A 72,089-nucleotide genomic window follows, 5' to 3' on the forward strand; every position below is an offset into this window, starting at 1 on the left:
AAAGCGGTTCGTTTTTATGTTTTTTTTTAAAACCTTGTTATTTATTAAGTGAAATGTACATATGAAAAAGGTGAAACTGAAAGTAATCAAGGTCCAAAGTATTGAAAACGCATAAAATAACAAATATATATATATAGTAAAATTATGCAGTAAAAATATAAATTATAATTTTATGAATTATTCAATTTAAATGTTATTCAAATAATAAAAATTTAACATTCGAAAATAAAAAAAAAAATTTCAATATTTCAATAACTAAATATCTTAAATAACTGAACATTAAAAAATAAATTTATGATACGAAATATTTTAGATTAAGAAATATGGAAATTTTCCCACTTTCCTGTATTAAAAAGTATATTTAAAATAATATATATATATATATATATATATATATATATTAAAAAACTAAATTTATGATATGAAATATTTTAGATTAAGAAATATGGAAAATTTCCCACTTTCCTGTATTAAAAAGTATATTTAAAATAATATATATATATGGTTGGGTTGATTCAATTTTGGTCGGTTTACAAATGAACAAACAAAAACTGACCTAACTTGGTTGGATTGAAAAATTGCTGAACCAAAGCTGATCGGAAATAGTAGAAAATCAAACCAACTCAGGCCAAGTTTGATTTTAAATTTTAAATAGCTAAAGTAACGAAATTATGTAATAAATTTAAGAAATTTCTTAAAAGTAGAAAAATAATTATAATAGATTTCATAATATTCATATTAAGAATAATTAAATATTTTATAAAATTAATAACAAATTATGTAATAATAGTACTAATTATAATTTTATGGATTATTAAATTCAATAAATAATTAATATTTTAAAATTTGAAATAAAATATTTTTTAAATAACTAAATAATATTTTAAATAACTAAATTCACCTGTATCAATTAATAATTATAGAAAATAACTTTCAAAAAATTAATAATGTGTATTCATTATATATTTATATATACTAAAATTAATATTTATTTTATTCTTAGTAATTATTTATTGTATTTTTTTATAAATATGTTTTCAATAATTTTTTATAAATCTATTTTTGCTTTGTTATTTAATAGAAAATTGTCAATAGTTGTTGGATATTAAAAAACTACTATTTAACTTTTGAAATTTAATTTATTGTATTTTTGTTATAAATTTATTTTTAGTAATTATATATATTTTATAATTTATATATTAATATTTATTAGAGATTAAACTATTATTTGAGATTACACTATTTACTGACTATTTTAATATATTTTTAGTATTTATTGTATTTTTATTAGATATCTATTATATTTTCATTATAAATTTAGGCCCTACTTGGATAGGCTTATATAATGCACTTTCATACTTTTGAATGTATAAAAGTACAAAAAAAAAAACGACAGTTTTTTGTATTATGTACTTTATACATTTTGTTTTCATACTTTTATACTTCGTGCTTTTGGTGAAATTGTGCTTTCGCTTTCGTGTGAACGGGTGGTCATGTGTGACCACCCTTCAATAAACTGTTGACCTTACCTCTACTTGCTATTGCTAGAATCAAACTGTCATCACCGGTCTCAGACCCCGAAACCACCAAAAATCGTCACTAACGTGCTTTTGTCAAACAAAAAATGGTACTTTTCAAATTTTTTACTCAAACGGTTTTCAGAGAAAAAAATACCAAAATAAAAATATTTTATGTACTTTATACTTCGATATTTTTAAAAGTATAAAAGTAGAAGTTTATCCAAATAGCATCTTATTTTCAATGGTTGTGTACATTTGCTATAAATTTTTAATCATTATTGGAGATTAAACTATTGCTATTTATTAGAGATTAGATTATTAATTTGGCTGAAATTTAGAGTGTTCAAGTATTGGTTCAGTTCAATTGCAAGTTGTTTTGCCAACCAAATTGACCTGGTCAAGTATGGAGTTTGTCACCTGAAACTGATTGACCATTAGTAAAAACCCGCCAACTCGGGTTGTATCGATTTGGGTTTATTTTCAGTTTGGTTTGTTTGTTCAAATGATATAAACTTAAAAATTAAATTTAAATTTAATTAATTATAGTGATATTATTAAAAACAAATTAAAAAAATAAATTTATGATATAAAAATATTTTAGGCTGAGAAATATGAGAATTTTCCCACTTTCCTGTATTAAAAAATTAAATTTAAAATACAAATTATTAATATATATTTATGGTTGGGTTGGTTTAGTTTTGGTCGGTTTACAAATGACCAAACCAAAATTGACTTAACTTGGTCGGGTTGGAAAATTGCTAAACTAAAGCTGATCGGAAAATACTAGAAAACCGACCAATTTAGATTGGGTTCGATTGGATTGGTTATTAAAAAGTTAAAATATAAAAAAGGTATATATTATAATGTTCTTATGTATTTCTATTATTTAACTTTCCCTTAACTAAGTCCATACATCACATGGATCCCCACTAGTATAAAATAATACAAAATAGGATACTCTACATATTATTTGGCTCTTCACTATTGTAAATACATCTGACAAACATCTCTTGATTGTTGTGTTTTCATCTGTAACAGTGGCCAAAGATGTACAGCTGTTAAGGTTGTCTTGGTGATTAATCTCATCCTAGGATTTCATCTGTTATGTGAAACATATTATTTGAATTCTAAATCTTAGCCTAGAAGGATCCAAATCTGATTCAATTTCATCATCATCATTCAAAGCCTTATCTTAACTATATGGTCAGCTACACAAATTTTGTTTCGTCGTTCCTTTCTGTTGAAAACAAACCTGAATATTTGAATCAATTTCAAACTCAATAAATTTGTACAAATTTAATAAAAAAATTAATCAATTTCACCATTGCAATGCTAAATTTTGGCCTGCAGGTAAATATTCCATCTTCCTATCCTCCCTTAGACATCAGTATAAATCCCTTTGTCTTCCTATGACACATTGAAGATTCTACTCCAAGGTGTTTTCTCCCAACCTGTCATTCTATTGAGAATGTATGATATTTCCAACCCCAAGTTTGCTTTATTGTAATCTCCTTGGACCTAGCTATTAATTACAAACAAAAGATAGTTCCTCAATCCAGGAGTTCCAGGACTATCCATTGAGTGGTTGTCGTGGATTTCTGTAGTCCAATAATCACTCGCCTAAAATCAATAAGTTAGTGGTTTGATGGTTCATTTAAATTGGCATTGGGAATTTGGGGTAACAATTAGAATTATACTGTAATCTGGTTTCCTCGTAGGACGGATTACTCCCATGGGATTTTTTGGAACAATATGCATATGCATATGCATTTTACTCATAAAAGTAATAAATAAGATGGATTTCAAATGAAAAAATGGTTTGCGATTGGGTTGAGCTTGGAGTTCATGGTGTGAGTTATGATGAATGAAAAAACCAGAAACATACAACCGAACAAAAAATGATAACCAAATTCATCAATGGTTTAGAGATTATAACAATTGTAAACAACTGTAATTAAACAAATCAAAATCAAAATAAACATAAAGAGCCGTTTGAAGAAGAACAACTGTAAACATAAAGATTAGAATCAAAATCAAAATAAATATAAAGATTAGAACAACTGTAAGCCATCATTTGTTAAACATAAAGAGCCATTTGAAGATGAATATCTGAACCCTATGAACAGCCGTTTGAAGAAGAAGAAGAAGAAGAAGAAGAAGAAGAAGAAGAAGAAGAAGAAGAAGAAGAAGAAGAAGAAGAAGAAGAAGAAGAAGAGGAGGAGGAGGATACCTTCGACGAGACGAATAGCGATCTTCAGTCAAGACGTGGTGAGAATGTTCTTCCAAAGAGAAAATACAAGTGGAGGTAAATGTTAGGTTTTAGAGTTGATAGGGGCAAAATTGTGTCATTTCCATATTTCTTAGAGAATATTTTTGACTTTTTGCTCGCTTTAAAACATGTTTGAGCACGTTAAGAGCCGGCCCATGAACTTCAAAATTCAGAGATTCAGACCCATTTTGGTGTCTGAAAAGTAAGTTTCGAACCTCTGGTATCAAACGCCCCCTAAATATAAAATTTTATGCATATATAATAAATTCGGACTCGGATAAAAATGGAATTAGAGCGTTGTATTATAATCTCTCCTACGGATCTTAGTACTGCAAGCTGTTTTGGAGTTTTATACAACTACACAATCAAAATCATCATAGTTATTTATTAATTTAGCACAAATCATTAATTAATTAATTAAAAAAATTGATTGCGAATTTAGACCTATATTTTTTATTATTTATTCACCAACCGAGTCCCCTGACCCCTGTCTTGCGCAGATTTTTCTCTGAGGTAGTAGCAGCAGCAGCAGCGGAGGCAACAGGAAATTGCTGCAATGGCTACCAATGCATTATCTAACCTTCTCTCTACTCCCTCTCTGAAGAAACAACAATCTTCTTCTCCGTCTCTCTCATGGTGACTTCCTCTCCCCTCCGCCTTCCGCGTTTCCATCGCTGCTCCTTCGCGCGCCAGGCCGGCTCCCACCTTTGTTGTGGTGGCCATGGACGCAAAACCCACTATCCTCGTGGCCGAAAAGTTTGGACAGGCCGGCCTCGACCTCTTGAAGAACTTCGCCAACGTTGACTGCTCTTATAACTTGACCCAGGACGAGCTCTGCACCAAGATCTCACTCTGTGACGCCTTAATCGTCAGGAGTGGCACAAAAGTAACTCGGGAAGTGTTCGAATCGTCCGGTGGCCGCCTTAAGGTGGTTGGCCGTGCCGGTGTTGGAATCGACAATGTCGATCTGTCCGCTGCTACTGAGCACGGGTGCCTCGTCGTTAATGCTCCTACTGCTAATACTGTTGCTGCCGCCGAGCACGGCATTTCCCTCCTCACTGCTATGGCTCGTAACGTCGCGCAGGCTGATGCATCTATTAAAGCCGGTCGGTATATTATTTCTTTTTTTAATTTCTTTTCTTAGCCATTTCTCTAAGGAGTGCGTTATTACGCTTGATCGGACTGAAAAGTTCTCTGGTCTGGTCACGGTTAATTGGATGGTTGGTTCCTTTTCCCTTATTCATAAAACTTCGTTAATATCGAGAAGATTTTAAAAATATTTTGTGGATAACTAATTTTGATTTGGCCGTTTCTTCGAACAGCTTATATTCTTTTGTTTTTAATTTTTCGTTAGTCATTTTACTGATCAACATGTCGTTACGTTTGATCAGAATAAAAGTTCACGATTGTGTTGGCGGTTAATTCCTTGATTTATGATTTTTCGTTTCGATATCGAGATGATTTAATATATTTGGAGGTACTTTTGTGGATTCCTAAGATGGTGATTTTACTGAGAACACTGAAATGTGGATTAAGATCCAACTGTTGACAGGTTATGTTACAAATCCCGGCATTGCTGTATTTTAGTAAGATTTTTTCCCCAGTTGAAAATAATGACCATAGAACTTAACACAGTGAATAGTGAAATAGTGGAATTAAGAGCACATGCTCGGAGGTTGGATCCAAGCAAACGCTCTTTCAATCTCCAAGGCAGTTGAAGTGTCAACTTTTGGGACTTGTGTTTTAAGAACAAAATGAAGAAACATGATAAGGACAAACATACTTGGACTAAATATATTGCTCTGGTGTGTTTATTTATAGGTGCTAATGTCAATAAAGAAAAAAGAACAGTATGTAGTGATTATCAGAATGTTTTGATTGAATTGTTGTTGCCTATAAGATTGAAATTTTGATCTGTGCTGGTCTCAGACCACTATGTAGACCCCTGTTATGAAATGTTGCAAATTTGCTTACTTGGAAATCCAGTGGACATACTTTGCTTTTCTTCATGAGTATGGTGCCACTGGATTTTCCAGTAAACTTCAATATCTATTAGTTATAACAATATAAGGTTTCTATAATTTTTTCCATGCTTCCATTTCTCCATGTCATCCAACCCAATACTGTACTAGCGGTTTGATCAGTCCTGGTGATAATTGACAACATTCTAGTGAATGCTGGTCTTTAAGCTTGAACCATATAGTTTCAGAATCTCAATTCTATTTTGGTGACTTTAGGCAAGTGGCAACGAAACAAATACGTTGGTGTCTCACTTGTTGGGAAGAAACTTGCTGTAATGGGATTTGGAAAGGTTGGATCAGAAGTTGCCAGGCGTGCTAAGGGACTCGGCATGCATGTGATTGCACATGACCCATATGCCCCTGCAGACCGTGCTCGAGCAATAGGCGTGCAGCTGGTATCTTTTGATGAAGCCATATCAGCTGCAGATTTCATTTCGCTACACATGCCTCTTACTCCTGCAACATCAAAAATTCTCAACGATGAAGCTTTTGCAAAGATGAAGAAAGGAGTTCGCATTGTCAATGTTGCTCGGGGTGGTGTGATTGATGAAGAAGCCCTTGTGAGAGCACTGGATGCTGGAATTGTTGCTCAGGTTCTTCTTGGTCCATTCTCAAGCTTTTTTTTTTTCATTATTTGTTAAACTGCAGAATAAACATTGGATGATTTGTTTCTTTTGATGCAGGCGGCACTTGATGTCTTCACAGAAGAACCGCCTCCAAAAGACAGCAAGCTGGTGCAACATGAAAATGTAACCGTCACTCCACATCTTGGTGCCAGCACCATAGAAGCTCAGGAAGGAGTGGCAATTGAAATAGCTGAAGCTGTCGTTGGAGCTTTGAAAGGGGAGCTCGCTGCTACTGCAGTAAATGCACCAATGGTTCCTGCTGAGGTATCCTTGCAAATTCTCACCCATGTTATCATCATCTTTATTGAAATTGGAAAACCGGCAAATAAATTTTCTCGGAAAATGGCCAGCAGAAACCTGCCTTTATTTTTTTTCCCGACTGGTAGTTGTCTTCAACTTTTTCATCAGTTGGATTTGAAAATTAGAAGTCATTGTTTGGTGCAATGGTAAAATCTTAGGACAAGAAGTCTGATAATGCAGGTTCCAGTTTAGAAGCGTCTACTTTGTGCACATCCAGTTTACCCCTGCCAGGACCTTGGATGGTTGGAGCCACCCTTTAGTAATGGCCCTCTAGTAGGGTTTGGAATTTACTTTTGTCATTTACAGCTCCGGGATGTCCAATCCTCTCCATAACTTGTTCAGATGGAACTTAGTATTACTAGAAACCCAGTGCACTTGTGGTTTGGGGATGAACCATCCGATTCGTCACCTCTTGGAATTTTGCAAATTGAAAATTTGACCTACCCTACTGTGTACAATGCCAGCATGGGTAAAGGAAGAAGCCAACTTCCTTTCAAGTTAGTTATGTCTACCATCCTTCTGAGGACAGAAAAACCTGTATCAGTCTGACACTGCTGGGTTAGAACTTAGAATATTGAGGATTGGTAGGATGTATTGCGTTCTTCTGTGAGATTGTCTCCCCTGTGACTGAATCAAGATGGAGAATTCCATAAAACAATTTCTGGCCTACAATGCTTATGTAAAGCACACATAATCTAGTCCAACAGTTTGAACCACTTTTTTTTTTATAATTTTTAATCTTTTGTTCATAATTATCGTACAAATCCAAAAGTTTGAAGTTCAAACCTTGGGAGAAGAACTAGGACTTGATAGCCTTTTCATTTCTAGAGTCTTGTGTTGTGAGGAGCATATATCTGACAAATTCTTTCTGACTACAGGTTCTATCAGAGCTTGCACCATTTGTTGTACTGGCAGAGAAGCTTGGCAGACTGGCTGTACAACTGGTAGCAGGTGGGAGTGGCGTGAAATCGGTCAAGGTCACATATGCTTCTTCAAGGGTTCCAGACGATCTAGATACCAGGGTGCTCCGTGCCATGATCATCAAGGGACTTATTGAACCCATATCAAGTGTGTTTGTGAATTTAGTAAATGCTGATTTCACTGCTAAGCAGAGAGGATTGCACATAACAGAAGAGCGAATCCTGCTAGATGGCTCACCTGAAAATCCACTTGAGTTCATCCAGGTTCAAATTGCCAACGTAGAATCAAAGTTTGCCAGCGCCATCTCAATTACTGGGGAGATTAAAGTTGAGGGAATGGTGAAAGATGGGATACCCCACCTAACAAAGGTAGGATCTTTTGATGTAGATGTGACCCTGGAAGGCAGCGTCATACTCTGCAGGCAAGTTGATCAGCCAGGTATGATTGGAAAGGTAGGGAGCGTCTTGGGCGAGGAAAATGTCAATGTGAGCTTTATGAGTGTTGGGAGGATTGCTCCACGAAAGCATGCAGTCATGGCAATTGGGGTCGATGAAGAACCCAACAAGGAGGCCCTAAAGAAAATTGGGAATATACCAGCCATTGAAGAGTTTGTTTTCCTCAAGTTGTAGTATGAGCCTATGGGGTGGGTTACTCGGTCTGCTTTAAGTCTATTTTGGAGAGTATGCAAATATGCATGGAGTAGCTCTTACAGTTTCTTCGCAGGAGATCAAGGTTGTGAACGTTTTATATGTTGAGAATTTTGGGAATAACGGCGGTTCTAAAACAATCGTAACCTAAGTAATAATTCGCAGTGTGCTCGGCCTTAATCTACCATTATTCTAATTCACAAACTTAATTTTCTCTTATTTCACATGCAACTTCAAAACCTCGCATCCCGAGATATGATTTAATAGTGATGCCTCCAAATCTGATCCTGCTCACTGCCTTGACCTTGACCTTGGACGTCAGACGTGGAGACCGTCACAACGGCGGCAGCTTATCCACCTTTACGCCTAGATCTAGATGACAGGAGGTTAAGCCCACCTTGGCCCTTGGGGACAAAGCAATAATCTTGTTTACTAGAGCAACGTCATGTTTCACAGAAAAACTTTTCAATCTGGATGTTGTATCCCCTTTACAATCATTTCTGGAATTATTTCTAATCCTAGTTTGGCATGATATATTAATAAGTGCCCCCTCAGAATTAAATACAAACTTCTCATCCTAAAGTGGTTGACATGTCTACATATTACCTTTCTTCAGTAAAGAATTCCAGTGAAAAAACCACCTCTAGCTAGATACACTGCCGTCTGAAGCCAGCACTGAAGGTTCCTATCATGTACCATATACGAGGTACATTAGTAATCAGGTAATGCATAATTTGTTGGCCCATAACTCATACTTCGCAAACAGTCCTGCCATAGCTGCCAATATAACAACATATCTGATTGTCCTTATTTTACTATTAAGAATATTTATTGGCAGTTATATGAGCAGTACGAGGAGCAACAGGGAAGCAACAATCGGAGAGCTCAGCAAGTTAAGCAAACTATGATCTATGAACCAGAGAGAAATGGAATCTCAGCTAGGGCAGTGGGTAGAGAGATATGGAGATTGTGAACAGCTAAATAGGCAACAATACCGGCAGTATAACCAGCGAAAGCAAAACCACTCACCTGCAAAAGAAGGTGTTCACCGAAACTGATAAGATTACGGTTGTGACTTCTATCTTCATTGATTTATTGTTTTTGGAATATGGTGTATGGCTAATAAAAAGCAGTAGATATACCTTTCGCAAGTACCAAAAGAAATCCACCTTCTCCATACCCATAAAAGCAACACCTGCTGCAGAGCCAATAACCAGCATGGATCCACCTGTTCCAGCACAATATGCAACCAGCTGCCAAAATTCAGAATCCTGGGGAAAGGAAGACAGATCATACATTCCCATTGCAGCTGCAACCAATGGAACATTGTCTATAACAGCCGACACAGCTCCAATTGCACTTGCAATCAGCTCAATATTAGGGATATGAGCATCAAGGTAATTCGCCAGTTCTCTCAGGATTCCTGCAGCCTCCAAGCTACAAAAATTAAGCTTTGTCAGCATGAGAAATTACAATACATTTCCTTTTATTATAATCCATAAAATAGATTAAGAATCTTCTAAACTGATATGCATATAAATGTTTTCAGCATATACTGTAAAATATCTAAAGACATTTAAGCAACTAGTGAGTCCATTAGACATGTGAGCAAAGTTGATGTCCCACAGTGTACTAGTTATATATTTTGATCATATAATGTCTTTCATCTCACCACTTATAATACACACAAAATAGTGTCATTGATTTCTTGAATTTAAGAAATCTATTGTTGAGGAATAGAAAAAGGTATAAAGATTCTTTTTTTATGAATAACTGAAACTGATTCATTAAATTAAAAAGAGATAATATGAACGAAAAAAAAGAGAGATAAACTCTCTTAGCTCTCCTAAATTAGAGCAAATGATTACAAAACAGCCCAAAACAATTGATTCCTTCCCACCCCCTTGTTTAGCCACTATAGCAGAAAAAACAGTTAGCAGTCCTTTTCACCTATTGTAGATTGACCTCCATTCCTTGTGACAGCCACTTAATCCTCCTTTCATTAATGTAGCTCCACCAGCCAGCCTTCTCTTCCTTTTGCAGCTAATCAATAACTTTGGTTCCCCTTCAATTATTAATTTATGAATGCCCAACTCAGATTTTTGGAGTCCTTCCAAGATGGCTATTATTTCAGCCCACAAAGAATCACCCATGCCAATCAGATCTGAATAAATGGCAATAATTCTTCCTTCCTCATTCCTAAATACTCCTTTGCTAAGGGACCTGGATTTCCTTTACTACTCCCATCAAAATTCAGCTTTATGAATCCATCTGAAGGTGGGGATCAAATTGGCCTAACAAGAGCCTTGAATGGAGGAGAAGCAGCTACTTCCTTCCAATTTCTCACCAAATCAGCTGCATCGACATCCTCAAAGAGTTCCAAGGACTTCACTCAATGAATCACTCTAATAGAAATGGCTTCAATTAGGGCACCTCTACTACTCTCCTTTTCTACAAAAATCCTTTGATTCCTTTCTTTCCAAATTGTCCAACACACTGCTACCCATGTTGATGTAGGACCAGCTCAGTTCTAGTCCTTAGAGAATGTGAGAATGTTGAATGGTCTTCTTGATCAGAGATTTATGGCTGTCGATGGTTGTAATGGCTTCTTGAAGGAATAAGAAAGAAAATAGGGAGAGAAAGAAGAGAGAAAATACCTGGAATCACTCACAGGGTGCCTAGAATCACCCTAAGGCATGGGAATCACTCACTATAGTTAGCATAAGCTGAAGAAAACTCAATATAATTCATTGCCTTTGTGTAAAATGTCCATACATATTTATAGATTCTAAACTCATAATAATCTTAGGAGTTAAACTGTTAAGACTCATAATAGTTTTAGGAGTCAAACTGTTAGACTCAATAATCCTAGTAGGATTCAAACTAACTTGCCATATCCTATTTCAATTCAAAGAAGACTCAATAACTCTAATCCTACTTATGCAATGACTCTAAAATTTTAAACATAAACAAACTATAACTAGACAAACTAAACCATATCACTGGACCCTACAGGAAATTGCAAACTGAAAAAAATACCCCCTACTGTCCAAAAATATAGAAATACATAAAATTTCATAAATATCCAATTTTGACTCTTCAGCTTCTGCATCACTTGTACACCTCCATAAGGTTTTTCTCCTCTTCTTCAGACAGTTAACAAAGGTAGAGAGGAACAGGCTTTGTTTATTTGGCGGGGGGTTACACCTACACCCAAACAAAGAAAGAAACCATTCCTAAATTAAAGAAACGAAATGGGTAGGAGATTAATAAGTGGTAGCAAGTCTCACTGTCGGCCTTTCCAGAAATATTTCCCAGCAAAAGGCTCTTATCTTAGGTGGAATAGGCTTGCTCCAAACCTCCTTTATAGGACAAGGCACACCATGACTATCACTCAGATAAACTAAAGACGAAAGGAATGAGGCAAGTGAAGGAACCAAAGGAGGAGAGTCCAAATCCTATTATCCCTTTCTTAGGGATCCAAGAAAACCCCTTCTAGACTTTGGAGCAACAACATGACACTACTTATTTCCGACTCACAGAGACCTCTCTTGAACCCCAAGTCCCAATCAAACCTAGACCTTGAGTTGAAGGAACTAAAAAAGAAGAAATTGGCTCATCCCTTTCGTTGGAGGACAAGGCATAAAGAGAGGGGAATTGCAGTGTTTTCAACTCATTATTGACCCGACCAGTTGAACCATTCAAAACGTCATGATTCCGGGTCCAATTCTCTTAAAATCCGACCATTGGTAAAAAACCATTGACCTGCCCAAAAACCATCCAACCCAAGTGGTTGGACTGTTGACCCATTCAGCTCAGTGATCGGGTCACGGGTGGCACACTAGTGTGTATGCAAAATTCTAGAGGCCAAAACTTTGCCCTCAGATGTCTGATTGTGGTGATCGTTTTTTTTTTTTAATTTTATTTTGGGTAGCTTTTCAAGATCTATGGATCCCAAGGTGTTGTAGGCACCTCGCCCCACTACTTACATGTAAAAATAATTATACATTATTTTATAGACAAAACATTGTGTACACACACATATGTATGTATGTTTTACATACATTGATGTGGCATGGTTTGATCCATTCAAAAGGACGATCGAACTAGTGACTTGTGACCCAAAGGTAAAAATGGTTCAGCCTCTGGGTTGGTTTTTAAAACATTGAGGAATTGTTCTTTTAAGTTTGAGTTGCCCAAAGTACGGTAGAATGGCATGAAAGTTGGTAGAAATGGTCGAATGCCAACTTGACACAACCATCCTCCTTTATCCCACTCCCACCTTGTAAATAGGTAGCGCTCGGATTCTCTCTAATAAACATATATACACATATATTTGTACTCCATATGGACACACACACACACACACGCACACGCACACACACACACAGTAGGGCTGCAGATGGTATCCGATTGTGTGAATTCAATCCCATTAAGAAACCCCTTGATCCATTTATAATTGGATCAAATATGGATCCGCCCCTATCTGATCAAATATAATCTGATTTGATTTGATTTGATACACACAGATATTTTTATATTGCATATATTAGTATAGTTGGTTTGGATGTCATGTTTTTACTAAATTGGCATAGGTTCAAGTTTCAAACAAGTAACTTTCAATTTATTTTGTTCATGAAATACAATATCAAAGTCATTTTTGTTCATTTTATTAATAACATAGAGTCTAACTATGATACCAGAAAGGCATGATATCTGAAAAAGTGATAACCAATCAACCAGTGTCATAAAATTGGTAACCAATGAGCTGGTATTTCATCAAAATTCATTGTGTGTGTGGGGGGGGGGGTCTGTGATTGGTCAAAGTTCTTCTGGTATCATACTTTTCCAGCATCATAGATATTGCCTATATAAATTTTGATCACTTACAGTTTAATTTATTTATATTATTCGATATCCAATTGTAATCCAAATTCAAATAAAATCCAATACGAAGTTGAATATAAATGAATCAAATTTGGATCTACCCATGTTCTCTATATGGAAATTTTGGTCCAGATGTCCAGTATCCCTTGCCACGTAGCATATATAAAAATGTTTCCCTGCTAGTTTATTCCAATGAGGAGTAAAAGAAAATAAAATTTGGAATTCAATTCATAGGGATGGTCTATATCACTATTCACTAGTATAAAAACAATAATATCGTTATGCAAATGACTAATCTAAATCAGATGGTGGATGGCCTATATCAGTCATACTAGTGCTTCTTGTTGAAAAAACCTGTCACTCACTTCCAAACCCACATAAGTATAACAGAACATGATTACGCAATTTTCTCATAACATTTGATGTTTATGATTTAAAAATGCATCCCTTTAAGTATTCTAGTTTCACTGTTATTTATCATTTTACCCTCTGTGCACTGTATTAAGTGTAGTGGGTATTGTCCCTCTTGTAGGTAGTACCTGCTTTTTATTGTATCAATAAATCTTAAGCCCCCCTCCTGAAAGAGTAAAGGTAGGGTTTTGAAAAAAGAACACAAGAGAAACAGAAACTGAACAAAAATATATAAAGATGCCCCAAGAGGTTTTCATTACACAGAGCTCATTTAACTTACCCTTATCCCAATCATTTTCTAGACAATCCTGCTTCAAACTTCCACCTTGTATAGGGCTATACCCATGCAATACAAGCCCTCAAGTCTTTTCTCATTACTTCAACTAATGTCCTTAAACTTGTCATTATCCTTTTAGAGCCGTCACCTTTTACCAAAATGCTCCTAGCTGTTGCAGGATTTGGTCTTTGGCAGACTTGACCATCCACCCAACATAGTTGATTTTCACCTCATCTTGTTACTAATTGTGCATACTCCTGATACTCCTAATAAGATGCATATATTTATACGTGATATGTCCCTTTTTACATAGTCTTTCTAGGTGTGCATATTCACAACCTAAGCCCAGCTTAGCTCATCCTATGATTTAAGGGCCTGTAATTTCACAATGGATATGTCACTGAACAGAACAGAATGACGAATAAGATTCATGTAGCCAACCTCATATGGTAGGGACAAGGCTTAGTTGATGATAGTGAAGATTCTATCCCCTGTATGGTGTATTGCATTAATATGCTCTTCAGTTTTGTAAAGAGACTGGGCCGAATGGGCCCTAACAGCTTCTTATGTGATATCCTTCTTTATCTTTTATTTTATGTTGATGGGCCTCACTTGATGGGCCTGTTATTTGTTCTTATTTTATTTCCTTTATGTAACTGCCAAGCTGGCCGCCCACTTAAGGGTATACTTGTCATCATCAATTTGTTTTAGAATTTAATAAAATTAGGGTTAGAGGAGGAGGAAGACTAATTCGACTTCTTCTTCTCTTACCTCTTCTCTTCTACATACACAGCTCTTGCACTTCCATTCAGATCTGATTTGTACTGTTAATCACTGATCTTAAACCTAATATTAGAGGACTGATTCTCAACTTGGTATCAGAGCGGGTTGAGTTCCTCTTTTTCTTCTTTTTCTTTTGTTCCCGTACACTCTAAAATCAAGGGAGTGTATGGAGAGATAGGTTCTCTATAGTATAGAGAATCACTTGCCTGGTTGGTAGAAGGGTTTGGAGAGTTTAGATCTGGCCAGTTGTTGCCAAGAAGTGATGCTGTCTTGCTGCTGCCCGAAACCCTAGCCGACTAGAGATTTTTCGAGTTACCAGGAAAAGTGAAGCTTGGGTGTGGCGCTCTGTGCTTGGAAGGTGTCTTGTGACTGCTAAAGGAGGGCGGTTCAGGTTTGGAAGTGTTTGGGTTACTCTGGTAGGTGTGGCTGTGTCTTCTCTCTCCCGCCCATCTGCTGGACGGAACAAAACCCTAGTTTTTCAAGCACCCAAGTTTTGGTTTGACTTCAAGTAAGTTCACATAGTCAAATTTTTCTGTTTTTTGATTTCCGTTTGATTAATGGAGGCATATGGAAGTGAGTTCAAGCAGATGCCAGTTTCTGGACCTGCTCCAGTAGATTCCGTTTTGACGGGTGTTACCACAATTAAGCTAGATGGGACAAACTATCTTGCTTGGGCACAGTCTATAAAAATCTATGTTTGTAGTAGAGGAAAACTTGGGTATCTCACAGGCAGCAAGGTGAAACCCGAAGAGGCAGACCCTGAGTTTGAAAGATGGATGCAAGAGAACTATACCGTTATAGGATGGTTAGTCAACTCTATGCAACCTCATATAAGCCAGCATTATCTCTGGATGTCTTCGGCTAAGGAGATATGGGACAGTGTAACTGAGACCTATTCACAGAAACTAAATGTAGCCAGAGCATACAAATTGAAAAGTGATGTGAAGAACCTGAGACAGGGGGAGAAGAGTGTGGCAATCTATTACTCCATACTAAAGTCCCTATGGAAAGAAATTGATGTTATGGAAACAATGGTATGGGAGAGTAAAAAGGATGCTGAAATGTATAGAAAGCTAGTGGAGAGAAATAGGGTGTTTGAGTTTCTCACTGGACTCAACCTTGAGTTTGATATTATCAGACAGAACATTTTGGTCAGGGAGGAGGTTACTCTTTCACAAGCATATGCTATGATCAGTAGTGAGGAGAGTAGGCGGCAGGTGCAGTTGCAGAGTCCATCTACAGAACATTTTGCACATGCGGGAATGAAACCGAAGGGCCCTACTGAGAAAAGAGAGCAGTTGTGTGAATATTGCAAGAAACCACGTCATACAAAGGACACCTGCTTGAAGCTTCATCCTAAACTTCTTCCAGATAGGTTTAAGAACAATAATAATCCTAAGAAGGGCAATCAGGTGGGAAAATCCAAGACTGCTAATGCTGCTACAGTGCCTAAGGGGGGAAGTAAGGAAAGTGAAGAAAACTCAACTATTAAGGAATTGGCTGCAATGAAACTGGATTTTGAGAAGTATGGGAGGCTCCTAAATCACTTGGAAGCTACGGTGTCTTCAACTCACCCTTCCAACAGTACATCATCTTCATCGGTTTTTGCTCACTCAGGTACATATGCCTCAGCAAATCATGCTTTAGCTTCAAGTAATCATAAACTCCCTTGGATTATAGATTCCGGTGCATCAGACCATATGACCAGCCTATCTGACCTTTTTTGTTCATACCATCTCCTCTCTGGGAAAGAGAAAATATCCCTGGCCGATGGGTCACTTGCCCCCATCTCTGGTAAAGGAGATATAAAGACCTCTGACACCCTGTTCTTATCTTCTGTTCTCCATGTTCCTAAACTTAACACAAACCTTTTATCTGTTAGTAGCTTAACAAAGTCCATGCACTGCAGCATAACCTTCTTTCCAACTTATTGTGTTTTTCAGGACATGCAGTCTCAGAGGACGATTGGGAGTGGCCATGAGGCGAACGGAATATACCTGCTGGACACACTAGATCAAGCCTTGGGATCACCTCATGGAGTTGCTTTAGAGTCAGTGGTGTCAGAGTCTGTTAACAAAATTCTGTTATGTCATTTTCGGTTTGGTCATTTGTCTTTCTCCTTTCCATATTGTTCATTCTGATGTGTGGGGGCCATATCACATGCCAACCATGGGGGGCTACCAGTACTTTATCCTTTTTATTGATGATTATTCTCGTTATACTTGGGTTTATCTCATGAAATCCCGGGATGAAGTACCAATCATTGTGAAAAATTTTCATGAACCCATCCTCACCCAGTTTAATACCCGTATCAAAATATTCCGCTCTGGCAATGCTAAGGAGTATTTTGAGAAAACCCTCTCCACCTACCTTGAAACTTTTGGGGTTATTCATCAAAGCTCTTGTTCCTACACTCCACAACAAAACGGGGCGGCGGAGAGATAGAATAGACATGTGGTTGAGGTTGCCAGATCCCTTTTGTTTGCATCCCATGTTCCTGTGAGGTTTTGGGGAGATGCTGTTCATACTGCTACCTACCTAATCAACCGTATGCCCTCCAGGGTCCTTGGCTTTAAAACCCCCTTTAGTCTTCTCTTCTCGGATGAGGATCTCTTTTCTCTCCCTCTCCGTGTATTTGGGAGTACTTGTTATGTGCATATTCATAGTCACCAAAGGCATAAATTTGAACCTAAAGCTCATAAGTGCGTGTTTCTGGGATATGCCTCTACACAAAAGGGTTATTGTTGTTTTGATCCAGTTCGTGGCACCCGCTTTGTATCTCGAGATGTCACCTTTGCAGAGTTGACCCCTTTCTTTAGTGTTCCTACTGAGGGGGAGAAATCTTATGAACCCTTTGCTATGTCTCCAGTTGTTCCTCTTCCCATCCCCTTGTGAGTCCGATCATGGGGGAACCACCTCTTCCACTGGACCCCCCCTGATCCTCCTCTTGCTTCTGCTCCTACGCTCCAAAGGTGTTACCAAAGGCGGAGATACAGACATATGCAGGTTGTTTCCACTCCTTCAGAAGAGCATCTGGCCACTCTCACGGTTCCTGAGGAAATAGATCAGCCCCCTATCGACCCACCTTCGACCGTCCCCGACCTTGACCTTCCTATTGCTCTTCGCAAGGGCAAGCGGAAGTGTACAGCCCATTGCATCTCCAAACATTTATCTTACAGCCTTCTCTCTCCTTCCTACTATTCCTTTCTTGCTTCTGTCTCTTCCCATGTGATACCCAGGTCTGTACCGGAAGCATTGTCTCAACTTGAATGGAGGGATGCTATGATAACTGAACTTGAAGCATTACATAAGAACCATACCTGGGATGTTGTGGACTTGCCGGAAGGGAAGGAACCAGTGGGGTGTAAATGGGTGTTTACCATTAAATATCACTCTAATGGCTCGGTTGAGAGGTATAAGGCTAGGTTGGTTGCCAAGGGTTACACCCAAATGTATGGCATTGACTATCTTGAAACTTTTGCTCCTGTAGCTAAGATGATTTCAGTTAGGGTCTTGCTTTCTCTAGTAGCTACCTCTGACTGGCCCCTTCACCAGTTTGATGTTAAAAATGCTTTCTTGAATGGAGATTTGCATGAAGAGGTTTATATGTCTCTACCTCCAAGAGTGTATGGGAAAGAGATGAAAGGCAAGGTGTGTAAACTACACAAATCCCTTTATGGTCTCAAACAATCTCCTCGGGCTTGGTTTGAGAGATTTCGGGCTGCTCTTGTCTCCTTTGGCTACATTCAAACACAATCTAATCATACACTCTTCTTGAAGAGAAATGACTCTTTGGTGACCTTCTTGATTGTTTATGTTGATATTGTGGTCACGGGTAATGACATTGAAGAGGCCAGTAAGCTAAAAGAATTTCTCTACTCTGAATTTGAAATTAAAGATTTGGGAGATCTTCGGTATTTCTTGGGCATTGAAGTTGCTCGATCTAAGGATGGTATATTCATATCTTAGCGCAAGTATGTCCTTGATCTTCTTGCTGACACTGGTGAACTTGGAGCTAAACCCATCACCACTCCCATTGATCCTAATCATAAGCTTTCTGCCACAAATGGTGCACCGTTGTCTGATAAGGGAGTGTTTCAGAGACTGCTTGGGAAGTTGTTATACCTTTGTATGACTCGGCCAGATATTTCCTATGTAGTGAGTGTTCTTAGTCAGTTTATGCATTCTCCCAGAGATACTCATCTAGTTGCTGCAGAAAGGGTTCTGTGCTACTTGAAAGGTACTCCGGGGAAAGGTATTCTATTTGCTAAGCATGGTCACATGAAGCTGGAAGCCTTTACTGATGCAGACTGGGCAGGATGTATTGATGACAGAAGGTCCACCTCTGGTTATTGTGCTCTGGTTGCTGGGAATATTTTGTCTTGGAGGAGTAAGAAACAATCAGTAGTTGCTAGATCCTCGGCTGAAGCAGAATACAGGGCAATGGCTCATGGTGTGTCAGAATTACTATGGCTACGATCCCTTCTAGAGGAATTGGGGGTGGACTACGAGCAACCAATGATACTCTATTGTGACAACCAAGTTGCTATCAACATTGCACATAATCCAGTTCAGCATGACAGAACTAAACACATTGAGGTTGATAGGCATTTCATAAGGGAAAGAGTCTCTTCAGGAGAAGTCTGTTTACCATTCATCACATCAGAAGAGCAACTGGCTGATGTCTTGACCAAGGGAGTTCCCAAGGGGAAATTGACACACTATATAAGCAAGCTGGGCATGATTGACATCTATGCTCAGCTTGAGGGGGAGTGTAAAGAGACTGGGCCGAATGGGCCCTAACAGCTTCTTATGTGATATCCTTCTTTATCTTTTATTTTATGTTGATGGGCCTGTTATTTGTTCTTATTTTATTTCCTTTATGTAACTGCCAAGTTGGCCGCCCACTTAAGGGTATACTTGTCATCATCAATTTGTTTTAGAATTTAATAAAATTAGGGTTAGAGGAGGAAGAAGACTAATTCGACTTCTTCTTCTCTTACCTCTTCTCTTCTACATACACACTCTTGCACTTCCATTCAGATCTGATTTGTACGGTTAATCACTGATCTTAAACCTAATATTAGAGGACTGATTCTCAACTAGTTTGATTGGCATGGGTCAATCCCATAAAAGCACGGTTTATCCTCTCTTAGAGCCCCCTACTCCCAAGTCCCAACTAAAGAAACAAATGATGAATAAATTAATAAATAAAGGCCCTGTTGTTTTCACTTATGTACCTGGGTACACGAGTTTACCTAGGAAAGTCTTTCCCAAGTAAGATAGGTTCCAGCATTCTTGTGTGATACAGGCCACTCGGGTAAAGGGAAAGGCGGGAGGGAGAGAGTGTTATTTTAGCGCGGGTAAGTTGCTTACCCACCCTCCAGGAGGGTATCAGTTACCCAGGTAACTGATGCTCTCCGGAATTGCCGCTTACCGTGTGGCAAACAAATGGGGCCAAAAAGGTATATGGGCAGCATCCTTTCAATCTCTTGAGAATAACCACTTCTAGGCCTGGAACATGGTTAATTTGCATTCATCCCATCTTTTGTGGCACCAATCAAGACTCTGGCATCACTCACCAGCAACCAACATACACAATGAGACCTCCACTGAAACCCACAGAACCATATGCATGCCAAGGGACCTAACAAAGTCAATGGTTGATCTCCCTAGCATAAAAAGAAACTGTTTTATGTATAATCTTTTATTAACCTTTGCTCAATCAGTCACTAAGAAAAGTTTTATACTATTAGGCTTAACTCTGTAATAATTTGGCAATGCAACATGTCTTTTTTATTATACATGCATGATGTTGCTTTTCCCACATTAGCATTTCCTTGTCCTTGTGATTTTGGTGAGCAATATTCCTATGCGTTCCTAATTATATTGAGATTCCACTTGGTTCTAAAGCCTAAAACATTGTTCTCAATGCCTTATTAGATGCTATTGGCATACAAATGCCTAACTGGCATAATATAGACAAAGCTATTAATTCCTCCTATACTTCAATTTCCAGCAGGGTATTCATCTAGCAATCTCTACAAAAACATCTTCACCTCTCTCTTAGATTACCACAATCTCATCATTGATCAAACTGATGGAATAAAAGATGTCATTTGAAGGAGAATCTCATAATTCAGAAAATTCACATGAAAGTTTGGGTACCAATAGAAGGGGGAAAAGCACATTAGAACTTGAGTAATTTTCTATATTTTAGTTCTTATATAAACAGGATGCAAGATATCTGATGATGTCCATGTTTACCTGCTAACAGATAGAAGGATTCCAAGGAAGAAAAGAGCCCCTTGTGTATCAATACGGGATAGAGCTTGTGGTACTTTCAACCTTTGCCTTTCAGATTCACCATAATGAATAGCATCTGTTAAAACCCAAAGAACCCCTAGTCCAAGCAGCATTCCCATGTAAGGAGGCAGACCAGTGATGGCCTTGAACACTGGAACAAACACTAGAGCTCCAATGCCTACAGAGAAAACAAGCTGTCCTCGAGGAGCCATCTGTTCAGATGCCAAAACATTGGGAGAGTCCTGACCCTTTCCATCAACTTCGCTGCAATAGATAGATAGATAGAGCTGAAAAGCTACCATCCATGTAGACATCTAAGCTAACTTTTCAAAGATTCCATAATGTTCTTCTTGCATGAAAGATACCTGGTAAGTGACATAAGAGCCAGTGGAACAGCCAAAGAAATGACAGAAGGAAAAATCAAGTCCTGCAAGCAAAGATGTTAATCTGAATTCCACTGTTTCCTAAACCAGTATTTCAACAAAATGTATTCCATCAAAGTGGTCTGGTGAGTTAATATTCGTAGACAAAATGAAATGCAAATAAAATTCCAAATGGTCAACAAGCTAATCAGATTCACGATTGGTTATCAACAAATATCAAGACAAGAGGAACCAAGGAAACTCAAATATGAAATTCATTTTTTTTTTTGATCAATAAATATGAAGTTCATTTATCGACTTGGCTTTCTGCAAACCAATCACTTCATGCTACAATCATATTGTCACATGAAGATGAACCTTGTTGTGTGTGTGTGTGTGTGTGTGAATGGACACTTGACACAAATGGTGTGTTTGTGTGTGCGTGAATGGACACTTGGAACAAATGGTGCATCCAGTTATTTCTGTTGGATCTCTGTAACTAGCCATGTTTAATGAAAGATTCGGGGCATGCCGCTTGATATCAAAACAATAATTTCTATCCTTTACACAATGCAATATAAAAAAAATATTATTTGCAAGAATTTCAAATAGAAAGGTGGTGCAATAATTTCATAGTATGAGTGCATACTGAAAATCTTGTATAATAAGGGTAGTCAAAATAATGAAGAAAGACCTTCATTGTTTGCAATGTGGAGATCTGACCATGTATCCAAAGCATAGTGGTAGTAACATCACCAATTGGAGTCCATGCACCACCAGCATTGGCCGCTATTACAACAACAGCACCTAAAAACCTGTAAATTAAATACAAATGTAGGAAGAAAATATTATGGGCCAAATTAGTGCATAAATATTTCGAATTTAAATTGGACAAGCTGACTAGCAAAGAAGTGCGTTATAAAGGTAGAGGTGTTGCCAAGAAATTGGAATTGCTCCTCTAATAGGATGTTTACACTCCATAGTTTGACTTTGACTTACTGAGATTAAAATCGTAATTGAACAGATAATGCGAAAGGATCATTTATAGCCTTTGATGTTTTCTTCAACCTTAAGTTTGGATTATGTTTATTAGACATCAAAGTTAACCTAATCACTAATTATGTATTTCACCCCTTCCATTTCTTTTATCAAAAAAGAAATGATACAAATATGTTTAGTTTTCCATAGAAAGTTCTTTCATATGGTTTTGACATTGTGAACCACATTGTGAATATTGAGTTTCAATACTTTTCTTGGCAACTCAAACCATCTGATTCTTGCGCTGCTGGAATGCAGCCCTGTCCATTAGATATGTGAAAGGATCATTTATAGCTTTTGGATGTTTTCTCCAACCTTAAGTTTGGATTGTGTTTATTAGACATCAATTATCTGGGTGTGGTGGTGGCACTCTACTCTGGACCAATAGGTTATGGTGACTCAATACAGGCTGAATCTCTAGCCCTACTTCAAGGTCTAAAGATGGCTGAGCAGATAGGAACAACAGACTTAGAAATTGAAGGAGACTCTCTATTGGTCATCTCTTGGGCCAAAAACATCACATCAGCACCTTGGAAGCTCAAGTTTATTTTCAGAGAAATTGACACACTTGCAAGGAAGTTCAACTCTCAGTTTGGTTGGGTTAAAAGGGATGCAAATGGGGTGGCAGATACCCTAGCAAAACAAGGGGCAAATAGATCTTCATTGTATTGGGCAGAATTGTAACTGCTTGCTGGAGATTGCAATTTCCTATGCAATCTTTAGCTATTGTATCTTCATCTCTCTGTTATTAATGAAAGATTTTTACTGATAAAAAAAAAAAAAGTTAACTTAATCAATATTTATGTATTTCGCCTTTCCATTTCTTTTATAAAAAAATTGATACAAATATGTTCAATTTTCCATAGAAAGTTTCATATAGTTTTTGACATTGTCTACATTGGGAATATTGAGTTCCAATACCTTTCTTGACAACTCAAACCATCTGATTCTTGTGCTGCTGGCAATGCAGCCCTGCCCATTAGAAATTTCATGTCCAAGGTTGCACCTAGAGTGGTTGAATTTGTGCCTTTTTTATTTACATTTCATGTCCTTTAGAAGCTTATATGGAATTCCCCATCTTGCCTTCAGTTCATTAGATACAATTTGGTTAAACATTTCCTCAAGTTTCCCATTTAAGAACAGCAAAGAATCTGTTAATCATCTTAATGTCCAGGGATGCATGCCTCTATGTGGTAATCATCTGGATGGCTCTAGATTTTGCCAGATAATCATTTAACTACTCATAGAGCTTTCACCCAAATTTGAAACCATAGCAGTTCAGTTGTTCAATAAACATTGCAAATTGCATTAGAAATGTTTTGGACAGTCAATGGTTGGGAAGTAACATCTTTACTGAACATGTTACAGAAGCTGTACAACTTTAGAAGTGGAAAGCAGAGACAAGGATAGGGGGATTTGGGATTGGGAGATCTCAGGTCAATTCTTGGTAAAATCTTTTTACAGAAACTTGATTAAGAGGGGGTGATAGTGACTTTCCAATGACATGGCAGGTGACAATTCCATCCAAAAGTGGCTTCTGAGTGATGAACAAGAATGGTGAAAACAGGACTCAAGTAGCCAACCCCATATGTTGGGATAAGGCTTGGATGATGATGATGACCTTGGTGATGGGCAAAATCAATAACAAGCTGCTAAGGAGGGGTACACAAATAGAAGATGTCAGTTGTGTCTCGTGCCACAGGAGGAGTAGTCTTCAAACCACTTATTACTACACTGTGACTTCTCTTACAAGGTATGGATGAGAAAGCTTCAGCTGTTTGCAGTAAAATTATGCTTTTGGCTGCTATCGGAATGAATTGAGTAGAAATGGGAAAATAGCATGGAAAACCATACAAATAGCTTTGTTTTGGACCATTTGGAGGGAAAGAAATGGAAGAATATTTGAAAATAAGTAGAGAGCAGAAGAGGAAATGGTAAGATTGAATACTGGGAATGCAATACTCTTGGCTGTCCAACCACAAGTCTTTTAAAGGAAGAAATCATGGTTCTTTTACAACAATTCAACTTCAACAATCTTTTTGTAAATTTTAAAGGCACACTGTGACTGTGTACAGATTTTTGAGAGATCTATAGCTTTATACTTTTGCTGAAAATCCCCTTTGTACAGTTCCTCATGTACAGGGGTATCTTATATAATTTTTTAGTTACTTTCATACAATTCGTTTAGTTTTAAAAAAACAAAAAAAAAATGTTTTGCACCATCAAAGGAGTGGTGGCCAAGTTTATAAATAGCAATAGCACATTGCTTTATACAAACTGGAACTAGCAGTTATAAAATTGATACCTAAAAAATGAATTTCAAAACTTTAAGACAAACTAAGGGGCATTTATCTTGTCATACCATTAAGTTATTAAATTATATAACAGAACGGAGGAATATTAACAAAATTGGAAGAGACATACTTCCTGTATTCTGATGGAGGCACTAGTTTCCGCAATAAGGAGACCATGACAATGGTTGATGTCAGATTGTCAAGGACTGAACTAAGGAAAAAGGTTACAAAACCAACCTGAAATTTTTATCAAGAACCTGGTAATTCACCAAATTATGATACAAAATTTTGATATTTTATGCACCAAATAGAGCCATTAAACTGATAATAAACTACCAAAAGTCTGTCAGAATAGTTTCTCAATTGGAGAAGTAAGGCAATCAACTTTTTTCTGACCAGTAATAAGTCAATCAACTATTAGAATAGTTAGCATAGTTTCTCAAAAAGATGTACCTCTACTGAAGTAATGGTAAAAAATACCTAAAATGATCTAAAAAATAATTCATCAAATACAAGCACAACATTTAGGCTTCAGAGAATATTATTGCGTCTAAGTTATCTTTCAAGGTGGGCGTTGGAAAAAGTTTGGGTATATTGGAATTTTGGGTTATGGTGTTACTATAATTTTTTATTACATTAGGGGATTTTCTATCAGTAACACTTCAATCTATTAAGTTTGTAAGAAAGAATGATGTAATACATACAAGAGTCTGCCAAGCACCCCATGTAGGGTAGCAGATGCTACTTGCTCTAACAAATCTGTATTTTAATTTTCAAATCACAAACTCCCCCTTGGGTAGTCACTTCCCAATACAATTGGTTCCTAATCAATATATTATGGGCCTATTTGTACTTCTGGCTAGCTGAAGTTCTGTACCAACAAACCAACTGGTATATGTGACTTGTCTGGCAAAGTAACTGGTATTGGATTATCTAAGCCACCATCCATCTATGGTTTTTAGTCAGAGAGGAGACAATGTAGACCATGGGGGATGGGGTTTACAGGCTATGGTTATGACTTTTGTCCCCATATCTTCCTGCATTCCTCCATTTATATTATTCTCTCTCATCCCATGGATGCAAGCTACCATGCCAAACCATATAAATCTGGTTTCTTTTTTTGTTCTGCTTATAATTTATTCTTCCTTTTTCCAGTTATGGTTTTCCATCATGTTGTTCAATATGGTCTAGCTTCTGCTTATGCCAATTGTTATCTTTGCACTATTGCACTCAATTATTTGACATGGTATCAGAGAAAATGGGTTCAGATCCATGGTTTACTGCTTTATTTTGGCATTTATGTGCTAGCAGACAATACTCTAATTTGGTAATACTGTTAAATCTTTGGTTTGAAGGTCAGCTGGTTTTCATTTTCCAGCTCTGGTTTGAAAATTCGGTTTAGTGATCTGTTAAAGTATTCGGTTGATGTTCCTTCTGGTGATCTGGTCAATTGTCACAAGTTTATCACCTTGAACAACTTTTCTGGCATTTGTGTTGACACGGCCATACGGATGTATGTCTTAGAGATGTGAAGCTAGCTTTGAAATATTTTGATTGTGACTTGTGTGTTGACACGGCCAGGCTTATGTAGCTCACCTTTTTCCATCAATATATATATGTATATATATATATATATATTATTGATTTAATTATGGAGATTTTGCATCTAATTGGTCTCACTTTAAGGCCTAGAGGGATGAATACATTAAAGGTGAGGTTGCTCCTCTGATATGATATATGTTGCCCAGCTGGCCCTCACCCCTATTTTGTATAATCTATATGTATATTTTAATGTTTTTATGCCAATAATTGAAAAGAAAATATCATACAATCTCTAGACAACTTTCAATTATCTTGTCATCAATGGTTCTACCAGTAGGTTTCTATACGTGCTTGTTTCTAGTTTTAAGTTCTATTTCTTTTTAATTTCTAATTCTATTTCAACATATTCATCTTTCCTATTCTCATATTATGGGCATATTTATTGATTCACATTTTACTCTATACGGCATATTGGTCTTATTGGCATCTAATAAAATTACCTCTTCAGTTTTAGTTCGGAAATTCACTTCTTTTGCACATGAACTTCCAATTGGGCAAATGTGAGGAAATAACTGATGTAGACACTTACCACCCAAAGGAGAGTCCGCGGCTTCCGGGTAGTTATATTGTCAGTAACCAGTTTAAATCCTTGATGGGCATCAACTATCTCTACAATGGTCATTGCACCAAGCAAGAAAAATACTATTTCACTGACTTCGGCAGAAGCACGGGTTAGCTCTGTAACAGCTATCTCAGTTGAAGGAGCCTGCACCAGAAAATAAATTGCCACAGGAAGACAATTAAACAAATATGAAGAAAATACCTAGATCAACAATTCTAGACTAAAGAAAATAACAGGAAGAGGGTTTGAAACTATAGCATGTCATAATTTAGGAGGAAAGTGGCCTACCGCAGCTTTCTTCAGAAACCACATGACATACCATTCTTAATCAAATATTTATCAAAAAAAAAATCCACACTTAATTAAATACTACCTCAAGAAGAAATGCATATCATCACCAAAACAGATAACATCATATGGTTTATGAGCATGCATTACTTGTTGGTGCTTCCTTAATACAGGCAAATGCAGTTATTGCAAAAAGGACAAAACATTGGCAGGTGTCACATATTTTTATGCGTAGGTGAATTGTGCATTTAAGAGAGGAAGAAAAGAGCTATAATTTAATCCATTGGAGGCATTTTAATAGTTAACACTATAACAGGCATAAGAGTTTCAGGATTGATGTGTACATAACTAAATGGATGTGCAGTTTTACAATTAAATTCTATGGCAGTGGAGTTTAGCAGGTAAAAGATGATAAATAATCAAATGAATTTGCCATAGCTAAATGCAAATGATGAGCCATCTATTGGATTGGTCATAGCCCAAACAACTGTAATCTGGTAATCCTGACTCATAATCATGAACACAAAAAGACAATTCAGGATCCATGACCATTAGAGTTTAGCAAAAGTTTTAATGCTGACTGTCAAACTGGTAATCCTGACTATTCAAATAAATTGCTCTGACAACCAAAAAGGAGTTGTGAATACTTCTAATATGCATGAGAGTAAGACTTGATTAGACACATGATCAAGATCATCAAATGAATACACTTACCAGATAGTACCCAAACTACGGGTGCCTCATCAATCAGAACTCTGAATCAATGTCAAAGGAATATTTATAGAACATTATCAGGAGATATATAAATTCTAGTTTATGTTTATTATCTTTGGATAATTTATGTTTATGCTTATAAAATAATGCCTTTAATGTCCCGGTTTATCTTAATTTGTTAGTAAAAGTGTAAAACTAGCAAATGAATGAGTGACATTGCTTGTTTGGACAAGGAACTAAATGTCAAAGGCACCATAATAACACTACAAGCAATAGAAATATTAAAAATTTTAAGAAGCGAATACGGATCTTACTCCAATGCTTCGTATAACCCATAAGCTAACAGCCATCAGCAATCCAACTCCACTTTTGTTGAAAGCTAGAGATTCCTCAAAGATTATGCCTGCATATCCTAATCCAAATACCAGCGCCATAGCAACATCCTGCACTATAAGATACCTATTATCAAAAAAAAAAAAAAAAACTGAAGGTTGTTGACACTTTTCATTAATACTTAGGCAGACAGATACTCATGTAGAGGACAAAGTAAGAAATGTCTGTCCTGTAAGCACTAGAACTATTTCATCTCAAAAGCATGCAAGCTCTTGCAGAAAACCCAGAATGCTGAGTTCTGGAGAGGAATAAATAAGGATGGACCTGATTAGCAGCCACCCAAGAATGATTAATTGCAACTGCTCCTGCTGCGGCTGACGCAATAATTGCAAGAGCCTTCAGCAAATCCGTCTTTGGCTGGTAAGTGGCTTCAAAATCTTGTGAGCTAAAATCATCAACTGAACATAAAGGATCACACGTCCTAGAATTCGGCATCAGCTCCTGATGCAAATGCCAACATGTCAATACTGAATCTGTGAATACAAATCCATATAGAGAGCAATTTCCAGCATCAATAGTTTCAATAGGAAACTGGAGATATTGGTGTCCATGGCTAACATATATGTAAATAATAATATAACAGTAATACAGCTTTGGTCGTTTGGACTTGGTCCACTAGTCCAAGTCAACCAAAGTACTCATAACATCCAAGTCATCATTGTATTGTCTGAGTCAGTCCTAGTTAGTTGAATCAGAACCAAACTTAACAGCCAATAGCTCTTAGCTCAACACAACTACTACAGCTAGACCAATTTCATAATACTCTAGTCATGGCAATCTCACCTGTTAGAAAAAGTGATCTGTTACAAGTTGAAAGGGCCAGAAGAGCTAGGGGCAGACTGAAAAGGACTTGGATGGAAGTAAAAGGAAATGATTTAAGTGCCCATAATTTAACAATGGATATGACACTGAACAGAATGGGAGTGGCAAAACAGAATTCATGTAGCCTACCCCATATAGTCAGGACAACGCAACCTTCACCAGGGAATAAATCATAAATCAATATCCATCTGCTTCTATACTCTACAAGAAGAAAATAAAGAAAGAAAATGGTTTGGCACTTAAATGCTAAAATTGGTCTTTTTATTATTCCATTTAGCTTGTGACTATTTCACAAGAAAACTCCATTTTTTTTATCAGTAAAAATCTTTCATTAAAAACAGAGAGATTAAGATACAATAGCTAAAGATTGCATAGGAAATTGCAATCTCCAGCAATCAGTTACAATTCTGCCCAATACAATCAAGATCTATTTGCCCCTTGTTTTGCTAGGGTATCCGCCATCCCATTTGCATCCCTTTTAACCCAACCAAACTGAGAGTTGAACTTCCTTGCAAATGTGTCAATTTCTCTGAAAATAAACTTGAGCTTCCAAGGTGCTGATGTGATGTTTTTGGCCCAAGAGATGACCAATAGAGAGTCTCCTTCAATTTCTAAGTCTGTTGTTCCTATCTGCTCAGCCATCTTTAGACCTTGAAGTAGGGCTAGAGATTCAGCCTGTATTGAGTCACCATAACCTATTGGTCCAGAGTAGAGTGCCACCACCACACCCAGATAATTTCCAAAAACGCCCCCTATGCCTGCCCTTCCAGGGTTGCCAAGAGAACTCCCATTGAAATTCAGCTTTAGTTTGTTCCGTGCTGGTGGCTTCCATTCCATGCTTACAAGAACTTTGGGTACATCTGTTTGTGCTATTTCAGCCCAATTCCTTAGTATCTCATCCGTGGAGTAGTTTCTAAATATCTCCATGGTCTTCACCCAATGTGCAGTTCTGATTTTTATGGCTTCAATAACTTGCTCCATTGTTTTGCTTTTTCCTGAAAAGATTCTTAGGTTTCATTCCTCCCAAATAGTCCATACTGTAGCTGCTCTCACTGCCTTCCATATACATTTTCCCCTTTTCTTCCGTTGACACAGGAAAGAGGGGCTGAATAGACTTACCACATCCTGTGGGGGAGCCCATCTGCATCCAAAGAGAGAACAAACAACATTCCAAATACCAGAAGCAAAAGAGCAGGATAATAGTAAGTGGGTTAGAGTTTCACCACATCCCAAACAAAGGACACACACATGAGGAGAGAGGCAATGGTTTGGCCTCCTTTTCTGTAGCACATCACAAGTGTTTACCTTCCCTAGGAACACTTCCCAACAGAAAGCTTGTACTTTTGGAGGGATCGGTTTAGTCCAAATTTCTCTCACTGGGAAGTTCACCCCCATAGGGTTAATACGAGTGAGCAAACCAAAGAAAGATGCACAGGAAAATAAACCATCAGAAGTTGGGGACTACACTCTACAATCAGCTATAGATTGGTCCAAGTAGACCCTCTCAAGTGTTGAAATCAACAGCACTAGAGACTCACACTCATTTTCCCTCAACCCTCTTCTGAAGCCAAAATCTCAAGAGATCCCTGATTCTGAAAGCACACCAAACCTAGCAACAGGTTTGTTTTTATAGTTTGATAAAGAGTAGAGGTCTGGGAAATTAAACATAAGAGGCACATCCCCAACCCAAAGGTCTTCCCAGAATAAAACTTTGTTGCCACAACCAACATCAAACCTGATAAATTGAAGAAAAGTTGGATATACCTCAAAGATTTCCTTCTAAGGAGAGGATGGAGCTGCATTGGGGGCTAATTTTGCATCCCAACCATTACCTACATCACCATATAAGCTTTTAATGACCCTATGCCACAACCTTTCTTCCTCACAAGGGAATCTCCATAGCCATTTCCCTAGGAGGGCCTTGTTTCTCTTTATTAGGTTCCCTATACCTAATCCACCTTGGTCCTTAGGGTAACAAACTTGCTCCCATTTCACTAAATGATCTTTCTTTTCTTCACCTGGCTCCCACAAAAAGTCCCTCATAATCTTCTCCAATTTCCTAGCTATTTTCACCGGGATCTTAAAGGTGGAAAGGAAGTAAGTGGGAAGGTTTGCAAGGGTTGATTTTATCAAGGTGATTCTTCCCCCCAAGGAAATATAATTTCTCTTCCACATTGCCAACTTCTTCATGAACCTCTCTACCACCAGTTTCCTAAAGCTTTCAGCTTTCGGATTCCCACCCAAGGGCATTCCTAAGTATTCCAGAGGCCAATTTTTCACACAAGAAAAAAAATGGCTAATTTTCACAAGAAAACTCCATTTTCCAAAATCTGGCCTAGTTGGACAATGTATAGCATCCAAGAGTCAGATGCATACACCACTTCCATTTGTTACATTCTGTTTACAATATTACATATATAGTTATACACTCCCACTCCCATATAATGCCAGCATATGTTAGCTCGGTTAAGGTTGTGTTTACATTGCACACTTCAAAAGGCCATTACCCACTACTGGTCCTGGCTATCAAGGGTCTTAGGATTGGACTAGATATGGACCACCTCTGTTGTTTTTAGGATGAAGTGACCTCTATCTCGCTCAACCCTTCATTCCCATGCTTGTTAGCCCAAGTACCAATGCACCAAACAATGACCCTTATACATTGCACACTTCCATCTAATAAATTATTTACAGGAGCAAATGTTTAAACTTATGTGGTAAACTTTACAGATTATCTGATCTTGGAAGTTGGGGCCTTCAGAGGAAGCTAGACGAGCTTGTGAAGTTGGGAACTTCACTCAACCCTTCATTCTCATGCTTGTGAAATATTTTGATGTAGTTAGTTTCAACTGCAATCCTGTTTATTTATTCCTTTTGAAAGTGATTAGAAATGGCCTATACAAAAACAAAAGACCAAAGGAAGCTAGACGAGCTACTCCTGATGTATAATTGATCTCCAGGAATTCAATGGACATGGATTTACAAAATAGGTGTGCTTATATTGAACCGAAATTACATATGATATTACTTGTCTAATTAGAAGGACTTACATCCTACTCAAAGTCCAGGCTACTGTGTTGAAAAATTACCCTTCCACAAGACTAAAACTAATGGGTTAACAGATTAGTGACAAAATTCCATAAAGGGCCATAACCCAATGTTGGTCCCAACTATAGGGAGGGGCACCTCTGACAACTCACACTTGTCAGCCCAAGATTTTACCTTTACACCAAGAAATAGCCCCTACGGCAGCTCGTTAGGAGCAGAGAACTTTAATAAAACATGCATTTTAAATTTCCAAAATTTCAGCTCTCTGCAATAGTTGGAAATATTGGTAACATACAGCATTTGCGCAATGAAGTTATTTGGATTTTTCTAAATTTCATGTCTTCTAGAGGACTATATATGCTTACACGGAAGCTGAACATAGATTAGGGTGTCAGCACATAAAACTGTTCGTCGGAAATAGTAGCCATAAATCTGCAGTGATATCTTAGCGAATAACGCATTAACAAAGTACTATTAACGCAAAAGGAAGCCTACCGATATCAATAGAGCTAATTGACAACAAAAAGATGGGTCAAGCTCAAGCATCTATCGATTAATTCATATTTGTTGAAAGAAAATCGTTTATATTTCCTTTTTCTCGTTTTCTGATTCTTATATTATGTCGTGCAATGATCCGTAGAATCTAAAGCTATATATACCTAGTTCATTCGAATATAGGAATTGGTGAACTTCCACAAATTGAAACATACTCGTATCGCACTAAATCAGCTTTAGATTAATAAAATAAGCTCAAATTGTAAGTGAACAAGAAGTGGAAAATGATTACGAAGAAATGATTATTGAGAACCTGATACTGCTCCTCGGCCTTCCCAGGTGAAGAGGAGGAGACACCTTTGGTTTTCTCTTCGGCTCGGGCAAGAACACCATTGCCGCGCCATTTCCGATCTTTGATATTCCAGGGAGACGAAACGAAGCGCGGCAACGAAAGTCTTGAGAGGGGTCTCTGAAGCAAGACGGTGTGCGGAGATGGAAAAGGAGAAGCTATTCTATTAGATGGATATCGGCCACAGAAGTGGTACTGCTGGTTTCCAATGGAGAAGGTTGCCATTTCTCTCAGCTATCGTTGGGACGACCGTAATTGAAATCGAAATATTGACAACTGAATCCGTTTTACGTTGGGAAAAAAAGAGTAAGGTCCGGTCCTCCGCTCTGTTACTCCGAAATCCGGATGCAGAGAGAGAATATGAGTTCCCGTGAACCGGCATCGTCGAATAGCGATTTTTCTGGTTTTATTATTGTTTGACTGGTGCCTGCCGGTAGTGTGGTCAAGCTTGGATAAGAAAGACGATTGTCAATTGGTTTGATCATTGATAGATGATCTTCATTAGATGGACCCTACCAAGAAAATCAATTATGGTCTCAAATGTCCCGCGTCTCGATTCGACTACAGCCGGACCGGGCCTCAGTCCACTATAGCTTGCGGCTGTTCGGATTCGCGACGGGTACAGGCTTGAGAGGACCCGAGGAATCATCTGATGCACCTGGGACGAAGCAAGGTTTAGTGTAATAAAATACATGGGCCCACACCTTTTATAATGGGACTCATGAATTTATTATTCCAAATTTTCTGGGAAGAGATTAGATTCCTGGTATCAATAATCCTAAAATCTCAAACGGGCCGAACCCGAATTCACATCAATGCCCCACCATACATCTCAATCGTGTATTAAAAACATTTTCCGACGACAAATACCACCCCCTCTTTTGATTCGATAGAAAAAATCACTGCTCTAATGTACTAATGCTAAATGAGATGTTTTCGGTGCGGGCTGAGATATGCATGTGAAGCAATTACTGCTCTAATAAGCCAAGCTACATGACTTTTTTTTTTTTTTTGATGGGTGAATTAGACATGATTCATGACATTCGTTTCTGGTGCTCAAATGTTTCCTTGTCTAAGGCGGGTATCAATGAATTATCATATATTCATATTAGTGTATTTTTTTTATAGTTACTCAATATTTTTTATATATTGCTCTAAAAAAAAGTTTTTTTATATAGACTTGGGATTTTTTTATGTAAACTTTACTGTACTTCATCTTTCCAAAAAAACATTTACTGTTGTTTTTTTTTATCTTTCTTGCAGCTTTCCGAATATTAATTTTTTATAATTCTAAGTTGACAGGCATCAAAAAATTAATTTTAAGTTGACTAAGTAGTAAAGGGGACAACTGACAAAGGCTTTGTTCTAAATGAGTTCGGATCTGATGGTTACAAACAACGCTAGGCGGTAGGCACATCATAGGTTTCTGCCACCTCCACTTGTTCACCAAAAATATAAATTTCTTATTTCTACAAATCAAATTTTTAAATCCTCAATGTTAAGAACAAATGGTACAAAATTTAGTGAGTGTGCCTAGCTACTAACATGTATGGTATTTTTAAAATTAAGGGTAAATTACAAAGATCCTCCTCCTGTATTATAGGGTATGTGATAAAAGACCCTCCTGTATTAAAACCTTAAAACAAAGACCCCCTTCTTTTAGTCTTCCATCCAAAAAAACTATTGCAATATTTTTTAAATTCCATACTACCCTTATAACTACTATTTGGATGAAAAAAAATACTGTTCATTTTCCCCTACTTAACAGCGGCGATAAACCCCGTATCGGAATGGGATCGTGAGGCTAGTAAACGTCGAGCACCTTATTGGTGAAACAGCTTGAACTTCAGCCCAACAAACAGAAGTTTGAACTAGAGATCTAGAGAGAGAAGAAAAAAAAAAGAAGCAGAGAGAAAAACAGAAGTTCGACTAACCTGCTTATCGTCCTACGCAGGCGACTATACTTGTCAGTATGTCCGGTCCAGAATAGAAGGCAGAAGTTAATTTAATTAAATAAAAAAAGCAGAAAAGGTAAGTGTTCTTCCGGCTCCCGTTCTTCCTCCCATCTCCCACAAACATTATATTCTTCTTCTTCTTCAACACATCCACGTTCTCCCTATAAACTCCTGCCTTTATCCTTATTATATACCTCTTATTACTATTATTCGGCGCCGCAGCCACTGCCACCGACACCGTCTTATAATTCCCACTCCCATCAGAAGCCACCATAACATCCGGCGTCACCGTCGACGCCTGCAATAGCCTCCAGTCTCCCGCCGACAACTACCCCGGAAACCCATCTACCTCTCCACTCTCCCCGAGTTTCTCCCCATCTTAAGCCTTTCCTTGGCCATGTCAGTATCCGTCATGTTTCATGGCCAATGCGTTGCTACACATGTGGTACACATGTTCTTGACCCTTTAACAAAGCGTTCCTTACTTTCCTTGTCAGCCTGGTCATGTGAGAAGCCATCAATGTGGGTCTCTTGATTGATCATGGCGGCACTGAGGAGTATCTTGAGGTCCTTTGCTGGGCTAAGGAGTTCTTGTTGGGATACTGTTTGAGGTCCTCGGCTGTCTCGTGCAGCTCGTCAACCATCTCGAGACAGTCATGGAGGGCTGTCTTTTCATGTTGCGCTTTTTTATGGTGAAGTAGTTGTGCTCAACGGCTGTGATGGTAATATTGTTAGGTTGTCAGCTGCACCGGGGACAGTGGCGAAAGCTGAGTAGCAAAGGTCCGGGTATAAGGTACTGCTGCACGAGGATTTGAGGATGGCATGGGCTGAGGAGGGTATTTTGCTGGACTTTTTTCGTGATGCGACACCAACGACGATGCCGAGAACAGAGGCAACGTGGAGAAAGGAAGCGAGGAGAAAGAGGAAGAGTTTCTTGTTCTTGTTTGAGATGGAAATACGGCTGCCGGAATCTGAAGTTCCGGGAAGTGATTCATTAATGCCGGCCATTTTGGGACTAGGAGAGGAGAGGAGTGAAAGACTGACCCAGTGAAGTGAAGATGCAAAGGTTGGCTCTATGGGTTCTTAGTAAATCTTAACAGCTGGGACTGGTCGTATGCTTATCGTTAAGCCCTTTATCGGCGTCACCGGCGAGAAGGTCGGAGAAAGAACAAGTCATGAATTGGTTAGAGAATGAGAACGGTGTTGGATGAGAATTCTCAGATGTTTCTAAGCTCCCAGATGAAGAAGCCATGAGAGAGAGGATGAAATGTGAGATGGGCGGTGAAGCACCCTGTTGAAAGGAGAGTAAAAGGAAGTACAAAATAGTCACGTCCCAAGGTCCGAAGCATTTTCTGAGAAGCTAAGAGGAGCTGCTGTTCATGAAGGAATTTAAGGTAGGTTGGGAAGATCAACGGTGTTTATAAAGGTAGTACGGGGATTAAAAAATATTATAACCGCGGATTTTAACGAAAAACTAACGGAAGGAGATCTTTGTCTCAAAATAATCGTATAAGAGGATCTTTCTCGTAAAATAAAGTATAGAGCGTTTTGTCACAGACCCCATAGTACGGGGGCCTTTATAATTTACCGTAAAATTAAAAACTAACTTTATTATGGATGAAAAAAAATGAAATAACTATTGTGTCAAGAAAAGGAGTCTAAATATCCATCCTGCAAACACATGTGTTGGAACACCAGCGTATTTTCTCGGGCTCTTTTTAGTTTGTGGTGGGAAGGGAAAAATGGAATATTTTAGCACATTTTTTCTTTGGTTTTGTAGAGTCAAAAAATGGAATATTTGAGCACATTTTTTCTTCTTATGTTTGGTTTTGTCCAAGAGTCATTAGATGAGATGAGAAAAAATGTAGGATCACGACTATCAATTATTGAGATGTGCAATCTCATGTGGTGAAAAAAGAGGGAGAAACTTGTTTAATATAAATTCATCTTCTTTGTAGTATTTTTAAGAGTTAAAAGTTAAATCCATGACATATTAATAAATTATTAATTATTTAATAGCATATTAATAAAATTTTTTAATTAAAATTAACAAATAAATTAATTAAAATAATTAGCTAATAAAAATACTAATCAATTAAAAATATACTAATAATTAGTTACTAATTAATAATAAAATATTGAAATTATTAATTAATTTATGAGTATTAGTAAAGTAAAATATTGGTAAAAATATAACCAATAAAAATTGAAATATTAATTAGTGTTAATAATTAATTAACTAATTAAAAATAATTAGTACTAAATAATAAAAATATTATTATTTAAGAGTTAGCAACAAATAGTTAACAATTAAGTAATGGATAATTAAATAATTATTTTATTATTATTTTACTTAATAAAAATAAAAATGTTGATTAATTACAAAAAAATATTATTTAATTTATAATAAATATGAACTGAACATTAAAATATTAATTCTCAATGAATAATTAGTTAACTAATCATCAATATTACTATATTAGTTAACTAACTAATTAATATATATACACTAATAATTAATTAACATGAAAATTTTTCACCCATTTTCCCTTTCTCATCCCATCCCACCAAAATCTTCCTTTGAACCAAATGCAGCCTAGGGGTGGGAAATTTTTACTCACCCAACCCACCTATTTATCGTTATAAAAAAATCCACCTATTTATGATGCGGGTCAATATGGGTCAAGTAACCCATTTTAGGGGAAAAAGGGTTAGTGTGGGTTAGGCTGAGGGTGCCCATAGGTAGGGGTATCCACCGGTGGTACTAGTTTTTCCATTTCTCCAAATCGAAACCGAACCGGTATCACTAGTTAACTAGTCCGTTGGTTTCGATTTTTTATTGGTCGGGTTCTTCGGTTTATTGGTTTTTTATATTTATAATATATATTATATAAATATATGTATAATATTATATTATAAATATTTTAAAAATATATAATATATTTATAAATAGATTATTATAAATATAATATAAGTATATATTTATATATATATATAATGAATATATATATATATATTTATGTATAATATATAGAAGATAAGTACATATATTAAAAATATATAGAAAATATACATATAAATATATATACCGGTTGGTTTGATTAACCGCCGGTTTTTTGTAAATTAACCAAAATCCAAACCGATCCTTCAATTTTTCAAACATTCAAAACCGGAACCGAATTGATTGATTCAGTTAACCGTATTTTGTAATTCGATTTTCTCGATTTGGTTCAATTTTTCAGTTTTTCATGGACACTCCTACCCATAGGATGACCAAGATTGGGGTTCAAAGCTACATGGAACAATTCACCCCTTGTGTTTGTAGTTGTAGTTGTAGGAATTGGCCCACCAAGCACTATGAAGTCATGATTGATGAATCCAACAAATTATAGAAGATTCAATAAGGGATTTGACACTTTGGTGTTATAAATTAGGGTCTAATTGTGGTCCTCCGTTTGTTACCCACATCAAATCTTGGCAACAAGAATAAGATCAATCGATCATTCATTGTAGCAGAGAACAAAGCACATACAAATAATAATATTTTATGTAAGGTATTAATTTTTATTTTCTCTCATTAAATCATATAATTAAGGTATCTTAAAAGCTTACAAAATTGAACTAAAATGCATATATACATTGAAATGGTGTTTGCACTCTTTCTAATAAATAAAGCCTTAATAACAAACAACGCTAAATACTTTTAGATAAATTCTTTGGTAATAAAAGAAATGAAGTTAGAAGACGCAATGAGTAAATTATTTGTACGCTTAATATTAGTTCTGCAATTTGTTTGAAAACTATCTGATTTTGTCAATTTCTAGTTTTTATTTAAAAAAAAAAAACTTAACAAAATACCCCCCCCCCCATAACAATAACATAGTCCAGACTCCAGACCATTTCACTTTTAGGTTAGGTTTGGTTTGAAGGAAAATGTAGGGAAAAAAAGGAAAAATCAGGAAAATCTAAGGTTTTAAAGCCTTTGATACCTTGAATTAGGAAAATAAAAATCAGGAAAATAAAAATCAGGAAAATAAAAATCTCCATATTTGCAACGACAGTATCCATAACCCTGCACTGAAACAATTAAATCAAAGCCTTTGATACCTTGAATTAGATGAAACGACTTCTTGATGGAGCTACCGTGATAAATCCAACGCTATGATTTTTTGTTTTAATCCTGCGTTACGACAGTGTTGTAGCAAAGTGAACTCGAAATTCCAATTGGACTGTCCATGTCCATTTCAGCCACTTTTACTAGCTTATCCAAAGTGCAAACCGACTGAATTAACGTTGTCGAAATTTTCAGTTCAATAAATACTCTGAAAGGGGTCCTAATTATTGACGTGTGAAACATTTGTGTAGAGGTGTAAAGTGGGCCGTGCTGGGTTGGTATGGCACGGTTTGCGGCCGTGCTGTATTGGCCTATAGACCATTATGGGTTGTGCCGCCCTCCCTGATGAAAATTTTGGGGGTTAGCCCGGCAAAGACCACAGCCCAGGCCCGTGTGGCCTGTGTCATGCCGTGCTGCGGGCCTGGGCCAGACCGGGCTGTGCCGAGCTGGGCCACAAGATGGCCGAACTGAGTTAGACTGATTTTTTACTTTTTTTATTTTTTTTTAATTTTTTTCTAAGTAAAAGTGTAAAACTAAAATGTTTAACTTTCCTTTGAGTTTTTACCTTTGGGAACTATTTGAAAGATTAAGAAATGAGAAATGAGAAATTTAACACATAAATGAAGAAAAATATTTAACCAAATAAGAATCAAGCATGATGGATTAACAATTTGGAAGAAAAATAGGAATTTTATTTCATTTAAATTTGAATGATACAAATTACAAAGCATACAATGGTTGGATACTTGGATGAATGAAATATGAAAATGGAATAAATTAATAAAATACAAAAAATACAATATAGTTACAAATTGAAAATACAAAATTACATTGTTAAAAAATAGCAAATAAATTAAATAAAATTAAAACAAAATTTACAATAATTAAAAATAAAAAATAAAAAAATTCTATACAACTAGTCAACTCTTGTTCATGAATCATGACTTTCATCATCTGCTTCAGGTGAAATATCCAGTGTACGTAGTATCATGCCCTCCTTTGTCTTGTAATCTATCTTCTACATTTAGCCAATCCTTAAAGTAGATGCATATCTCTATACTTTCATTGTTCATTAAACTTCTCTTGTCATCCAACACCCTGATACTGTAGACACTAGAGGGGTTAGTAGTTCATGTGCCATGGCGGTGAGAACCGGATAATTTTTTGAATGTTTACTCTACTAAGCTAAAATATCAAAATTATTTGTTCCCTTACCTAAAGTACTAGAAAAATTTATTTGTAAATAAAAATTAAGTTCAGTAAATGAACTTGGTGTAGAAGTAGCAAATTTTTGCCTTCTACTTATTAAATAAAAAAGCTTTTCTTTTCTACTATTGGGCTCAAGCCTTAAGATCAGAAGTAGAAGATCTGAAGATGTTAGATGTTGCACAAGCTATAGGATTGTTTCCTATTGTTTCAGATAATCAGATTCATATAAAATGTACATTTCAAATAATAACTTATTAATTTCTTCTTTTTTATTTCCAATTTCAATATTCATATTTTCACAATATGTTTCAAGTAAAATATTTAAACCATTTAATAGTGTAGCTAAACAATAAAAGGGAGAAATGTTTTCCCAATATTTTTTAAATTTATTGTCCATTATTTCAACAATACATTTAAATTGTGGATTATTTCTTCTTCCTTTTCCTGTGTGAGAAAATGTCTATTCAAATGGCTAGTACCACCCTTTCTACAATAGCTAAAGTTTTTTCTACATTTTTGGAAAATTGCTCTTTTCCCCCTCCCCTCAACATCCTCTATTTTAAATATTTTCCAAATTGGGCTACTAAATTTGGGAAATTGGATTTGGGAAGAGCCGACCATTTTTTTAAATTCAAAAAAGATAAAATTAATTTAATTGGACTACTTAGATTACTAGTTCAAAATCCCAATTTGATTTCAACGATTAAAACCTTTCAACATCCAAGCCTCCCAAATTACTAACTTGAGATATTTGAACTGATTGAGCAAGGTAGCAAGCCTTCTTCTTGTTGAAATTTCAATAAAGTTGAGAATTGAAGAATCAGACAATCAATCAATCAAAGTTCATTCAGATTGCAAAGAATGTATAAGAGAGAGAGAAAGAGAAGAGATTAAAAGAATTGTTGAATGTTGAATTGGTGTGATGAGAAGAATGGTGGAGGATAGGGCTATTTATAGGAATTGAAAATAATTCAATTACCCAAAATACCCTAAAAACTAGCTGTTTTTTAGTTGTTGGGAGGGGTATTTTGGTCATTGTAAAGTTATTTATAACTTTACCCAAAAAGCCCCCCTAAACTAGTTGTTATATAGCTATTGGGGGGCATTTGTATCATTTTTCTCCCCTCCATAAGCAAAATACATAAATACCCCCTATATAACTGCTTATAGCTATTAAGGGAGTATTTATGTAAAAAACCCCCAAAAAGCTGAAACTAGCCGTTTAGGGGGCGGGGGGGTAGAGGCCTAAGACGACTAGTTTTCGGACGGGTCGAGTGCGGCCTGCTATAGGCCCTGCGGGCCATGCTATGCCGGCCTGTGATGAGCTATGCTGCGGTCTAGGTCGTGCTGGCCCATGGGCCACGGGCAGCACGATTGTGCCATGCCATGTCGGTCCATGGACTACAAACCCCCGGTCCAACACGACACGGACCATCATGTTGGGCCTGGCATGACCTATGGGCTGTTGTGCTAGGTCGGGCCATGCCTGTTTAAATTCGTACAAAGTCGCAGGCGACATGACCCGATTTACACCTCTACATTTATGTATGCACCCTTGCATATGAGGGGCAACACGGATTCACACTACTCTCACTCCCTTATCATGCGTGATCACCCTGGATCGAGAATCCCAATAGAGGTGTTCAACGAACTGGTTTTGGGTTGGATCTCGTCTAAATTAAAATCAATTTGGACGGATTGGACTAATCAATAAAACATATTGAATTGGATCAATCAAGTCTAATGTATTTATTGTATTAGATTGGACATAGTTCATCCATAATGAATTTATATTGGATTAGATTAGGTTGAATTAATATCCGATTCATTGATAGAAGATAAAAATAAAAGTGTCAATGGACCAAATTTGACTTAGAATAAATTTAAATTAAAATCAATTTGAACAGATTGAATGATCCAAGCATTAAATTCGACTGATTCAAACTGATCTAGACTTTAAGAGTATTCATGGGATTGGATTGGACCTAATCCATCCATAACAAACTCATATTGGACCGGATCGGATTGCACCAAAGCCGGTCCAATTGAAATCCCTAAATCCCAGTGCCTAGTGTATCAATTGTCTGATCGGGCCTCAACTCTCGGTGCGGGCCAGCTGGGCCGTGGCGACCAATTCATTAGCATTTCTGACGGTGAGACACAACGGCTTTCTCTGCGGTCGTACATATCTTAAGTAGGACCACCCACTTGTCAAGAGCCGCGATTTCGCAAGTGATACAACATGTTTGAACTTTGAAGTAACCGTAATTCACGCCTTTGTCTCAACATCAACACACGGTTGGGATGTGCTATGGGGCGCAGATGTGAACTCGTCTCAACGACAGACTAGATTAAATAGCAAACGTCCTTCAATCATGACCAGGATTCAGGGGCCAACTAAAACGAGCAACCACAGAAGGGAGAGCGAAGGAAAATCCAAATTCCCAGAATTCTAATTCCCGTTGCCATGGCATCCAACAATCTGACCACAACCAAGGTAAAAGTAAAACCAAAAGTTTAGCGCTTGAGATCTTCAGCCTTCCTCTCAATTGATCATACGCGTCGTAGCCGCCTTCAACTTCGAAGCCTCTGCGCATTAGCCAGAGGATACTGGGACAATCACGATGCGCCAATTCATGGAACTGACGGATTAAGATTGGCCTAATTCTACCTACGAGTAGAATTGAGATGATTTGAACTCGTAATATTCTTTCTATTCGATTTCTTTTCTTACGGTTGTTTGTTATTCAGGTGACCGAGACGAGAAATGCAGAGGGAGGGTTGCAAGAGAGAACAGTGGAAACGGTAGAATACCGTACGTCGGAACAAGGTGTCCAAGCACAACAAGTGAGGACAGAGAAGGTCGTGGTTCACCAGTCTGACGATTCGGACAAAGAAGCCATCTGTGACGCAGCCACCACCACCACCACCACCACTACCACACGCAGTATCGAATGAAAGGAGTAACCAAATGCCAGAATGCCTTCCAGGCTTCTTACAAATCAAGTTATTTGTTTCAAACCTTTCTGAGTTAATTTCTGATTTATGAGGATTCCTTGTATTGTATGGCCGAAATTTCGAAGAGAATAAATTTCCGCCAAACAGCTAAAGAAAAATTATTTAATAAGCAAGTGACACTGGGTATGATGATTTCCTTTTGACGGATCGGGGACCATCTTTCATTATTTTTTTGTCCAATTTTCATTATTTTTACTAAAAAAATTAAATGTTTTATTTTTCAAAAATGATTTTTTGTGGCAAAAATGAGAATAAATTTTGGATGTATTTACTTACAAATTTAATTTTATTGATTTTTTTATCAACCAAAATAATAATTTAGAGATACATACGTTATTCATTAGCAAATTTATAGTGGAAACTTTGTAAGACCATGCAAAAAAAAAATACAAATCAACTATATGGGCCCCACATCCATAACACAAGAAAAGACAAAAAACTAGATAAGCTTAATATAAAAAAAAATTAAAGAAAGCAATTAATATCTATTTAGAACTAATTAAAAGGAAACTAGTTTTTTGAATTGAATAGGCAGTTGTCAAAATGAAGAAAAGAGCTTGGAACTTTCAAATAGAAATGGAATTTAAAAATTATAAATTAAAAATAAAATAAATGACATGAAGAAATACAAAATGTCTAACAATTTCATCAATTTGATACTAATATATTCAATAAAGACAATATATTAAGAAAGTCATAAAATATAATGAAAACCATAAAACCGTGCTTCATATTATTCATTTTCATTTCTAAAGAATTTCTGTGCTAACAACCATAAATCTCTAGCATATATTTTTATTGAGGATGGGTGGTGGTCAATGTCCATCAGTATAAGCTTTTACATCAATAGTGGTGGACGGACAATTGACCGCCAGCCATCCACGGTAAAAATTTATGCCAATGGTTTTTGAAACCTAAACTAGAGGTTTAATATTGTTAGTACAAAGCTTTTTTAAAAAATGAAAATAAGTAATATAGAGCACTATCATTTTTATGATGCAAGTTAATCTCAATTTTTATGCCATGGATTCATTTTTCATTCTAAAATGAATTAATAATTCTCACCGAAAGAATTTTGAAACTAAAGACTCGTATAATTTATTCTTGTTTAGAATGAGTAAGAAATGAAAGAACGAGGCAAGTAATAGCGAACCAGATATGGCCTTAGCCTCCAAATTAGGCAAGGGGTAGCAACATAGTTTTATTGCCGTGTCTGAATCTGATCTATTGCATAGAGAAACTTTATCACGATGAACACGCGTGTGTACATTTGAGAAGCTACTCTGATCACAGACCCCAAAGGTGGGCAAAGTGATCATCTGGCTGGACAGTTCGCGTCTGGGAATTAAATTCACACCCTCTGTCCCGATCTTTGATATAACTTGTATTTTTAAGCATTTTTTAAAATTTTTTCTCGAATAAATTATGCATGAAATATACTCACATCAAATAATTATAATTTTGAAATTAAAAGTGAAAAAGGCTAGACATAACATTGTTTATTGGGCTGGGCATGGATATAACGGGCCAAGCTGATACCTGATATAAGAGCCGGGCTTGGCCGAATCTTTGATCTTCTCGGTTGGTTGGGCCAAAATTTTAAGGCCCATTAATTATGATGGCTGGGTCAGAATTCAGTAAGAGAGAGGGAGGGAGAGGTAGATGTCTAGATGGTTCTATGGTTCTGCAGAAAGTGTTATAGTTTGATAGTTCGGTTATTTATTTGGTAGGGAAAATCTACGGTGCTAGAAAGATATGATACCGAAAGGCTGTGACCAATCACAGACCCCCTTGAATTTTGGTGAAAATTCACTTGATTGGTTTCTTTCGGTTGATTGGTTGTAAGTTTTTCTAGTATTATATTTTTTTGGTATCATTTTCTTGCCACACCTACAGCGTATGCTATAATTGCGCTCTTTATAAATCTATATTTATACTATATATAAAAGTGTGAATGTAATGTGAAAATTTTTTTTGAGCTACAATTACCCTTTACTTCTTCAGTTCTTCGTATGAGAAAGGGTATAAAATCCATTTTATTATAGTTTTAATGCCAACTTTAATGGCTACTAAAATGTCCATAATTATGTATTTAGTCTATCTCTAATGTTAATGTTGAAAATGTAACTTCAACTATTACTTACCACCTCATTTAATCCTCTCTCATTAAGTTTTATACTTAAATTATTAACTCCCATTTTCTCTTATTAATTGGATTTGTGTCAATATTTTTAATAATATAAACTCATATATTTTAAAATTGACTAAAAAATAAAACAATTATTAATCCAAATGGTGGTTAAGCAATTTAACCATCCCAATCAAATGGATCAACTTATGAAGTCATAATTAGGTAATAAAATTTTTAAAATAGAAATAAATATAAAAACTTATATAAAATGTAAAAAAACTTAGAGTCAGTTATTATATTTTTATTAATCAAATTAAAAAAAAGTGTAATAAACAAAAATTATTTTTATTGGTAATTAAAATGAAATACATAAATTAGAATTGAGCAAAAATGAAATTATTTTACTGTTTGGCAAAGATCAATAGTTCAAATTTTGGGTCAAACATGTTAACCTTTAATGTCATAAATAAATAATAAAAGTTAATAAAACATAAAAAGAAAAAAAATACATAAATTTTGCAAAAAAAAAAAACACATGTATAGTATCATATGCTTATCATATTAAACAAAAAGTAAGTGCGACATATTAGAATTATTTTTACACAAAAAATACAAAATAGTTATAGAAAAAATTAAATACATCTATAATTCTATATTTACACCACTATTAAAAATATGAATAAGATTGTGAAACTTTATTTTGACTAAAATACTCATTTTTTAATTTAGTCCATTTTTAATTATGAAGTTTAAATTATAAATTGAACTATTACTTTTCACCCCCATTCAATTCCCTCTATTTAAAGCTTACATTTTTTTAGATAAATGAACAAAAAAAATACACCAAAAAAATTAAATATTATAAAAAGAAGAATCTAGCAAAGAAAATATGCCTAGCAATGATACTTAAAACTTCACAACTCAATATGATTATCACGAATTTGGATGAAGTGTTTATGTAATAAGATATGGATTTTCAATTTGTATTCGATTAATAATAAAAAATATATAAAATTTATAAAAGAAATTGGTTACGCTTTTAAGTGAACAATACAACAAATTAAGAGCTCTTTTTTTAGAGAGATGATAATAGTGGGATTTGAAACCACACTCTCAGCCCATTGAACTCGAATTTTCAATGGACTTTATTTTACCTTTACATGATGGGTCTTTATTTTATATGAAAGTTTGAGGTTAAGTGTCATTGCCCTCAAAGCAAAGGCGGAGCGAGGAATTTCTTATAAGGGGGACAAAATCTAAAATAGACTGAGAGGAGGAATAAATATGAATGAGCATAGGGGGGCAAACATTGAAATGGGGAGTTGGGGGAGGGGGGAACTTACATAGAATAGTTTTTCACAAGTGGGGATTTCTGGACCATGGGGGCCCTTGGCTCCCCCGGGTCCCACTGTCTCAGTCCTGCCTCAAAGTACATGGTGGCAATTTATTATTTGCCCTAACATTTTTACATACAATGAAACTAATTTGAAGTGAAGCCAGATCCAGGTTGGCTAAAACCTTAACCCTAACCCAACTCAAATTAAGTCATGTTCTTTCTTCTCAACCCTAACCATAAGCTGAAATTCTACTTCACCCAACCAAATCCGACTTTTCCAGTTGGTTTAGGGCTGAAGTTGATTTAAGCTTGGCTTTAGTGGATTAGGGCTTGGGCTGAAATCGATTTCAAGTCTTTTTTTAGGGTAAATTACAAAGGCACCCCCTATATTCTGGGGTTAGTGACAAAGACCCCCTGTATTTTAATTTGTAACAAAAACCTCCTTAAACATTAACCGTTAGATAAAGGCCCCCTCCGTTAGTTTTCTGTCAGTTATCTTTAAAAAAATATTTTTATTTAACTATTTTATTTTTTAAATCCCCAAATTACCCTTTTCTTATTTATTTGAATGGTGAGAAAGATATCTTCAACCAAACCGCCATAGATACCCATCACCACACTAAAACCATAAAATATAAAGCAAGAACCATTAGGAACCCGGTTCATAAACATACTGAGAATCTAAAGAGGACAACACGTAGGATCCAAGAACTGACTCTGCACTGATGCCTTTGACGACATTAAAAATAACCATGCGCTCCAAATTCTGCAACAAAAAAGTTAGAATTCAGTATTCCCTACTACTGATATTGGACTTGTACTGATATTGGACTTGTAGGCTTAAACTTATCATGAATTGACGTCCAGTTATGCTCTTTCCACCCTTCAATAGTTTTGAAAAACACTAACTGAATTTGAGATGCAAATGACCAGAAATCAACCAAAACATAGAAGCCACACGCATAATCTAAACTAATAACAAAGAAGCCACGCGCATAATCTCAACTCAGAATTATGCTTAAGAAACACGCAAGCACATTGAGTTTATATCTTGGATCAATTTGTCCAAAGTTGCAAGAAGAGGAACCTTCTTTGCTGACATTCCATTAGAACAAAAATGGTCTGGTTTTCCCTGAAATTCCATTGCAACCTCTTCACTCAAATGACCTTCTTCTTATCGATACAAACCGATAGCACCAGATGCTTCAACCCCTCTTCTCTGCTACATCTGATCAAAATGTCGTGAGACATCTCATTGTTGCAGAATTGCTCTTTGGTCAAATACAGTGAGTTGCCTGAGAAATGTTCTATTTGTGATATTAGAGAGAATTAGGCTGCTGGCAAATACCCGATTTGAACTTCTTGTCTATACAAGTGATTGCATCTGCATTTTGGATCAAAGGGATCAATGATACTAGAGGACGACAACCTTGCATTGAACTACCTCCGCAAGAAAAGTCGTTCACTTGTATGGCGTATTTGCTAACACAAGAAGTCTCATTACAGAAAGCACCCAAATGAAGAAATTGAGAATTTGGAGATGTGTTCTGATACAAAAAGAACAATTCGAGAGAGAGAGAGAGTATTGCTTCCTGTGCTAGAAAATATGGAGAGATTGAAGATACATCATGGGTTCTCTTTTGTTTTCCTATCAACGGTCTTAAAGTTAGATTTTTTTGTTCGACGATCAAATGTGTTTTGGGTAATTAAGTTTTAAGAAAAAATCGTAAAAAAAGAAAATAAAAAAAGTTTAAAGGGATATTTTGGTAATTTAACACCTCCCATCATCTAACTTAATGGCTAAGGGGGTATTTGTCACAAAGTAAAAGTACAGGAGGTTTTGTTGCAAATTAAAGTACAGGGGGTCTTTGCCACTGACCCCATAGTATGGGGGGGTCTTTGTAATTTACCTTTTTTTTTAATACAATAGAAACCATGTCGATGGAGTGTTGCCTAGTATAGAGAAATAGGGGTGTCAACGGTATTCAAAAATCCGATTTCGAATTCGATATTCGATATAATCGAATCGAATTCGGATAATTCGATATAATCGAATCGAATTCGGATAATTCGAATATATAATCGGTCGAATTTGGATATTCTATTCTTATCGAATAGTTAATCGGATTCGAATTTGGGTATGACCTGATTCGATTCGATAAATATCCGAATTCGACCGATTATTTAGTTCCTATATACAATATTTTATATATTTTATATATTTATATACTTTATATCAATAAAATGTTTATTTTTATATTTATTAATTATCTAAAATAATTAATTAATCAAATTCGAATCGAATCGAATATTTAATCGGATTTTTCTTTTTCCAGCTCTCATCTATCTTGCCCATAGCAATCAGCAGAGCGCATTTGAGGCCCATTGACTGTACTATGGAGAACCTCGGTAGGTTTGATCTCATACCTCCATTTTTCTGTAGTAATGCCGAGTGACCAATTGGACTATTGGGTTAACAAGCTCATGGCTGAAAAATAATTTATGGGACGGGAATTTAAGGTCAAGGTTGTTTCCATTTCCTTTCTACTAGTCGAAGAGTGTGTACCTGGGATGCAGGAAGAAAGAGTCATACAGGAGCTTTACCACCAACTCAAGGGTCTAATTAGCCAACATCGATCACTTGATGAGAGTGACAAATGGTTTTGTTGATCATCTTTGTTAAGAAGAAATAGGATATAGAGAGGATCGAACTCATGTTTCTGATGCCTGGTTACAGGAGATGATTAGTGACTACTCCAAATTCACCTTCGTTCTTAAAAGTGCATTAGATGAATGGTCACCATGGCTTTTAAAATCGAATCGGTCAAGGGTTCGGTTATTGGGTCGAGCGGTCCGATCATTCAAACCGAATGTTCAGTCTATTTTGACAAAAAATAAAAAACGGTTAAAATCGTTTGAATGATTAATTGTTCGGTTCAGAGATTCGCTGATCAAAATCAACGGTTTTAAGAAAAATCCAATTTTTGGAAAAAACGAATTGATTCCCAGATGGTCACAGATTGAGGGTACAGTGAGAGAACTTCATGCTCTCCTTTTTCACAAAGGACCAAGAGATTGAGGACCTTAATTAGTGCAAAGATCACAGAACTCACATTGTTTTGTATTTGGAGTCACAATAAAGTCATGGTCCAACAATTTGAAAGGATCGTCGTCTAAGCTTTGGTTTGAAATAGACCAGCATGTTGAGTTTGTTACAAATAAGCCGTCTGCTTCCCTTGCCTAAGTAAGTAAGTAGTTGAACAAGAAGAACTGTTGGATTGTTCTATTACTGAGAAGTTACCCCACTATTATTAATTATTAATTTTTTTTACTATGAAATCTTTTAATTTGTATTTATAAATTAAACCTAATACTAAAAATAATACTTGGGGTGGTCTGAACCAGCTTAGCTCCTTTTGGTTTAACCATAGTTAACAAAGCCTGTGCAGGCATAAGTACCGAGTAGTGTTATATAAAGTGATTATGACAAAATGCATAACAATTGGCGATTGGGCCAAGTGGTGGGGGCTCTATGGTTCAGAGCATCCAATATGCTTAGATATGCAATTTTTTGCGTATCGGACTGGGAAAACAGATGTCTCCCTGAGTGGGGAAGGACATTGAGATGGGCAGCTGGGAAGACGTACAGGATACCAACCCAATGTGAAAATGTAAGAAGAGCCCAAGGAAAAATTAGGGTTTCACTATTTTTGGGCACACAATTATGCGAGTCAAATCCGTGATTCAGCTGGGCAATCACCCCTAACTCTCAATTCTCAAATATGAAGTAAAAATGGATCAGAGCCTAAATTAAATTTGGGTTAGGATACCGAATTTCCATAATAGTGAGGCGAGGCGCAAAACTTCTACATGAATAGAAAACTCTCACTATCTCTCCAGTCTTCATAGTTACAAATCCACCGTAAAAATAAAATTAATTAAAAATATGATTTTCTTTTATCAAATATAACAACTTGTTTTGAAAATTCATAACCATGGATGCTGATGCATCGAGTATGAGGCTTGGACCTTTTAACTTGTTTTTAGAATTTAGGCTATGTTTGGTTTGAAGGAAAATGTAGGGTAAGGAAGGGGAAGGTAGGGAATATATAAGGGCAAAAGTAGGCTTAGACCTTCCTTTCCCTACTTTTTCCTTCAAACCAAACATAGCCAATGAATATATAAGGGCAAAAGTAGGGGTGGAAATGGATCGAATGCTGATCCGATCCGATTCTATATTCTTGGATTTGGATTCAGATCTTCGGATAGGATTGGATAATAGGATCTGATTAGAAACCGGATCGAATTTGGATTACCCCTATCTGATTCGACAAAATTTGATCCGATATATATGTTATTTATTTATTTATATAAATATATAACACATTATATATGTTACTTATTTATTTATATTGCACTTTTGTAAATTTGTCATATTATTTATTTTTTATAAAAAACATGTATATGTATATGATGAAAATAGTTGAAAATATATTTGTATTTTTTGTTTTTTCTTTTAATAATTTATTATTTTTTTAAAAAATCAATCCGGATCAGATAAGATCCAAATATTTGACTTCCATATCGAATTTGAAGTCAAATCCATGCTTACGAGATCCGATGAGATCTTTTGATCGGATTGGATTCGGATATATCCTGATTTGAATATGATTTGATCCGTTTGCATCCATAGGGCAAAGGAGCTTTTTTATTCATTCCATTAGATATAACAACTTGTTATTGTTTTGACAGGGGAGGTGTAAATCTTTTAACCTTTTAACAAAAGAGAGGGGGAGGTTTTTAGTATTTATAAGGAAACTTAGGGAAGGTTTTAAGTCTTTTACCCTAATCTATATCTATATCTATAATATTATTAATTTATACTATACTCCTATCAATTAAAAGTAACAATGAGAGTTAGAAACTTTTGTTCAACTAAAATACCCTCTTTATTTATTTATGTTTTTTTTGAACTTGGCCCCTCTCTAATTGTGAGTGTAGAAAATGTAACTTAAACTACTACTTTTCACCTTACTTAATTCCTTCTCATTAAGCCTTATATTTAAGGTATTAACTCTCATCATCTTTCATTGAATGTTGTTCTTGACTAAAATGCCTTTATCTTTTAATTTGGTCCATGTTTAAAGACATCCCAAAATTTAGTCAATTAATAATACTATGATGTCAACCCATGATGTCATATTTAATTCAATCATTTAAGTCAAATGGATCAACCCATGATGACATTTTTAAATAATAAAACTTTTAAAATAGAAATATATACAAAAACTATAAAAAATAAAAATGATAAAAAAATTGGGCACATCTCTAATGTTTTATCATCAATCATATTGTATAAAAACATGTATGCATGGTAAACAATAATTACTTTTATTGATATTAGAAATGAAATACAAAAAGTTAAAAACTGGCCCAAAAATGAAATTGTGCTTGTATTTTGGGGTTAGTCAACATTCAAACTTTTGAGACAAATGTGTCAGCCATTGATATCATTATTAAATAATAAAGGTACAAATAATATAAAAAGGCAAAAAATTAAGAAAAATGCAAAAAAAAATTGTAAAAAAACATTTAGGCACATCTTTAATATTACATATTAATCATAGCAAACAAAAAATAAAAAAAAAATTATAGAAACATTTAGTGGTAGGTCAATAGTTCAACCTTAGCTCAAATGTGTTTTGATGTCATAATTAAATAATAAAAATTAAAAAGTTACAAAAAGTAAATAAATTTTGTACAACTCATTTGGGCATATCTCTACTATCATATATTGATCATATTAAACAAGTAATTGATAAATAATAATGAATTTTGTATGCAAAAATATAAAAAAGTGCTTTAAAATTTTGAGAAATATTATTATTATCATCATCTAAAAGTTACACTTCACTTACTAATAATAATAACATGTAATTGTGAAAGTCTAAGGAAACAAGTTGTAGGGTGCTATTAATGTGTACATACTTTCAAATAACCATCATATTAAACATAATTGTGATAAATAATAATTATTTGTACACAAAAATATAAAAATATTGTTTAAAATTTTTGAAAAGTACTATTGTTAATATTATCATCTAAAATTTACACTTTTCAAAAATTGTTGAAAAGTATTATTGTTAGCATTATCATCTAAATTTTGCACTTCTTGCTTACTAGTAACAATAACATGCAAATTTGGATGTCTAGGGAAACAAGTTGTAGGGTGCTATTAATGTGTACTTTGAATTAAGCATCATATTAAAAAAATAAGAGATAAATAATAATTATTTTTTTGTATGAAAAATATTAAAAATTGTTTAAACTATTACATTATTATTATTATCACTATCATCGTCATCATCATTACTTATTAAAAAAATAAGTGTTAAATAATAATTATATTTGTATGCAAAAATATAAAACATTTATTATTATTATTATTATTGTTGTTGTTGTTGTTGTTGTTATTGTTGTTGTTGTTGTTGTGGTTATGGTTATGCAAAAATATAAAACATTTATTATTATTATTATTATTATTATTGTTGTTGTTGTTGTTGTTGTTGTTGTTGTTATGGTTATGGTTATGGTTATGGTTATTGTTATTGTTATAGTCATCATCTAAAATTTGCACTTCTCACTTACTATTAATAATAACATTTCAATGTGGAAGTCAAGGGAAACAAGTTGTAGGGTGCTATTAATGTATACTTCCAAATAACCATCTTATTAAACAAATAAGCGTTAAAATAATAATTATTTTAAAATTGTTGAAAACTATTTTTATCATCATCATCATCGTGCAAAATTTGCACTACTCATTTGCCAGTAATAATAACATGTTAATATGGTGAAGGGATGAGAGATCCATCATATGGATGGCCGAACCCTGCAGGAAGGTTGGGCGAAATTTAAAAAATTTTTCTCTCTCATGTGAGAATCACATTCCCTATTTTAGAAAACTGCATTTTCAATGATCAATCCTGAACCTAAATCAGATCAGATTAGAAACCAAAAGGAAGTGGAGGGATATACCTGATACGAGGTACTAATAGCCTCCAATGAAGGTATTCACGCCCAAGGAAAGATCCAAAGACTGCTTCCACCGAAGATGACACGGTGCAGGATGAATCAGAATCAGCAGGATGGTTCTTCAATAAGAACCAAATTTTTCAACAAGAATCTGATGGAGGGCTAGTGAGCACGACTTCTGATTACCTTTTCTGCCAAAAGGTAATATCAAGAACACTTCTTGATCTCTCCCATAGGTGGAGATCGAACTGGTATGGTGGCAAGAGTAGGAAGGAGCAGAAGACAGGAGCAGTCGAACTGTAGGTTCTTCTCTCTTTGAAATCTTTGAACAGAGAATCGTGTATTGGAGGTTCTCCCTGCTCCTCTATTTATTACCTTTAAAGAGAGCATCTCCTAATCCCATTAGGAGTTTCCTAATCCAAATCTTGTATTTGGATCCAGACTCTCTTTAAAGAGATAAGAATAATCCCTTATCTTATCTGCAGATAAAGATCAGCCATCCTAATCTAATTAGGAGTTTTTTTATCCAAATCTTTATTTGGATCTGGACTCTCTGAGTGGATAGGGACAATCTCTTATCCTATCTGCTGATCTAAATTCCAGAACCACCCCCTTTTAATTAATCCCATTAAGCTAGTTCGAATTGGGCTTTAGGCCCATTAAGTCCATCTGCTCACTTACCCTCCAAACTGCTGCCCAGTTGGATATCCTTGTATGGCGTGGGACCCAAAAATTGATTTACACATCAGCCACATGGGTTCATCCCAGCTTCTGTTACAAGGCCTGGCTGAATTCACTATAGGAGACAATGAACCCCTGAGTCCATCACCATGGGCTTTTAATGGGCCCAACATTTACACTAAATGGTCCTTGGGTCAAGCCACCTTATAAAAACCCAAGGATTGTGGGCAGATGCAAGATTAGCCCATTAGGTATTACCCTCGATGGTCTTACACTTAACCTCTCAGCCCATAATGATCAAATATTGCCCGACAAACCTCTCCCTCGGCTGCAAGGTACAGTGTTGTACTCTCTATTCACATGGATCCCGGGAATTAAAACCTTTTGCAAGCATTTTGAAACCATAATATATATATATATATATATATATATATATATATATATATAAATATATTTTGCAAAACAAATTTCAACGATTGAAATCGACTACCGGCAGTTTTGGTTTCCATCAGAGAGAGTGCATCTCCGATTATTAACTTTGTCCGACAAAGGGGTTAATCCTATCACTATGATCATCCACTTAGATGAATTCTCGGACTGTCCCAACATACCCAGGTTTTGACCCCGTCTAAGGATATCACTGATTGGCATATCAGAGATAGCCTAATCCGACACCTAGTGTAGTATCATAATCGAGTCTAGGGGTCAAGTGTAACATTCCAGTTTTGCCCATCTATCTCCAAGGTCCAGGGCAATACTGGAATTTTGGTCCGGTTCAGGGTTTCAAGAAAACCCACACTACATGTACCTTAGGTCTCACTCTGGCAGCTAAGACAAGCCACCCCAACCAATTTGGCGGAACATCAGTGTCAGCCTTGGCAGGATAAATCTCCCCAGATCTATTCAACGGCTGTGAAGATTCTAAACTAACATGAGTTTCATATATGTTCAGTTTAAGGGTATTACACAGAAACGCACCATAATAACATGAATCAACTATGTACTTTATTCATTTACATTAAATGTCATAATGTACATCATTCTGATTGGAGCTAAGGGCTTACACTGTCTAACATATGGAAGACTAGGGAAATAAGTTGTAGGGTGCTATTAATGTGTACTTTCAAATAAACATCATATTAAACAAATAAGTGATAAATAAGAATTGTGTTTATGGACAAAAGTATAAAAAGTCATTGAAAATTATTATTATTATCATCATCATCTAAAATTTTCACTTTTCAATTAATAGTAATAATAATATGTCAATGTCTAGGGAAACAAATTGTTGGGTGCTATTAGGGTGTCAACGGTATTCGAAAGTTCGATTTCGAATTCGATATTCGACATAATCAAATCAAATTCGGATAATTCAAATATCTAATCGGTCGAATTCGGATATCCTATTCTTATAGAATAGTTAATCGAATTCGGATTCAGATATGACATGATTCTATTTGATAAATATCTGAATTTAACTGACTATTTAATTCTTATATATAATATATAAAATATTTTATATAATTTATATATAATAATTAAGTTATATAAATAATTTATATATTTGTATACTTTATATCAATAAAATATTTATTAATTATCTAAAATAATTAATTAATCGAATTGAATATTCGAATATTTAATTGGATTCAAATTTAGATATCAGATTTTCTAATCAAATTCGAATTCGAATATTGCTTGATTCCATTCGAATTCGATCTGTTTACACCCCTAATTGAAACCGACCCGACCGGGTCGGGTTGGGAAGTTGTTGAACCGAAGCCGACAGGAAATACTACAAAATTGACCAACATGGGTTGATCTAGATCTGGTTGGTTGGTTTATCCAATTTCTTTGGTTTGATGAAGAGCCCTAGCCGGTTTGGGTTGGTTTTTGGTTTGGTCGATCGGTTCAAAATATTTAAACTTAAAAATCTAATTTTAAATTTAAAAGTTGCAATGGTATTATTAAAATTATAAATTATAAATTTTATATTTACAATATAAAATACTTTAGACTTAAGAAATATGGGAATTTTCCCACTTTCTTGTATTAAAAACTATATTTAAATTATACATATTATTATATATCTATGGTTGCGTTTATTCTGTTTTGTTCAATTTACAAATGGCCAAACCAAAACTAACTTGACTTGGTCATGTAGTGTTGTTGAACTGAAGCCGATTAGAAATCCTAGAAAACCAACCAACTCGGGTCAAGTTGGGTCTGGTTGGTTAGTTTGGCCGATTTCATCAGTTTGATGAAGAGACCTAGCCGATTTGGATTGGCAGTTTGTATCAATTTTTAGTTCAGTCGATTGTTTAAAAGGTTTAAACTTAAAAAATAAAATTTAAATTTAAAAAATTACAGTGCTATTATTAAAAAAATTTAATTTATAATATAAAATATTTTAGACTTAAGAAATGTGGGAAATTTCCCACTTTCTTGTATTATAAAATATTAACATATATCTATGATTGAGTCGATTCAGTTTTGGTTAGTTTACATATGGTCAAACCGAAACTAACCTGACCTAGTTGAGTTGATAGATGCTAAACTAAAGCCGACCAAAAATACAAGAAAACCGACTAACTCGAGTCGAATTAAGTCAGGTTGATCGGTTTCATCGGGTTGATGAATAGTCCTAGTTGAAAATTGATTATTATTATTTTTGTATTTTAAATAATTATAAAAATAGTATATAAAATATAAATTGTTATTAGTTATTTAAAAAATTAAAATATAAAACAATTGTCTACTCTTAGGAAGCAACACACGTTTTGTTTATCAATAGTGATTTTTAGAAAGGCTAATTACTTACCCCTTAACTACCTTATAAATACTTAAAATGTCTTAAAATTTAAAAACCTACTTAAAGTAACCTTAAAGTTTTGGAAATTTGAATTCTGTTAGGCTTAGTTTGGAAATTTAAAAATCTCGTACCATGTATTTTATATTATTTTGTATGTATTTACACCATGCATATTTGTATTTATACTCTTTCCAAACTGGCCGTTAAATCTTCCACTCAAGTCTTCCACCTAAGAATTTTATTTCTTAATTTTTAAGGGTGAAGGACGTTGCCGTGAAGGGACTACTAACTCAGAACTCCATTATATATGAAGAAATCAATTATTTGATCAATCAATCATCTTGTCTGATTTCTCAAGCCTTTAAATCTTACAAAATTAATTGAACTTGGCCCGATATACATGCCAGTTTGGAGAAACAAAGTGAAAATTTCCCATTAGCTAGGGGACCGCAATAGCACAGAAAAGCGCTAAACCAATGCTACAAAAATACCCACGACGAATTCACAACTCGGCACAAATTTACGATGTCTACAAAACTCTATGGCGACCATGCTACAAGATGCCTCAATTGCGCTCACTGAAGTTCTTGGGAGTCTTCGAGAAATTCGACATTCTTGGAGATGGACTATTTAACGCTGATTTTGATAAATGGTCCACACAAAGAAAGATGGCACATTCAAGTTTCAGGTCTGCCCAGTTTCGGACTTTCCTCGCGGACGTTACCAGGAAGATAGTCGACGACAAGCTCATTCCATTGTTAGTTGATCTGGCGAGGAAAGGGTGTTGTCTTGATCTGAAAGATGTGATGTCTCGATTCACGTTTGAGACCACCGTTGCTACGGTATATGGAAGAGATTTGGGCTATCTGTCTCCAGAATTCCCTACTAATGAATTCCTCCAAGTGGTTGAGAATGCAGAGGAGGCCATGCTTTATAGGTTTGCATTGCCTACGTTTGTTTGGAAGTTGATGCGCTGGTTGAAGGTTGGAACGGAGAAGAAGTATTCAAAGGCATGGGCAACTGGAGATGCCTTGTCGGCCGAGTTCATTTCCCAGACAAGAGAAGAATTGCTTCAAGGAGTGGAAACAAATACCACATTGGCCATCTACATCAAGTCTCAAAAAGACGTCAGTGACAAGCTCCTCAGAGACAACATGCTCACCTTCAATATCGCTGGACAAAGCACAACCGCTGCATCCCTTAGTTGGTTCTTTTGGTTGGTCTGTAAGAACCCACATGTAGAAGCAAAGATCTTGGAAGAATTAGGGTTTGTATTCTCTGAGAAGATGAATAAATTGCTGCAGGTGAAGGGAATACTGATGAGAGAGAACGAAGGATATGGCGGCCATGGGTGGTGTTTGATGAAGGTGATGTCAGGGTTGGTGTACTTGCATGCGGCATTTTGTGAAACCTTGAGGCTATATCCTCCGGTTAAATTCAACACCAGAGGAGTTCTCAAGGAAGATGTACTCCCCGATGGCAGCGTCGTCCGGCCTGGGAATCTGGGATGTATGTAGTACTCTCCCATTATGCCGTTGGGAGGATGCCGTGGATATGGGGAGAGGACTGTTTGGAGTTCAAGCACCAGAGATGAATTCGTGATGATGGAACGCTAGATCTTCAAAAGATCATGTCCAATTTATTCGCATTCAGCACTGGAACCAGAACCTGCGTAGGTAGGGAAATGGCTTTTACCCAGATGAAGTTGGCTGCTGCCACTCTGCTCTTTAATTTCCATGTTGAACTGGTTGATGAGGTTCTACCCGTCTCCAAGAAACCAAGCATAATTTGTCAGATGAAACACGGATTAATGGTCAAGATACAGGAAAGGCCGCCTTGGGGTTCAGTAAATTACTAATCTTTATTATTAGCTTTACTAATTACTTGCAGTTTAATTGACAATATATATACGGAGGTAATTAAATAAGTGTAGCCCTGCCGAAGGAGAACTGCACATCCTAGCCAGATAGAAAATATGAAACATACGCTTTAATATTATGGTCTATATATAGAGAGAGAGAGAATGCATGATGTGAATCGTCAGTATTATCTCTATTTTCTTTCTTTTCATTTTTTCATAAACAATAAAATAATATAGTCAATTGCTGTGTCTGAATCTGATCTACTGCATAGAGAAACTTTATCCCAATGAGCACCCACGTGTATACATTAATTTGGATAAAGATGCATGCATGCATGCCTGCTTGTATATAAATATTAACTATTTATATATAGTACTCATATTATTCATATACAAGGATGTGAACTTATCACAAATTTATTATATACGTTATATATTGTATTTGTCTACATAGATAGGTGTACCATAAAATAAAATGTGGTTACAATTTTGGTTAGCCAGGTCGGGCTCAGGTTTTCTGATGATTGAACCCCAGATCCAATTAAAAGGCATGAGTGTTCTGATCAAGCCTAATTCGAAGTTCAAAATCTCAGACTTTATGTTTGTGGGTTTAAATTTAAAACGGGCTAGGCCAGGGCGGTATATTGGGCTATCCGATCCATACGAAGAGATCTAACTACAATCGAACTAAGTTTTAATTAGGGGTGCCCTTTTTTATCTAAATCGATAGTACTGGTTTTTAGAAAATCAGTAGTCGGAATTGATCCGAAATCAATTGGTTAACCAGTTGATCGGTTCGGTTAATCATCGGTTCAGTTTGCTAGTTTTTTGGGTTTTTAGTTTTTATAATATATAATAAAAAATTATAAATATATATATATATATATTTATATATTTATATATTTATATATAATACATATTTATTAACTAATAATATAAAAAATATATAAAAAATATATATACTATACATAAGTATATATAAAATATATAAAAAATATGTATATCGATCGGTTCGATTAACCGCCGGTTTTTTATATTAGTTAACCAAAATCAAACGAGTACCTTTGGTTTTTTAAAAACACCGAATCGACCAATTTGATTAACCAGTTTTTCGGTTCAATTTCAATCGATTTTTTTCGATCAATTCGATTTTTTGGTTTTTTTTGCTTACCCTTAGTTTTAATTGAATAGTTCAAGTTCGAATTTAATTAGGTTCCATTTGAATCCAATTCTAATTGAGAATTTTTTTTTTATTCATCGAGCTATAAATCGAATAATTAATCAAACTGAAATTGACCGTCTGGGTCAACACCAGTTCAAAAGCAAGTGAATATGCGAATATTATGTACACATAAAACTCATATGAGCCCACACCACACATGGGTCTCATCACTCATGTGTATAGAGCACTGGTGTATCCGCTCGTGATTGATTTTGTAGCTCATTACTTGCTGCAGCAGATTCAAAATCCTATAAGTATTAAATTGCCGTGGATGCAGTGCACATTCATCATTTCTTTTCAAGAAGAGAAATCTATGTATAAGTTTCTGAACTGTTTAATTTGCTATGAGAAGACTTTTACAAAGAGGAAAAATTAAGATAAATGCAAAGTGACTCAAAGGCCATAAAGTTGAAACAAATTATGACAAGCTCCGTTGGTCAAACTTTGTTCCGTCTCCCAAGTTGTGATGTCAAAAGATAGTAAAGAACAGCAGCGATGTTGTACGAAGATGTGGAGATTGAACACATGGAGTGAAATGAAGAGATCCAGCCTGTCAGGTGTTCACTTACCCAAGCCCCATGTGGAGATTTGTTTCAGATTATGAAAGAGGAATTGTGACTTGGTGTCTGAGTGATTTTCCTCCGTTGCAGGTAGAATAAAGGAAACATGAAAATAAATGTGAAAATAAACAGCAAATCTTATATTTTCCCTTTTTTGCAGATTAGAAATAGAGTTTATTTGAAAGATTAGGCAAATCATTTTCTTGAAAACCCTTGCTAAAGGAGAAAAGGGTTTTTTTTCTCGTCTTTGTTTTAATTTATTTAATATTTAAAAATAAAAAAACAAAAGAAACAGAAATTTTCCTAACATCCGTTAATTGGTTCATACATCTAAAAGTTCAAGCGTATAATGCTGACCTGGCACATTATGATAGGATGTGCAAGTTGTATTGTGCATGAGATCCGGATCCATAATTGGGCCAGATGATGTTGGCTCTGATGTTCAGAGTATCGATATATTACATAATATATAATTTTGGGAGAATGATGCGCAGGGTCAGAATTTGTAGGTTCAAAGTACATTTGGAGTAGGTGCCAGCTCATAATTGATGATAATTCATGGGCGGGTATGGGTGCATAAAGTGTGGATTTTGGACATTTTGAATGTTTATAACCCTACCGTGGAAATCAGAAATCTGCATTAGGCATGCCTTTACTTTTTGTATAATTTTTGGGTATCAGTTAATTTAAACAAGCATTAAACTTAGATTAAAATTTAAGACTTTAAGAATTGATATAAGAGTCACGACATCCGTTGACTGTAGGAAGGGTATTAACCCAATACCCTTAGGAGTATCAAATGTTAGATATGCAGTTGTTTTATATTGAACATTTCAATTTTCAAATTGGGGTTTATTTCAAGGTTTTAAAAACTGACCTGTAATGGAACTTTTTGGCCACCAATTTTTGGGTCAATGTATCTTAGATTAAAACTAGCTAGGAAAGCCCCTGCTTTACAATAGAAAAATTTAAAAATGCCATTTGGAGATATAATTTTTTTATGCCTATTTGGAGAAGTTAAACATGAAACATGATAGTCAAAATAGTCAAAATAAATTTTCATGCCTATTTGAATGTTTATAGCTTTGCAGTGGAAATCAGAAATCTGCATTAGTCATAGACCTCATTAAATTGAAAACAATAGTCAAAATAATACTAATTTATTTTTATGTTAATAAGTTAAACATTTTTAACTAATACTATCATATTTATTATTTATCAAATTTACTATTTCAAACATGAAACATGATAAAAATACAAAAAAGATAAAAAATTATATACTTCATAAAATATTTGGTTCTGGACCTGAATCAATTCTAGACAGGTAAGAATAAGAATTAATCCAATAATTAATCAAGACAAAATCATGGAACCAAAACCGTTAGAATTATGTTTAGTCAATTTAACTTCATCAGGATAGACCCAACCCAATGGTTCAACCCTAGATTTTCTTAAATAAATTAGTTAAATAAATGAAAAGTCTATTGGGATGGGACTGGTATAGCTATCTCGAACCAGACTCGACCCGTTGACAACACTAAATATTGGGCTCAAGGGGAGAGAATAATTTGTTAGTAAATTATTTCTAAATAAATAAATAATTTAATAAAATAAATAAATAAATGTTTAGATAATAATAAATAGAATAGATAAATGAATAAATAAAAGTTGAGAAAGATAATATTTCTAAATAAATAAATAATTTACTAAAATAAATAATATATATATATATAACAAAGCGGTCAAGAGTTTTTTTCCTTTTTTGTTTTTTTTATTCCATATCATTTTTGAAACAACCAATGAGATGCACTTTCCCAATAACCTAAATAATCTTTTCTCCTAAACTACCTCCCCTACTTTCTCCAGAATTATCTATAATTCCGATTTATCTCCACAATTATCTCTAATTTAGTAGAGAGTTTCTCTCCTAAATTATCTCTAAGTCCTATTTATCCTCTCCCCTAATTTTTATCTATATCTATCTAAAGAAAGTTTGGATAAGAAAATTTAAGAATTATTTAAATATTCTAAAAAAATTATATAATAACTTTAACTTTAAAATATTTATTAAAACACAAAAAATAATTTTATATTTTTACAAAATATATCACGAAAATATGTACTAACAATTTAAAATATGTTTTTACGGATCATTAATTTAAATGTTTGAATTGATTAATTTAAATGTTTTTCAAACATTTAATAATATGTAATAGCTTTAAATAAATAAAATTCAAATAACAAAAAAATTTAAATATTTTATAGATTATTTAAATATTTAAATAATGAGATATTTATCATAACTAGATTTTAAAAAGTTAAAATAACGAAATTATGTAATAAATTTACAAAATTTCTTTAAAGAAAAAAAATAGTTATAACATAATATTGAACTTAATAATAATTTAATATATTACAAAATTCATAATGAAATTATGTAATAATAATATAAATTATGATTTTATGGATAATTAAACTCCATAAATAACTAATATTTTAAAATTTAAATATTTTACATATTATTTAAGTATTTAAATAACTAGGTATTTTAAATAACAAAATATTTAACATAACTAGATTTTAAACAGTTAAAATAAAGAAACAATGTAATAAATTTAAAAAAAAAATTGAAAAGTAGAAAAATAATCATAACATAACATTGAAATTAATAATAATTTAATATTTTTACATAATATTGTAAATAACTAATTTCACTTACATCTAGTAATAATTCGAGAAATTAACTTTCAAAAAAATTAGTGTTTATTAATAATAATTTTAAACTCTTAATCTTTATTTATTATATAATTATATATACTAAAATTAATATTTATTGTATTTCAGTAATTTTTTTATTGCTTTTATGATAAATGTATTTTCAATGATTATGTATAAATTTATTTTGTTTTGTTATTTAATAGAAAACTTTCAATAATTATTGGCGATTAAACTACTATTAGTGAAAATTTTAAATTAATTTATTGTACTTATTGTATTTATTGTATTTTTGTTTTAAATTATTGATAAATATTTATTAGAGATTAAACTATTATTTGATATTATACCATTTATTCACTAAGTTAATATATTTTTAGTATTTATTGTATCTTTTTCATTATCAATATATTTTCAATAATTGTGTATTTTTGCTATAAATTTTAAATATTTATTGGAGATTAAACTATTGTTATTTATCATAGATGATACTATTAATTTAGCTGAAATTATGAGTGTTCATGAGTTGGTTCGGTTCGGTTGTAGGCTATTTGGCCAACCAAATTGACCTAGTCAGGTTGGGGAGTTGGTCACCTAAAACCGACCCAATAAAGTTGTATTGGTTTGGGTCATTTTTTGGTTTGATCAGTCGGTTTAAAAGATTTAAACTTAAAAATCAAATTTAATTTTGAAAATTATAGTGAAATTATTAAAAAGTAAATTTAAAAATTAGATTTATGATATAAAATATTTTAGACTAAGAAATATGAGAAATTTCCCACTTTTTCATATTAAAAATTATATTTAAAATATAAATATTAATATATATCCATGGTTAGGTCGCTCAATTTTGGTTGGTTTACAAATGGCCAAAGTGAAATTGATCCAACTAGGTCGAATTGGGAAATTTTTGAACGAAAGCTAACCTAAAATATTAGAAAACCGATCAACTTGGGTTGAGTTGATCAGGCTGGTCGGTTTCATCAGTTTGATGAGTAAACCTAACTAAAAATAATTATTGTTATTTTTGTATTATAAAAAATTTATTAAAAGTTGTATATAAAATATGAATAATTATTAATTATTTAAAAATTTGAAAATATAAAACAATTGTATACTCTTATGTGTTTCTATTAGGGCCATTTACTAGAACACACCTTATAATTTTACATATTTACTTAAACCACCTTATAGTTTTATTTTACTAAAATATCTCATATATTTTACAACTTATTTATTTAATCAGCCTTTCATTAAGGAGTGTTTGCTTTGTCATTTGGCCCATGATTTTTATTCCAAAAATACCTTTGACACTTTTTTGTACAGAAAACAAAATTGATCAAATATAGCCAATAGAGTGGTTGCCCATGTCTTCTTAGGGCCAAAAATGGTATTTTTTATTTTCTTTTGATTAAATTTATTTAAATGAACATTAGGGTTGACACTGTCATTTTCCACTGTCATCTAATGGAAAATTGATTAAATCCATTGAAAATTATAAATGGTATTTTAGTAAAATACAAACTATAGGGTAGATTTTAGTTAATCCATGAAACTATAGGGGGTGTTTTAGTAAATGATCATTTCTATTATTTAGCTTTCATTTAATAAATCCCGTGCATCGCACAGGTCTCCGCTAATGTTTATTAAAATCTACCTTTTAATGTCACATCTCTTTTATTTTGCCGATTTATTTTATTAAAATAAATAATTTATTTAACTTTATTAAATAAAATAAATAAATAAATAAATAAAAGTTGAGATAAAGAATAGGAGAGATAGAGAGAGTTGAGAAAGAAGAGGAATGGCATTTTATTTATAGGATGTCATAACCGTTAATAATTGTATGTGTCACTACTATAATTTTAGAATGCCATTGAGTCAATTATATAAGGAGATTTATTTTATATATGGCATTGTTATAATTTTTGAATATTATAGAAACAATTATATAGGAAGGTTTATTTTATATGTAGTATTCTTGTAATTTTCCAAACAAAGAGAGGTGAGGGAAAAGAGAGAATATAAAAGAAAAGGAAGAGAAAAACAATGTGTCAAGAACAAAAAACATATAAATATCAACCTCACAATACTATGGTACACCCTCCCAATGCTTTAAGTTTATAGATAGATTTAAGACTTCATTAGGAATTGAAGCAGAACATCTATAAGAAGGAAGTGTTTTCAGTGTTTCAGTGCCCTCAAAGATAAGATTGGGGGTGTATTGCATCAATGATTTGACACTTGGGTGGCTTGGTTTTTTACCTTTTAGGCTCTCTACCTATTTGCAGCAAAACTCGAGATCAAATCTCGTTGCCATTTGGGGGGTTTATGGGTATGACCATAAGTGTAATAGGCTACCCAGTCCTGTTGTTTAGCCTCGTGAGGCCATCTGTCTATGAACCAAAAATCAAGATAATGTAACACAACTGATTTTAAGTGGAGGTGCAGTATCAAATCCGTGTAATGGTAACTCCTCTCTCATATGGGTAGGTCAGCTATCTGCATCTACTCACTGAGCCCTTGATCTGTAATATTAGGGGGCTTGTGGACACCCCTCTCTCTCCCTCACCCTCATAAGTCAAGACATTCTATTCCATTTTCGTTCCGACTTCAATGAGGCAACCACCTATAAAACTTAATTTATGGATGTTTTACAAATAGGATTATGAAAATTTGAGGGTATTTTAGAAATTGGATTATGATAATTTAGGGATATTTTATAAATGAAATTATAAGACTCTAAGATTATAAGAATATGAGGAAAACTTAGAGATATTTTAAAAATAAATATTAAATCTATGGATATTTTACTAATTTACCATTGGGTTCAGGGAAATGATATGCAAACTCCATCCTTAATTTGGGCCAAAAATATTTTTCCTGTCTCCACCCCATCTCTGCCCCAACCCCATATAACACTTGAGAAAACTTGCCCAGTATAATAGTGAATTAAATAACAATGAATTACAATATTTTATGATAATTTTCAAAAATATTATTGAAATTGCTATTGATTAGTAGTAATGTATAGTAAATTAATTATTTTACAATGTAAATGTATTTATAGTAACTTAATGTAATTATGGTAAATTGCATTATTTTCAATTAAAAGTAATCCATTTGTTGTTAATTATTGTAAAACCAGGTATGGTCGAAGTCAACCAAGTGGTCTAGATTGTTGTGGATAGACTTAATAATTTTCCTAAATTATTATTCAAATAATAGTAATGGATTGTTATTTAAATAATATGAAACAATTTCTCATAAATCAATTTCCTAATTAAATTTTCCTAAATTTTTTAATAATTATTTAGTTGAATAATAATAATGGATTATTATTTAAATAGTTTTGGAGATTTTTTTTCATAGATTAATTTCTTAATTTCTTAATTAATTATTTAAAAATAATTATGAATTATTAGTTAATGAGTTTCCCTAAATTAATTATTTAAAAAGTGTGATTCAGTTTCAGGCTATTAGCCCTTATTGTGGTATGTTTGAAATGATAAGTTGGAACTCACCACACGTTTGGTAGTGTCGTTGTATGCATTGGTGTACGTTCTGTGTTTGTGTTTTATATGTATCTCCCATTTAGGGGTGTCAAAGGACTGGTTTTGGATTGGATTGGATGGACCAATAAGGCATATTGAATTGGACCAATCCAGACTTAATGGTCTAAAGTATTTATTGGATTGGATTGGATCTGGTCCATCCATATATAATAAATTTATATTGGATTGGGTTGGATTAAGTCAATATATATCCGGTCCATTGATATTGATAGAAAATAAGAACATAAGTGTCAATGGACCAGGCTTGTAAGATTAGTCTAAAATAAAAAAATTTGAACAGATTGGAGATGAATTAGACATTGAGTTGGACCAGTCTAAAATTATCCAAAATATTCATTGGATTGGACCTGATCACCAAGTCCATTTGTAATGGACTGACATTGGGCAAGATCAGATTGGACCAAAACCCAGTACAGTTGACAACTTGACACCCCTACTCCCACTCATGTATATTGAATTTATGGGGTGATGTTACCAATGGATTTCTGGATTCCATATTTGTAGAGTATGTACGAAGTTTTTCCTTTCAAGAGAGCCCATTGCTTTTAGGGTGAGAAGCATGGGTACAAATTGGTAGTTAGGATTATACATCAACATTAAAAAGTAGTTGGGTGAGGATAATAATATGCCAATGTAAGTGGAGGGAAACATAATAATAATAATAATAATAATAATAATAATATGTAAATGTTGAAGTGATACATTATTAACCAGTGTTAGTATATGTGTTTTTAAAATTGTTGCCTTCAACATGCATGTGGCGAAAAATTGAGCCCCCTAAACACACTTAACGGGGTAAGTATTTGATAAGTGAAAGCTAAGGCTTTAAAAACCGACTTAAAAATGGAACTACTGTGGCCATTGGTTTTTAGGTTAGTGGTTTGACCGTTCATGTTGAACGGTTCATGCGGTTTGATATGATTTGAATATAAGGGTTAGGGTCAAGGTTTTTAAAACTGAACTGAATAACGAATCGATCAGAGGTTCAGTTCCCGGGTTGAATGGTCTAACCTTTCGAACCAAATGAATGGCCCATTCTGACAAAAAATATAAACAACCAAACCGTTGAACGACTTGAATGATTCGACTGTCTAGATCAGTGGTTCGCTAACCAAATCAACAATTTTGGGAGAAATAATGGTTCTAGGGTAAAACGGAACCAGTCCCCTGACCGTCCTCATTTTTTGGTCCAACCGTCTGGTCCGGTCCGATTTTGAAAACTATGATTAGGACTTATTCCTTTTACTCTTTGATCTTAGATCTGAGAACAGAAATCTCAGTTTTGAGATCTCAAATTTGATCTCTCTCTCTAGGATTCTAGTGATCTCAGATCTGAGATCATTTTGTCTCAGTCCCTCTACCTCTCTCAATCTCCTTCTTCCTTATTAACCATGAACCGTTGTCCAAGTTAAACGGGTCAATGATTTGATCGTTTGCATCAACGATTTTGGAATAAGAACAGATTAAAAGTGAAACAAACCGGTTACTTAAATGATTCCCAAGCCGAACGATCCGAACGTCTACGTCAACGATTGATTGAAAACACTGACTGAAAGTCACCAAAAAATTACACGGCATAGCCAAATAGAGGAGAATGAGATTGGAACATATTCCACTGAAATTGGAATGAAATTTCATTGGAACAAAAGTCACATGTTCCAATGAAATTGGAACACATCAATGTTTGAAATTAAAAAAAAAAAATCAGTTGTGTTGAATTTATTTCAAAAACTGGTTAAGTGTACGATAGGTGAAGCAGGAGCACAATATAATAAACAAGTAGTTCAACCGGTGAGGTTTGCAGTCCACTTATCCGATATAATAAAGGGATAAGTAGACCGTATTCTCCTAGGTGGAGTTAAAGATTTGTAAGGGTGGAATTAACAGTTAAAACCCCTATAATAAATAGGGATAAGTAGACTTTTCCCTCAGAAATCTGAGTTTAAAGTCACTCTTAGTCTACTAGTAGCCCCCTATTTTCTTTCTGTGGGTTTGGCATCAATCTACAGTCAAGATGGGTGGAGCTAAGATTTATAGGGATAGATTGAACAATTAAAACCATGGTTTTTTAGGTCAGACCGGAAAACCGAGAATCGGTCACTGCTGAATCGGTTCTGTTTTTCTCCAAAACTATTGATTTTGATTAATAAACCGCTGAACCGACCAATTAATCATTCGTACGATTTAACCGTTTTTCAATTTTTAATTTTTTTTTTTATCTAAACGGGCTGACCATTCGGATAACTGGACCTCAAACCGGTTTGATTAAAACCCCTAGGGTGGAGCTAATAAATATTTTTACAACTACCAGAAATTGGCTTTAATCATCTATGGAATGAGTAGACTCTACTCTCCAAATCTTAAATTATAGCCACGTCCTAATCTATTACTAATAGCCCGCATATAAACCGACATCCTGCCCATAGAGTTAAGATTTATATAGAGCAAATTTTTTTCAAGGATAAAAAAAAGATAGAATGGGGAGTTGGGACCTCCTTCCAACTAAATACGTACCAGCATGAGGGGATATCATACAATTCATCATGAGACTGGGACCCACTATAAAAGTGGGACCTATCATTTGTGAGATGTGTGGTATTATAGATCATGTAGGTAGGGTGTTGGGGAATGTTTTTGGTTAGAAGGAGATGCAGACTTAGGCTTGGGGTATTTAAAGGGACAGGTGCCAAAAAGTTTTGTAAGTAGTCAAATTAAATTTGATTCAATCATGTACTTAATAATAGGTAGCTCCTACTTTTAGTTTGTTGAGATGGTAGTTATCATTTATTAGCTATATATATATATTGAAAATACCGTAGATGCATTTCCATGCTCAGGATGGAGTGTGAAAGCAACGCCCAACGCCCAACGCCCATATATAGTAGTAATACATTTGGTTTAATTTCTCCTCAACAGAAATACAGAGGATGGAGTTGCTAAGCCAAGTTTTGCTATCCTGCGTGTTTTACTTCATTTTGACATGGTACGTGAAACACAAGAACCAACGACAACTCGTATTGCACTGGCCTTTGATTGGAGTACTCCCGCAGTTGGTACTCAACATGCACAACATCAATGTTTGGCTGGCTGACGTTTTCGTCTCCCTTCGGACTCGCACCATTCATCTGAAAGGTCCAGTATTCTCCAAGCTTGAATATCTGGTAACATGCGATCCCGAGAACCTCAGGTACGTGCTCAAGACCAACTTCACCAACTTCCCTAAAGGCCCCGAGTTCAACGAGAAATTCGATGTTCTTGGAGATGGAATATTTAACGCTGATTTTGATTCATGGTCCACACAGAGAGAGATGGCACATTCCTGTTTCAGGTCGGCCGAGTTTCGGGCTTTCCTCGCCGACATCACCAGGAAGATAGTTCAGGACAAGCTCATTCCTCTGTTAATTCTTATGGCAAGCAAAGGGTCTTCCTTTGATCTGCAAGATGTGTTGTCTAGATTCACATTTGAGACCACCATTGCTGCGACATACGGAAGAGATTCGGGCTATCTGTCTCCCGAATTTCCTACGAACGAATTCGTGGAAGCAGTTGACAACGCAGAGGAGGCCATACTTTATAGGTTTGCGGTGCCTGCGTTTGTATGGAAGCTGATGCGCTGGTTAAAGGTTGGCAGGGAGAAGAAATATGCGGAGGCATGGGCAACTGCAGATGCCTTCTTGGGTGAGTTCATTTCCCAGACAAGAGAAGAATTGCTTCAAGGAGTGGAAACAAATACAATATTGGCCATCTACATCAAGTCTCCGAAACAAATCAGTGACAAATTCCTCAGAGATAGCATGTTGACCTTCAATCTCGCTGGACGAGATACAACCACTGTAGGCCTTAGTTGGTTCTTTTGGTTGGTTTGTAAGAACCCACATGTAGAAGCAAAGATCTTGGAAGAATTAGGGGTTGTATTCTCAGCGAAGATGAATAAAGCAGCTGCTGCTGGTGATGAAGGGAATATTCAGACAAGGGTGTGGCCATGGGTGTTTGATGAAGGTGATGTGAAAGGGTTGGTGTACCTGCATGCGGCTTTTTGTGAATCCTTGAGGTTGTATCCTCCGGTTCCATTGAATAGTAAAGGAGTTCTCAAGGAAGATACCCTCCCCGATGGCAGCGTCGTCAGGCCTGGGATGCAGATAATACTCTCCCATTACGCCGTTGGGAGGATGCCATGGATATGGGGAGACAACTGTTTGGAATTCAAGCCCGAGAGATGGATTCGTGATGATGGAACGCTAGATCTTCAACTCATGTCCAATTTATTCGCATTCAGCAATGGACCGAGAACTTGCGTAGGTAAGCAAATGGCTTTTACCCAGATGAAGTTGGCTGCTGCCACTCTGCTCTTCAATTTTCATATTGAACTAGTTGAGGGTCAATCGGTCTCCATAAAACCAAGCTTAGTTTCTCTCATGAACCCTGGGTTAATGGTCAGAGTAAAGGAAAGAGGCCGCGGGGTTCGGTAAATTTGTACTCTTTATTAACTTACTAGTACTCTAATCGAGTATAGTGAAATAGGTGCACCACTACAAATCCTACCTTGAAAATATATATATATATATGTTATTGTTATGTACGACTTAATATTATGGTCAATATCTATATTTCTATATTGTTATTACAAAGCGGTTTTTTGTATTTGTTTTGGTGCAGAGTATAAAAATGAAATTTAAATGTATAATCTGCCAATTACCCTTCTGCCTCCGCCCAGTGACTGTCGCCTCTGCCTCCGTCACTGTCGCCTCTGCCTCCGCCCAGTGACTGAGGAAGATGAACAATGATATTAGGATCCATTGATAGATTGCAATGATTTTGCCCTTTATTGATATTATTTTTTCAAAGTTATTCTATTTTTTAAATATTAGGAACCAAAAATTGCCCTTATATGCTATTATCCCTAAATAATTTAAGAAATCAGTTTTAACCGT

The 72,089-nt window shown here is 35.1% G+C and overlaps 2 protein-coding genes, 1 long non-coding RNA gene and 2 pseudogenes across 3 annotated transcripts; 4 read left to right on the forward strand and 1 right to left on the reverse strand.

Annotated features, from left to right (window-relative positions):
• Positions 1-4,277: 4,277 nt before the first annotated feature.
• On the forward strand, positions 4,278-8,444 carry LOC104607170 (D-3-phosphoglycerate dehydrogenase 1, chloroplastic-like). The gene is made up of 4 exons (XM_010272735.2): positions 4,278-4,895; positions 6,027-6,403; positions 6,494-6,700; positions 7,615-8,444. Exons 1-4 carry the CDS (start codon positions 4,511-4,513, stop codon positions 8,284-8,286), a joined length of 1,641 nt encoding a protein of 546 aa, XP_010271037.1. The 5' UTR covers positions 4,278-4,510; the 3' UTR covers positions 8,287-8,444.
• Positions 8,445-8,861: 417 nt separating this feature from the next.
• NHD1 (sodium:hydrogen antiporter 1) lies at positions 8,862-33,355 on the reverse strand. The gene is made up of 10 exons (XM_010272722.3): positions 32,900-33,355; positions 28,486-28,662; positions 28,143-28,271; positions 26,794-26,970; positions 24,793-24,899; positions 22,025-22,145; positions 21,334-21,395; positions 20,930-21,232; positions 9,447-9,741; positions 8,862-9,333 (listed from the first exon to the last, which is right to left on the reverse strand). Exons 1-10 carry the CDS (start codon positions 33,158-33,160, stop codon positions 9,214-9,216), a joined length of 1,752 nt encoding a protein of 583 aa, XP_010271024.1. The 5' UTR covers positions 33,161-33,355; the 3' UTR covers positions 8,862-9,213.
• Positions 33,356-42,569: 9,214 nt separating this feature from the next.
• Positions 42,570-43,535, forward strand: LOC148791222 (uncharacterized). The gene is made up of 2 exons (XR_016076644.1): positions 42,570-42,709; positions 42,964-43,535. It is a non-coding gene; the product is annotated as an uncharacterized LOC148791222 (long non-coding RNA).
• A 14,107-nt stretch (positions 43,536-57,642) lies between these two features.
• LOC104609660 (noroxomaritidine synthase 2-like) lies at positions 57,643-59,083 on the forward strand (annotated as a pseudogene).
• Positions 59,084-70,033: 10,950 nt separating this feature from the next.
• Positions 70,034-71,850, forward strand: LOC104607153 (cytochrome P450 86B1 pseudogene; annotated as a pseudogene).
• Positions 71,851-72,089: the final 239 nt, after the last annotated feature.

The sequence above is a fragment of the Nelumbo nucifera genome, chromosome 5 (genome assembly GCF_055504915.1).
Source record: "Nelumbo nucifera cultivar China Antique chromosome 5, China Antique-T2T, whole genome shotgun sequence".
NCBI classification, from domain to species: Eukaryota; Viridiplantae; Streptophyta; class Magnoliopsida; order Proteales; family Nelumbonaceae; genus Nelumbo; species Nelumbo nucifera.

Bases quoted from the DNA above. Each gene is read 5' to 3' on its own strand.
- NHD1 (XM_010272722.3), bottom strand. From the start codon at position 33,160: ATGGCAACCTTCTCCATTGGAAACCAGCAGTACCACTTCTGTGGCCGA. The intron at 24,900-26,793 runs GTAAGTGTCTAC...TAAAAATTTCAG, and splicing joins CGCGGACTCTCCTTTGGGTG to GTTGGTTTTGTAACCTTTTT. The intron at 21,233-21,333 runs GTATCTTTCATG...TATCTATTGCAG, and splicing joins GCTCTTATGTCACTTACCAG to CGAAGTTGATGGAAAGGGTC.
- LOC104607170 (XM_010272735.2), top strand. From the start codon at position 4,511: ATGGACGCAAAACCCACTATCCTCGTGGCCGAAAAGTTTGGACAGGCC. The intron at 4,896-6,026 runs GTCGGTATATTA...TGGTGACTTTAG, and splicing joins TGATGCATCTATTAAAGCCG to GCAAGTGGCAACGAAACAAA. The intron at 6,404-6,493 runs GTTCTTCTTGGT...CTTTTGATGCAG, and splicing joins ATGCTGGAATTGTTGCTCAG to GCGGCACTTGATGTCTTCAC.